This window comes from Protomyctophum parallelum (assembly GCF_964188405.1).
Source record: "Protomyctophum parallelum genome assembly, chromosome: 20".
Lineage (NCBI taxonomy): Eukaryota > Metazoa > Chordata > Actinopteri > Myctophiformes > Myctophidae > Protomyctophum > Protomyctophum parallelum.
In genome coordinates this window covers 42,102,846-42,165,345 of record NC_139718.1, presented here as the reverse complement: position 1 = coordinate 42,165,345, position 62,500 = coordinate 42,102,846, and the positions used below count along the sequence as shown (strand labels likewise).

Below are 62,500 nucleotides of genomic sequence, written 5' to 3'. Positions count from 1 at the left end.
GATTATTTGCATTGCAAAACGATACGATACATAGTCAATGTTGCTGTTTTAATTTCGATATACTTGGATTCTTGAAATCGATTTTTCGATGCAGTTACTATATTGTTACACAATAGGCATGGGCTGCTGCTAGCCTGTGGTATAGGATGACCTAGCCCTGAAACATGACTGTCATGGCGCAACTGCAGCCTGTTTTACGCGATCGCTACATTTACAGTCCAAACGTGTATATAAACATTCCATTTTCAAATATAAAGTACTCACAATTTGTCCCACGGGTGTTAAAAATTTGCTGGTACAGCGATTAGCACTGCTGCATTCCGCGTTCTATAAAAAAGCATTTTTGTCCGGTCATTTCTGTGTTTTGGCTTGTTTTTCCTTCTACTTCCGCCTGTCGGCTTCAACTGCGCCTCGGCGCCCCTGTCGGTTGTCACTTGCAATGATTTTCAATGACCAGTTTGACCAGTTTCAGACTACGGTTTCAGAGTGCAATGTACACCTCCGGAACGGTAGGGCGGCGCTAAAGCGCAGTTGAAAGCATCACACGGGGAAATCAAGGAAGCTCTGAGAAGGAAGTGAAGTGGTCACGTGACTGGGCTGCGCCATGACACTTTCATGGACACTTTCATGGGAGCCAAACTACCCGGAAGTTTGGCAGAATGCATTGGAGTCAATGAGAGCTCAGTGACCAGCTCATGAACAAACAATATTTATGAACAATTGAGACCTTTTCTAAAGTAATCACTTCTGGAAAATAACAGAAGACATGTAACACATTATTGTCTGCTGTGTTGTTATTCGATGTGTACGCTGTGTATGGTATCTCTATAAAAATAGAGATACCATAAAGTACAAAGTACATTTCTGAACGCACCAAGTATCGCGAGACTTCCCACCGTTTCCTGTCTGGCAGCCAAATATCGCGATACTTCGGAGCCAGAAACGATACCTGCTGCTGTTTAGATCCTCAGATAAAATGATATACTGTGCACAGTGTGCACTCTGTGCACATCGAAAAGTAAGTGATTAGAAAACAACCTGTGATATGTCTTCTGTTATTTTCCAGAAGTGATTACTTTACAAAAGGTCTCAATTGTTCATGAATAATGTTTGTTATGAGCTGGTCCAGCCGGCTCCATTCACTGCCATGTATTCATTGCACTTGTTTGGCTCCCATGAAAGTGTCATGGCGCAGCCCAGTCACGTGACCACTTCACTTCCTTCTCAGAGCTTCCTTGGGGGAAATGAGGAAGTAGAAGGAAAAACTAGGCAAAACACAGAAATGACCGGACAAAAATGCTTTTTATTAAAGAACGCGGAATGCAGCAGTGCTAATCGCTGTACCAGAAAATTTCTAACACCCGCGGGAAAAATTGTGATTACTTTATATTTTAAATCGGAATGTTTATATATATACATTTGGACTGTAAATGTAGCGATCGCGTGAAACAGGCTGCAGTCGCGCCATGACGCGTCATGAACCATATGGCTAAGGATGACCCAGCCAGGGTTTGAACCCCGACCTCCCAGTGTTCTATTCACTTTGTCTTTTAGTTGGTGAACAGATGAGAATGTGGACATTTGATAAACGAATTATACCACCACCGGGACACGACAACGCTTAAATGTATCGGGTCGCGCACAGTGGCAAGAGTAGTGAGCCTTCTCGTTTTTATTTGCTTTACAACATAATACAAACGTTTCGGCTGTCCAGCCTTCGTCAGTGATTGAAAAAAATGTGTCCATTCCTTGGCCCCCCTGCAGTGGTGTGTGTGTGTGTGTGTGTGTGTGTGTGTGTGTGGGGGGGGGGGGGGGGGGGGGTGCGTGTGGATAATTTAAGTCTTATCAGCAGAGCTGTCAGCAGTCAGCAGTAGGCTGTAATGACACACAGAGCATGACTAATGGCTTTCTGTTTAACAGTCAGCCACACACACACACACACACACACACACACACACACACACACACACACACACACACACACACACACACACAGCTTGAGTGACTACCTGATGTAGAAGGAGGCGGTTTAGGGGGAGACACAAAGAGGAGTAAAAATAAAGGAAGACTGTAAGAAATCTGAAAATAAAGGATGAGACAGACAGACAGACAGACAGACAGACAGACAGACAGACAGAAAATGCTCAATCCTTTTATAGTTTCACTAGTTCTTTTATTACTACTTATATTTAATATTCATTTATTCATTAATTGTTTTATCTTGATTGTCTTGTTCCACTTTTGCTTTGGCAACAATGTGCAGCAAACGTACATTTTCTCATGCCAATAAAGCTCCTTTGAAATTGAATTGAATTGAATTGAATTGAATTGAATTGAGAGAGAGAGAGAGAGAGAGAGAGAGAGAGAGAGAGAGAGAGAGAGAGAGAGAGAGAGAGAGAGAGTGAGAGTGAGAGTGAGAGAGAGAGAGAGAGAGAGAGATGGGTAGGTGGACACTACAGAGCTAAAGATAAACAGAGACCCCCGGGATAATCCTTGGTTGTCCTCTGGTGACCCCGCCCCCTGAGGCTGTCTGCTTGTCAATCAAACATGACCCTGCTCAACCTCAACTAAAGGCCAACGCTTACATGATCACACACCATGCAGTGCATCTCAAACCTTGCCGCGTCAAGGACCCCGAATTAATGCGGACCCCCATATACAAGATGTGTGTTTCAAGGGCCACCTTGGGGAATGGAAAGGTTCCATCCCCCACGCATCTCTCCTCGGGTTACAGTCGAATTCAGTGTCCTTGAGCAAGACACAGAACCCCTAACTGCTCCCAATGGGCATGTTGGTGCCTTGCATGAGTTTCTTGTGCCTCATGATGGTGTGTAACTTCATAGGAGCTAATGCTATCATTGTAAAAAAAAAACTAGTGTAACCGTTATAAGATGCTAATGCTATCATAGGAACTATTGTTACCATTATAAGATAGCTATCATAGGAAGTATTGTGTTACCATTATAAGATGCTAATGCTATCATAGGAACTATTGTTACCATTATAAGATAGCTATCATAGGAAGTATTGTGTTATACCATTATAAGATGCTAATGCTATCATAGGAACTATTGTTACCATTATAATATAGCTATCATAGGAAGTATTGTTACCATTATAAGATGCTAATGCTATCATAGGAACTATTGTTACCATTGTAAGATATCTAGTGCTATATGATAGGAACTATTGTTACAGGAGCATGTGCAGTACACCGTATAATTGGTCCTCACTAATGCTCATTAGGAATTCTTTCACATTCTAGGAGCTTAATGCTGAACAGGACAGTCAAACATCATGCTGCTTTCTGTTGTCATTTAACTTTTAACCTCTGGAGAGAGAGAGAGAGAGAGGGCGAGAGACAAGAGGAAAGAGCATAGTGACAGAGAGGGGGTGAGAGAGAAATAGATAGAGTGAGAGAGAGAGAGAGGGGGGGGGGGTGGTAGAGGTGAAGAGGGGGACATCAAGCCACTGTCCTTTGGTGACCTCCCCTCCTGAGGTGACCTGTCAATCATTCTGAATGTGACCCAGGTCATATGACCTCAGGTCCTCATTCCAACCAAACGCTATACACTCTTGATTTCACTCATTTACGCACGCAACGCAACGCAACGCACGTGTGTGTGACTGTGTGTGTGTGTGTGTGTGTGTGTGTGTGTGTGTGTGTGTGTGTGTGTGTGTGTGTGTGTGTGTAAACATTGAGAAGCTTTACTAGACCATTGTATTGTAATCTAAACGTAGGCGTACCAGTACTGTTGTGGTGTTTGGCTATATCAGAGCAGTGTTTCTCTAACTCTTTCAAGTGAAGGACCCCCAAACTGATGTTTATTTGACCGCGGAACCCCCATGGAAAAAAAATGCTTTGTGCCAGCCAGGGACCCCCATAGAGGCAGATCTACAAGCTCACAAAATAGCAGATCTGCTATGCAGAAACATGGGTCCCAAAGTGGGGTCCGGGTCCGGCCAGGACCCCCAGGGGTCCTTGAGGGAGTTCCAGGGGGTCTTGAAGAAGAGAGAAGCAAAAGCAAAGCACTCGGTTGAGTATTTCCACATCATAATGTCACGGGTGCACGCTTCTGGAAGATACACAGGCTATAGAAAAGAATAACCAGCACTCACGTATAGTATCCTGGAAGGATTAAAGCTTAAAGGGACACTTCACCCTTTTTGCAAAAAGATATTATGTTAATGACGTATAGAAGCTTTAGAACACTTTCCTGGGGGTCTTTATGTGTGTAATATGTGGTTTTAGATATTTTAGATTGTAGCAGTGAGCCCGGTGTCTCTGATGTCATGGGCTCTACATCCTCCTTTTGATGAATTGAACAATGTGGACCCTGTTGTAAACAAGTGTAATGCTTAATTGGGTCGTCCACTCACAGTTGACAGTCTTTGTATTGAGTTTGTGTTTAAAATGTACTGTAAATTCTACAAACTGTTAATAAATATTTCAATCAATCAATCAATTCCTGGACTACATGTTGTCTCAGTAAGACAGCTTATCAGAGTTAAATTAACATTGATTTTACAATATAAATTGGGGTCCCAGAGATAGAAATGCCATTAAATGGGGGGTCCGTAGCAGTGTTGTTTTTGGCAGCACATTTCGATTTTAGTTTAGTCATAGTCTTTGGACTGAAACTTCATTTAGTTTTAGTCACATTTTAGTCACCTGGAAATGTCTTATTGTTAAGTCTACTTTTAGTCGACTAAATGTCATAAGATTTTAGTCGACTAAATCTACAGGTGATTTAGTCGACTAAAATGTGTTTTGGTGGGCCTTGATGCCGTCGTAATGAGTGTTTTTACACTTGCTGAAAATAGCCGATCTACAAGCTCGCAACGCGACGTGAGCTTGTAGATCAGCTATTTTCAGCATGCAACCAAGAGTAAAATGATTCAGTGGATATCTTGTCCACTAGTCCCTTCCTAACATTTTAGTCTAGTTTTTATTTGTCAACGAAATTGTCTGTATATTTAGTCTTAGTTTTAGTCATCATAGCTTAGTTTTCATTTAGTTTCCATTCGTTTTTTGTCAGTGGAAAAAGGTAGTCGACGAACATTTTTCGTCTTAGTTTTAGTCGACGAAAACAACACTGGTCCGTAGTGATGGTGATGCGCCATCCTGTGAGAGGGTTATCTAATAGTCCAATAAACAGGCTGTACACTTAAAATGATGGATTCACAAGATCTGGCATTTATTGATTGCCCACAATTATCCCAAATTGAATGGTCATGTGATATACATATGAACAGCAAAGACATATATGAAAGCAAATACGACCTGTTACATCACGAATTCGGATTCGATCATATCAGTCCACAGATTTGGGGGCCCCGCGAAGCGCAGGACAGAGAGCTGGTCTATCCTGGAGAATTCTGACACGTCACTCTCTGTCCTGACAATATATACAGTAGCTATCTCTCACTCACTGAAGTGACCTTGCATGCGCACCGCTCAGGCGGCACACTCTGAAAGTAATGGTAACTGCTTGAAGGGTCTACTTTACCCCACCACAGGCTAATGTCAAACTGGGGGTCCTTGAAATTAAAACCGGTTGAGAATCACCGCTTAGAGCCAAAATAAATCTTCTCTTATGGGGGGCACATCTTTTCAAATGGGGGTCCGGGGGCTAATTAGTGTCAATTTGGGGGTCCTTGGCATGAAAGAGTTTGGGAACCCCTGTCTTTACCCATGCAGAAAACATGGGCCCCTGACCCAAATGTGGCCCCTGACCCCGTGTTTGGGACCAGGTCAGATTGAGGTTAGATGTGTTGTGTTCAGGTCGGTTTATCTCCGCAAGGGTCAGGCCCGGACACACCTTTACCTGACATTCTCACTTTGAATTCCTACATGTACTTAATGCTCTTAGCAAACATTCCTCTGTGCTTCTCCATGGTGGGAGGTTTGGTGTCCAGCTTTACATGCAATGTATAGTTGTAAATGCTCATTCAACCGTCATCAACCCCGATAGTGTCCAATAATTCTGGGACAAACGTTTTGAGCCGATCTACAAGCAGATCTATTGCGCCACGTTGAGACGCGACATAGTGGCCTTGTAGATCGGCTATTTTCTTTTCATGAACAGTATACTGAACATTAAATTAAAGGAAGGTTATGAGGTCCAATCTGTATAGGCTATTGTAAAAAAAAAAATGCATTTATATAGCGCCCTTATCCAAGGTGCTTTACAGAGATTGTGCATTACATTCACCCATTCACACACACATTCACACACCGATGACAAGAGGAAACCATGCAAGGCACCAACCTGCACATCGGGAGCAATTAGGGGTTCAGAGTCTTGCTCAAGAACACTTTTGACGCCAACTCTGGGGGAGCCCGGGTTCGAACTGTGTGTGTAATATGTGGTTTTAGGTATTTTGGATTTTAGCAGTTATAGTCTCTGACGTCATGGACACTGGGCTCACTTACTTCCTGGACTACATCAAGGACAGGAAGCGAAGACCGTACGGTGGACTCCATGTTGCTCCCTGGAAGGAAAGAAACATGCGCAATGGGCTATATGCAGCAACATGGAGTCCACCGTACGGTCTTCGCTTTCCTGTCCTCATTTAATAGTCCTTGGACTACATGTTGTCTCAGTAAGACAGCCCTCCCCCTATCCACGATTAAAATGATAGCTCCAGTGTTGTTTTCGTCGACTAAAACTAAGACGAAAAATGTTCGTCGACTACCTTTTTCCACTGACAAAAACGAATGGAAACTAAATGAAAACTAAGCTATAATGACTAAAACTAAGACTAAATATACTGACAATTTCGTCGACAAATAAAAACTAGACTAAAATGTTAGGAAGGGAGTAGTGGACAAGAGATCCACTGAATAATTTTACTCTTGGTTGCATGCTGAAAATAGCTGATCTACAAGCTCACAACGTTGTGAGCTTGTAGATCGGCTATTTTCAGCAAGTGTAAAAACACTCATTACGACGGCATCAAGGCCCACCAAAACACATTTTAGTCGACTAAATCACCTGTAGATTTAGTCGACTAAAATCGTATGACATTTAGTCGACTAAAACTAGACTAACACTAAGACATTTCCAGGTGACTAAAATGTGACTAAAACTTAAAAGTTTCAGTCCAAAGACTATGACTAAACTAAAATCGAAATTTGCTGCCAAAAACAACACTGGATTGCTCAATCTCCGACTGCTATAGAGTCTGGAAACTATACAGCTCCAGAAATCTGAGTAAGGAAGCTGGCATTTCCGTTCGCCGTATTTTAAAATATCTTTACATTCTATTGTTTTTATTTCCTTTCCTGCTAAGCAACAAGCTATATATGCTTAGATGTTTTCTATTTATATTAGGATAAATGTGCGCGACTGTAAAGACGAAACGGAAGTGGGGAGGATAGGCTCCACTTCCGCTTTATATTTTACTCATGATCAGAGCTTCCGTTGCTCCAGACTGCATGACGGAAGCATTTGGGAAATTGCGAGAGGCAACAGTCTGGCAACGCGAGACTACATAGTGTAGCATCAACTTCTATCAGCATGCATATGTAGTGTAGATGGGGGTTAAGGGCCCCTGGGGGACTCCGTCCGCACGACAAAATATAGGGTTTAAGTGCTTTTAAACAGACAGAAATCCTGAGTATACAGAGATTGTCAGAGCATGCATTTCTGCTTAGCCTGTCCTTCCTGCAAACACACACAAAGAGATGTTAAAATGACAGACTATATCTGTTGAACACACACACACACACACACACACACACACACACACACACACACACACACACACACACACACACACACACACACACACACACACACACACACACACACACACACACACACACACACACACACACACACACACACACACACACACACACACACACACACAGTATCTTAATGGATATCTGCTAGCCTACGGGCCGAAGACCAATGCAGCATTCCTAATGAAGTACTTCACTAATTACTGGCTGGAGCTCATCAAACCTTTCTGGTAAAATTCCTTTTAACAAGCTCAAAGTTAGCTAATGCGTAGGTCACCACATAACATAAAACATTAAACAGTTAGCTAATGGGTAGGTCAGCACATAACATAAAACATTAAACATATAGTTAGCTAATGGATAGGTCACCACATAACATAAAACATTAAACATATAGTTAGCTATATGTGTGTGGGGAGGTAAAAGAAAAAATGTGCACACACTCTACACTTTCCACTTGGTTAAATGGACATTTGGTTCATGAATACACTTTGCATATTGTTAATAAACATTTGTTTAATGAATACACTTTGCCTTTGGTTAAGAAAGTGTGTTGCTGATGAAAGCCTGATGTAATAGAATGTCTGCCTCAAACACAACTGTAGCCTATAAAAAGATCCACTCAATGACATCTGACACGCACGCAGGCACGCACGCACGCAGGCACGCAGGCACGCACGCAGGCAGGCTGGCAGGCACGCACACAGACATGCTTGTAGACAAACACACAAACACTGTCCTATAGTGTCACATGAAGACATGTGCCACGCACGCACGCACGCACGCACACGCACACACGCACACGCACACACGCACACGCACACACGCACGCGCACACACACACACACACACATCAAAGCCGCCATAACCACAGTGTGGTTCTCATGCAGGGCCAAAATTAATCTGTCATTACAGTGGTTATTACGGCCATTAAAACAAGGTTTAGATGTGCTAGCCAACAGACCTAGGATCAGACAAAGCTGCTGTGTGTGTGTGTGTGTGTGTGTGTGTGTGTGTGTGTGTGTGTGTGTGTGTGTGTGTGTGTGTGTGTGTGTGTGTGTGTGTGTGTGTGTGTGTGTGTGCGTGCGTGCGTGCGTGCGTGCGCGTGTGCGCGAGTGATTTTAATCCACAATTCACATCAGACACATAGAAAACATGGAGATACATTGTTGCAATATGGAGACATGTTAGATGTTAAATCTCATGAGAACACTTTGAAGTCCAATCACATCCACGTTTCATTAGTGATGTACTGAGGGGGGGGACAGTTTCCTTAATGAAAAACAAACGCGACAGACCGTAAAACAACGGCTTCCCGCCGAGTTCAGCTACACAAACAAAGATCTGTCACGTCATTATAGGATGCGTTCTTGACACAGTAAAGTCTTTGTGCTCGCACACACAGAACCAAATGCCTTGGATCCTTACTTGGGTCCATTTGGTTCCATATGCGTACAGGCATTCTCCTGTTGCATGCTACATGTGTGAAAGGCAGACACATGAGGACAATGATGTCCCTACCTGATTCCCAGGACATTTCCCAGTGAGAATTGCTATGGTCAGTATCATGGTCAGTATCATGGTCAGTATCATGGTCAGTATCATGGTCAGTATCATGGTCAGTATCATGGTCAGTATCATGGTCAGTATCATGTCAGTATCGTGGTCAGTATCATGTCAGTATCATGGTCAGTATCATGTCAGTATCATGGTCAGTATCATGGTCAGTATCATGTCAGTATCATGTCAGTATCGTGGTCAGTATCGTGGTCAGTATCATGGTCAGTATCATGGTCAGTATCATGGTCAGTATCATGGTCAGTATCATGCCAGTATCATGTCAGTATCGTGGTCAGTATCATGGTCAGTATCATGGTCAGTATCATGGTCAGTATCATGGTCAGTATCATGCCAGTATCATGTCAGTATCGTGGTCAGTATCATGGTCAGTATCATGGTCAGTATCATGCCAGTATCATGTCAGTATCGTGGTCAGTATCATGTCAGAATCATAGTCAGTATCATGGTCAGTATCATGTCAGTATCATGTCAGTATCATGGTCAGTATAATGTCAGTATCGTAGTCAGTATCATGGTCAGTATAATAGTCAGTATCATGTCAGAATCATGGTCAGTATCATGTCAGAATCATGGTCAGTATCATGTCAGAATCATGGTCAGTATCATGGTCAGTATCATGTCAGAATCATAGTCAGTATCATGGTCAGTATCATGTCAGTATCATGTCAGTATCATGGTCAGTATAATGTCAGTATCGTAGTCAGTATCATGGTCAGTATAATAGTCAGTATCATGTCAGAATCATGGTCAGTATCATGTCAGAATCATGGTCAGTATCATGTCAGTATCATGGTCAGTATCATGGTCAGTATCATGGTCAGTATCATAGTCAGTATCATGGTCAGTATCATGTCAGTATCATGTCAGTATCATAGTCAGTATCATTGTCAGTATCATGTCAGTATCATGGTCAGTATCATGTCAGTATCATGTCAGTATCGTGGTCAGTATCATAGTCAGTATCATGTCAGAATCATAGTCAGTATCATGGTCAGTATCATAGTCAGTATCATGTCAGAATCATAGTCAGTATCATGGTCAGTATCATAGTCAGTATCATGTCAGAATCATAGTCAGTATCATGGTCAGTATCATGTCAGTATCATGGTCAGTATCATGACAGTATCGTGGTCAGTATCATAGTCAGTATCATGGTCAGTATCATAGTCAGTATCATGTCAGTATCATGGTCAGTATCATAGTCAGTATCATGTCAGTATCATGTCAGTATCATGTTAGCGTCGGAGACAAGACCAATGTTTCGCACAGAAAAGCTGCCTTCTTCAGGAACCCTTAAGTGTCCACAATAAAACATGTGGCATTGGCAGCTATACGGGTGTTCGGCTATACATGTTCTTATCATTACCATCATGTCAGTGAAATGATACTGACACTAAGCTATCAGATTCATTACGGGAGCTGAATGGCTATCACTGTGCAGTGTGAACTTCCCGCTGTGGCTGCTTGTCTCTCTCTTGCAGAGAGGCACAGCAGACAGTGGTTATTTATTTTTAAACCCCTCATTGTGAAATATCCTTCCCTTGTATCTGTCTGAGATGTTGTCCTGGACAAAATAATGAGAGCTGTACAAAATTGAATGACTTACTTTTACTTCAAATCCCTAGGGCTTTTGCACAGCTCAAATCCACGATCATGTTCCATTGTATACTGTATATCTCCTTGTAATTGTTTTTAATCTCATTTCATTTTTATAGTATCTAGCTCTTTATAAGTTATTGTTTTTTTTTACGTTTCTTAATTCCTGTCCATTATTGTTTCATTGTTTGCTGGCTGTTTTTTGTTTTCATATACTCTTCTTTCATTCTCCTTGTCACTGTAGATGAGGGTTACCATTTATTTATTTCTCATTACCGGTAGTTTGTTTATATTGAGTTATAGGTACGCGTGCGTGTGCGTGCGTGCTTAGAAGAGGACAGGATACAACACACACACGTGCACGCACGCGCACATACACACACACACACACACACACACACACACACACACACACACACACACACACACACACACACACACACACAGGGCTATCAGTGTATCTCCAGCTGAGATAAACAGACAAGACAGAGAGCCTCTCACCTCAGGATGCCCGGAGACCTTTTTTAAAATCACGTTAAGAGCTCGATCACCGCTGTTGACCCCGCAGTGACCTCATGGTGGCCGCACGGTGACCCTAACACACACACACACACACACACACACACACACGAGGTTTCTCTCACTTAAATGGAAGAATATATAGCCTATATCTGAAAGACAGGCATACAGAAAGAAAGGTACAGGCTACGCTTCTCAAAGACAATACAACAGAAATGGGAAGGTTTTAATTTCTTCCGTTTTCAACGTTCTCTCCCACCTTCCCATGACCCCCCCCCCCCCCCCCCCCCCCCACAGGGGCCAAAACATCGTCCCCGGCCTTCCACAGTAAATGATCACAAATGAGTGAGCGACAAAAAAGGGTGAAAGAGACACATTAACCAATTATTTAAACTTTTAACCTATACATAATAGCATCAAACAGCAAAGACAAGTATATAGATGGCCTGGGGGATTTGAACCCCGTCTCTCACATCTCAAGCAGCACCACTATAACCAGCCAAGGCCCTAATCTATAGTGTATAATGTAAGACTGGTTCCTTATACATGCTACACTATAGTCCGGCAGCCGGGCTTGTGGGGCGAATGGTGTACACCCACTGCACCTGACCTAGTCAGGCGACCAGGAGGTTATACAAGTCTAGGTCCTCCTGGTAGACCGCCATTTTGTCTCTGCTGCAGATGATGGTGTTTACCCCCCCCCCCCCCCCCCCCCCCAATGCAGAGGGAAGGAGAACTGAACTTATTATTGGTAGGCCAAATAAAGCTCAACCTTGGGCAGCACAGAATAACCATGTGTAACTTGCTACCCTTTTGTTTGTTAACTGCAGGCAGCTAATGCTACTGCTGGCCTTTGTTTGTCATAGTCTATATTGTTTGTTTGAGCCCATGGATGCTTACCATGCTTATAGCACTTTGATTTGTGTCAACATCCTTGTTTTTAGTTGATCTTTATTGAAAATGTATTTATTTATCTCAGTTTCCAAATGAAGTGACCCCCAAGGAACTGCCGTGCCGTGTCTATAGAGACCTGAAGATAACTGGTAAAACAGTTCAATGTGAAGTTTGGCCGACCGGCCAGGGCTCCAAAGAGACAGAAGAGTCCAAGAATTAGGGGTTTTTATTCACCTTTCCAGTCCAGTGCAGATTATGGTACAGTGCAGCAATCGGCAGAGACGAAAACGATTTGGCCAAAATAACAGTTGTACAAACGTAACCACGCTTGACGACAACACTACTGAACAACACCTAAAACACAGAAGCTGTAACAGGCCATACGGGGTACCCTATACTTTCCAAAGGGCCCTGGCTGCTCTCACTTAGGCTGTTACCTGTGTGTCAACCACCAAGGTCTCACTAACAAACACACGTCACCTGCAGTCTCCCCTTTATAGGAGTGAGACATACCAAACCACATCACAGCAAATTGGCAATTCAATTATCTCACCATAAGAAAACAAAAGGCCAATTCAGTTAACACACCATTACTGAAGGTGTTTTACCATTAACTTAAACATGAAATTCCAGACGTCCATTCATACACAAACTATATAGTTTCGTTTTAAATGAGATTGCTCTCGAATCAAACACCCCTCCTCCTCTGCAGCACTTGGTACCTTCCCAATCAACAGGAATGCCACTGCAGAGGGGAGAGGTGACTCACAATCAATTCAACTTCACATCAATTTAACACCATTATAGTCTAGATGGAACGGAGGGTTCGAGCGCATAGGGTGGATTTTTTAACGCCACCTGTTTTTTTCGGAATCCTTGAAGGGTCTATTTTAAGATTCTGCCAAGTAACAAGAAAAATTATGTCCCAAGCGGTTCATTTTTATCCCTTTCTTACACATACCCTACCTAAATATGCAAATGAAGATACAAGAGAAAACAGCATAACTATTGACATAATCACATAAACAACCTACAGGGACAAATGAACACATGTTTCCATACAAAATAATTGTTATTATGATTCAAGCACATCTTGACTCTATTTCGGGGCAAACACTGCACAAAAATAGCTGAGAATGTTCGGAGCAATATTATATTTCTCTGTTTACTAATTACTTAGGTGGATTTTTATGTTCCAACAGTTATTTTCTGAATCCTTGAAGGGTGTATTTTAAGATTGCCAGGTAACCGGCAAGAAAAATGTCCCATGGGGTTCATTTTGAACCCTTTCTTACACAATCCTACCCATATCCGAAAATGGAAAATAACAGAAAACAGCATAACTTTTGAAGGAAACAACCTATTGAGACACATTAACGAACTTTTCTATACAATTTGGACCCAAGGAATTCATTAAAGTAGTTATTATTAATATTCAAGCACATATTGACTCTATTGTAGGACAAAAACTGCAAAAATATTGCTGAAAACGTTCAGATCACATCTACTGTATACACTTTTCTTTTCATTAACTTTTTGGAGTGAATGTTTTGACATCACCTTTTTTATTAATCCTTGAAGGGTGTATTTTAAGATTCTACCAGGTAACAGGCTAAAAAGGGTCCCATGGGGTTAATTCTTAACCATTTGTTACACGATTTGTTACACAACCCAAATCCAAAAATGGAAAAAGGAGAAAACAGCATAACTATTGAATTAAACAACCTACAGGGACAAATTAATTGTAATGTTTCCATACAATTAGGACCCAAGGAATACATAGACATGGTTATTATTAGGATTCAAGTACATCTTGACTCTATTACAGGACAAAAACTGCCAAAAGATTAGCTGAAAACGTTCAGATCTATACTATACTATACAGAATTTTAAGATTCTGCCAGGTACCAAGCTGAAATAATGTCCCATAGGGTTCCCTTTGAACCCTTTCTTTAACCATTACCAAAACCCGAAAATGGAACAAAATGAAGAAAATGCATAAGCAATTTAACAACTCACAGAGAATGAGCACATATTAGATATTACCATACAATTTGTACCCAAGGAATTAATTGAAATGTATATTATTAAGATTGCACTACAACTTGACTCTATTACAGGACAAAAACAGCAACAAAAAGAAAACAATAAATAAAACAACAAGCAGATCAACATTTCAGATAATTCTCTCTATTTATAACAAAATACATATACATAAATGGATGCACCTGGGACGTATCCTCAGTGATGTATCCCAAGGTCATCGGGGTTTCGGGTCTCGCAACATCATACCCCTCACTCAGGTGACCCAGCCGGGAGTGATCAAGTCCCGACTTACGTCCCAGTAGCTACCCTCGATAAGTCCCATTATAGGGAAAAACCAGGGCCACACAATCCATTCCTCCTGAACTACTCTGCCGGGACTGGGAGGTACCATTCTGGCACATGGAAGGACTAGGCTCTGTGGGTTGACACCTGTCCGGGCCCCTCCTACTTAATAATAACCTATACATTATATATCCATGCTGGGATGACACTGTAAGACATGCGAAGTGCAGAGGAGGACTGTTTCCTACTGACAGGTATATGGTGTGGGAGTCTGGGAGATGGCTGTATAGTAGAGGCCCTAGAAGGGGTCCATGCACACAGATGCTCTACAGTGGTCTACAGATGCTCTACAGTGGGGCGGCGGTGGCTCAGGGGTAGAGTGGCCGGATGGCAACTGCAAGGTTGCCAGCTCGATACCCGGGCCCCCCCCCAGAATTAGTATCGTTGTGCAAGACTCTGAACCCCTAATTGCTCCTGGTGTGCTGGTTGGTGCCTTGCATGGTTTCCGTCGCCATTGATGTGTGTGTGTGTGTGTGTGTGTGTGTGTGTGTATGTGAATGCAATGCACAATCTATGTAAAGCGCCTTGGATAAAGGCGCTATATATAAATGCACCATTGACCATGTACAGTGGTCTCGTACAGAGCTATAGATACAGTACAGTGGTCTTTAGATGTAGTACAGACAGTAGTCTATACATGCAGACAATACACCAGACAATACACCGTCCATTTCAAAACCGTGTATATAACCACATTCCATGCAGAGACCCTGAGGTCAGCCCATCAGTTGCTGCTGGTTGTGGCAATGACCAGCCGAAAGAACTGAGGTGACCGAGAGCCTTCACAGTGACTGCCTCCACTGTTCCAGAAACTGCAGGGTAACAATGTAAGAAATGGTTAAAAAGGAACCCCACGGGACATTATTTCAGCTTGGTACCTGGCAGAATCTTTAAATGCACACTTAACCCATTTAGTCCAGAGGCCGATTCTAAAAACAGCCTCTAAATCCTGACCTATACGTTTTCTGAGCTTTTTTTTTTTTTTTTTTACTTTTCTTTTTATGCTGTACATACTGTACAGAACCCCAAAATGGGTTCCCGGCCTGAAGGGGTAAAACACCAAAAGGGCTTCCCGTCCAGAATAAAGAAAAATTCCACCTCAAAAAGTTACTGAAAAGAGAAGTATAGATGTGATCTGAACGTTTTCAGCTAATCTTTTGGCAGTTCTTCTCACATTCAACACGTGCTTGAATCTTAATACTAACTAATTTATTCATTGGATCCTAATTGTATCAAAACATGTATTAATGTGTCCCTTTATAGGTTGTGCATTTCAATAGTTATGCTGTTTTCTCCATTTGTCCATTTTCGGATTTGGGTAGGATTGTGTAACAAAGGGTTAAAAATGAACCCCATGGGACCTTTTTTTGCCTGTTATACCTGTCAGAATCTTAAAATACACCCTCCAAGGATTAAGCAAAAACAGGTGATCCTATACAAGTCCACTACAAAAAGTTAGTGAAAAGAGAAGTGATCTGAACGTTTTCAGCAATATCTTTGCAGTTTTTGTCCTACAATAGAGTCAAAATATGCTTGAATATTAATAATAACCACTTTAATGAATTCCTTGGGTCCAAATTGTATAGGAAAGTTGGTTAATATGTCTCAGTAAGTTGTTCCCTTCAAAAGTTATGCTGTTTTCTGTTTTTTTCTGTGTAAGAAAGGGTTAAAAATGAACCCCATGGGAATCTTAAAATAGACCCTTCAAGGATTCCAAAAAAAACAGGTGGCGTTAAAAAATCCACCCTATGCGACTATACTTCAGCAATGCATTTCAGTTTCAGTATGGCCGCCACTTCCAAGCCGGCTGATTGATAATTAATTGGAAGCAGGTGTAGTAAGGTTTATGCAATGTCCCCAATCATTGCCTGCTATACAATGTATAGTATACATTTGTATGTGTTCACCTGTGTATTTTAATGCATTTTTAGTTGTGTAATATCACTGTCTTCTTCTTGCAGCTGTGCTTGTGCTACAGGAGTCGTGTATCAATCACTGCAAAGCGAACTAGGTTTGTGCTGGGGTTTTTTTCTTTTATGTTTTTTTTTGTGGCTTTCGCCTTTATTTTATTTTATTTTTTATAGAGGGACAGTAGGCTGACAGGGAATGGGGGAGTGACAATGTGACATGCAGTAAAGGTCATCGGGATCGGGAGTCGAACCCGCGGCACACTGCCAGACTCGGGATACCGGCCAAGGTGCCTGGACCGCTGAGCCACGGCCCAGGCCTGTGCTGTTCTTTTTAACGATGATTTAAATAGTCTTTGAATTATGCTGTAATACTATAGGGCTGGCAACGAATGTGTTCTCCCATGCTTCTATAGCAAGAGAGATATGTCAGCATTTTTATAAACACATATTATGGTTCCGGGTTTGAATCCACCATTTTGAAACATTTCACATGCTAAACCTAACCAGGCTAAGTAAGTATAGTTGTCACAGATACTTAGTGTGTGTGTGTGTGTGTGTGTGTGTGTGTGTGTGTGTGTGTGTGTGTGTGTGTGTGTGTGTGTGTGTGTGTGTGTGTGTGTGTGTGTGTGTGTGTGTGTGTGTGTGTGTGTGCGCGTGCGTGCGTGCGTGCGTGCGTGTGTGTGTGGTGCTGGAGATAAGGTGGTATCCTAGAAACACAGAGGTCCAGATACTTAGAGTGTGTCTGTGTGTGTGGTGCTGGAGATAAGGTGCTATCCTGGAAACACAGAGGTCTCTGGTTCAAGTCCACCATTTGGATCAACTTCACTTTGCATCTATATCCTAGACCTAGAGTATGTAATGAATAAGAAATCAATTATGTACCTATAGCATGGGAGTAAAGTCAGTGCTTTGATAATAAAAAGAGTCTTGGTTCAAATCCAACAATGTTTTCCAAGTTTAATAAATTAGGATTGGATTTGTTTTTACGTCCCTGACAACCCGTCAAGGACAGGCTAAATCCAGCTTTTGGATCCTTTTCACTCTACATCTAAATACTACTATCAGGCATAAGTAATTACCCAGAGACTTAAATCCAGGCTTCACTACTTTGATTTGTTGGGTGCTTTCGTTTTATTATTGAAGCATTTGAACACTTTTTTTCTTTTTTTAATGATCACACCAGTTTGATGTCACAGTTGTTTTAGTTTATTGAGTTGGTTTGAGTTTTGAACCTATAGTACCTTTGGTTTATACACCCCTGACATTACCTCTTGTGCCACGCTGGCATGGAAGACACATTCCACACAGAATGAAATACTGAAGAACCTTGCAGAATGTAACCTATAGCATATCTTCCATGGCCTAGTGGGAATGTGTGAACAGTCCTGCAGACTTTGGAAGACAATCAGGATGGAAAATGAAATATCTGACGGATTGTTGGCCTTGAGCACATGACTATAGAGATGATTTGCATGAGGTTCGGAGACAGGAATATCCGCACTCTCTTGAGTAGTTTCTTATGGACTTGTTTTATTTCTGCGCGAACACACAGCAACAGTATTTCACTTCACTTCATCAACTTTTTGCTGCTGTGTGGGTATACTTTGTTCTTCTATTCATTTTTTTTTATTCTCATGTAATAATTCTATTGCACTTCGCAATGTTGTAATGTAATTCCTACTACTCGCTGTTCCAGTAACAGTAACAGACACTCTGCTGTTTTTGAAAAGCCAATGCAAAAATCAGTTATAATGTCGTCTCTATTAAAAACATGCTAGTTCAAACACCTCAGCTATGAGTGGAATAGAACAAGAAACAGGGTTTTAAGAGTTTAAAGCCAAACTTTTAATGAATGAAGCGATAAAAATATGAAGTATAACGTATTGACATACATAGACAGTATATATACACACACACACACACACATACACACACACACACACACACACACACACACACACACACATAATAATTCTGTACATGTGGTTCACAGCTCTCTGGCTGCCGGTCTCCAGGGTTACGCTCAATTCACCTCAGCGTCATTTCTAAAACCAGTGCTTCTAAAACTGGCAAGGAAAAGGACTCCGGGGCGGGCCCATATTGATGTGAATCATGTGATGTAGTATTTGGCCGCCAACCAAAAAGAGAAGATTTGTGTTCAAAAAAGAATAAGTAAAGATTTCCACAAAAACAAAAACATAAGTATGCAATATGGTTAAAATGATTGTGAATGATGCTACATTAATAATTGTAGCATGTTTTAAAAACCACAGTACAGGGCCCCGGGGGACCCCTGTTCATGGGTTTAAGTGGCTAAAACTTAAAATAAGTCAATAAAACATGTATACCAACGGTATGTTCAGCTGGGTGGCCTGGCTTATCGTCGGTTTAGCTTGTTCTAGTCGGCACTTTTGAACGGACCATTCCACCCATTCAGGACGGGAACCCCTTTTGTTGCGTTTTATTACGTTATACTTTAGCTATTGAAAAATAGCAGATCTACAAAACTTGTAGATCTGCTATTCTTTTGAAAAATCGTGAAAATGTGGGGGAAATCTTTGAAGATAAATTCCTTCAGAGTGAACGTTTTTTATTAAACTCAAATCTTTACTCAAATACAGATAATTCTGGGGGTCCTTGACATGAAAAAGGTTTGAGCACCACTCACATAGAAACATAGGTTTTTCATAAAACTGTTCAAGATTTAGAAGACTTTTTTTCCTTCAAAAAAGAAAAAATCTGCCTCAGTCCTAAATGGGTAAAATGACAAGGTGAATTGACCCCAACCCTGCTCCAGGTGTGAATGAAACAGGTTCCACAAAATAAAAATATATATAAAACATATTACAAATCATACCTGTGAGCTGGGTTTTAGTTTTGGTGAGAGAGGCTGCACTGGTTTAAGAGATGCTCGGTGGAGTTCACACATAATCCAAGCACTTTACATTTTGCCTTCAAAGAATTCATGAAGGTCGACACATCATACAACAAAGATGTATGGAGGATAAAACCTGGTTCAGGTGGTTGAACTGGGCCTTAGATTGGCAGTAAACACCTGACCAGCCTGCTCTCCGCATCAAAACAAAAGGCCACATTACTACTTTTATACACTTGATTACTGCAATAAACTCCACCTGTGCCGCTCTCCGCCCATCGTGACCAGGAAGATGTAGCGTCTCTCCTTAAACAAGCGCACCCTGCCTCCCAGTAATACCTCCTAAACTCATCAAAACACGTACCGGAGCGTAGTAGGACTTCAAATAAGTACCAGCCAAATATATTAGTTTTTAAATAGCTTTCATCAAAACAACTTTCATTAGAACCATTTGACAAAAAAAAAAAAAAAAAAACGTTTTGGGCTGTGATCGATACTGTCGTCGGGGTGTGGTTGGTTACAGCCAATGTACACAAAGTTGCACAATAATAATAATAATAATAAATATACAAAATATAAGGCTAGAAACACAACAACAGGCCTCTGTTGAGTCGCTTGTGTCAAAGTGCAGGGTAGTAGAGACACACCACACATCTCTAGATCAGTCCAGTCCACTTTAACCTCGTTCCCAGCCTTATCTTTATAATCTCACGAAGACAAAAGCCTCATGTGAAAGAACTACAGCCGAAAGTGTCTCGGGGGGTGGGCGGGACTACCTCCCCCAGAAGCTGTCTTTTTTTTTTCTTTTTTTTGATGACGATGATTTTCATGCCCTGGGAATGTAAACAGTTGTGCACAGGATGAACCGGTGCGTCCACTCTGAGGACACTTTGAGCTGCAGTTCTTGTCCGGCCTAAAAGTTCAATTCAGCACATTTTAGATTGGTCTAAAACACAGGAGGAGGTTCCCAAACCTGATCCTCTGTCAAAACCAGCTGTACTAGAGGTCCTGGTAGGAGATAAAACCAGCCGTACTAGAGGTCCCGGTAGGAGATAAAACCAACAGTACTAGAGGTCCCGGTAGGAGATAAAACCAACAGTACTAGAGGTCCTGGTAGAAAATAAAACCAACAGTACTAGAGGTCCTGGTAGGACATAAAACCAACAGTACTAGAGGTCCTGGAAGGACATAAAAACAGCAGTACTAGAGGTCCTGGTAGGAGATAAAAACCGGCAGTACTAGTAGCGGTCCTGGTAGGTAGATAAAAACCGGCAGTACTAGTGGTCCTAACCAGCAGTACTAGAGGTCCTGGTAGGAGATAAAACCAACAGCACTAGAGGTCCTGGTAGGATATAAAACCAACAGCACTAGAGGTCCTGGTAGGATATAAAACCAACAGCACTAGAGGTCCTGGTAGGATATAAAACCAACAGCACTAGAGGTCCTGGTAGGATATAAAACCAACAGCACTAGAGGTCCTGGTAGGATATAAAACCAACAGCACTAGAGGTCCTGGTAGGATATAAAACCAACAGCACTAGAGGTCCTGGTAGGACATAAAAACAGCAGTACTATAGGTCTTGGTAGGAGATACAACCAGCAGTACTAGAGGTCCTGGTAGGAGATAAAAACCTGCCGTACTAGAGGTCCTGGTAGGTAGATAAAACCAGCTGTACTGGAGGTCCATGAGAACCAGGGATGGGACACATCGATCTAGAATGGTGGAACACGTACAGTAGAAAACTGATAATCATTACAAATTGAAACACAAAAAGCTTCAGTCAGTTCAGCCAATAGGCACTTGTTGGCCATAAAGATGAACCAATTTGATTGGCTATGCCTGAGTTCCACAACACACACTGGAAACCCCACCCTCCACGGAGAAAGAAAAAAAAAAACAACAACACAATAATAAAATGTAGATGAGCGTCTGCTTTGGGCTGTCTGTATAGTAGTGCAGGATGGGGCTTTTAACTTGAACTCGGATTAATCCAAGACAAGTTGCTCTTCTGTGGGTCGAGTTGATCTTACGATGGGTAATAAATTAAATGATATATAACGGTACCCCAGGGTCAGATTTACTGACCACTGTGCCCCCCGATCATTAATGTTTGCTGCTGGTCAGGCTGCATGAAATGCATGCGTTTCCTTTTGGGAAACGTAGACTCGTTTGATATTTACGTTTAATTCAACAATTTAATTAAAAGCATAAGAAAATGTCCCCCCCACTGGTGTTTTGTTTTAGTTTTTAGTTTTACAAACGGAACGCTGACGGTATCGGCAACGTACGTCCATGAATATAGTTGGCCAACCACTAGCACTTCACACGGTGGTCATGAGTTTCAAAGAGCCCGATTTAAACCTCAGAATCCTCTTCTTCAGATTCCGAGAGGCTTTGATCTTCACCAGAGCCGGGGTCGAGTCCCGTGTGCCCCGCGTCCCAGACCCCGCTGCCGCCGCCGCCGACGACGACTTGGCCCAGCCGCCGCCGGCCCCTCCTCCTCCTTCGGCTCCGCCTCCCGCTCTGCTCTCCTGCGAGTCGCTCGCGGAGGTGCTGCCGTCGTCGTCCCCCTCGAACTCGCTCTCGCTGGACTCGCTGTCTCCGAAGCGGTTGGTGGTGTAGTTGGAGCGCTCGTCCTCGCTGGTGTCCACGATGGTGGAGTGGAAGAGCGAGGCGCACTCGGCCGAGTATTCCGAGTCGCTGCCCGCCGCCCCCCCCGCCACCCGGCCGCTACCGGCCGCCGGGTAGGCGTAGGGACTGGCGTAGTGCCGCTCTGCCGTCGTGGTGGCGGCGGTGGCGGTGGCGTTCTGGCCCAGCAGCTCCTTCCTCTGCCTCCGTTGGGCGCGGCGGAAGGCCTCGTCGTACGGCACCTCGGCCATGGCGCGCAGGTGCCTGTAGTCGTTGCGCTTGTACTTGGGCTTGGCCACGACGACCACCGGCTCGCGTCCGTGGTGGTGGTGGTGGTGGTGGCTCCCCCCGTGGTGCACTCGGTGGTGGTGGTTGCTCTTTGTACCGCCGTTACTGAGCAGGGTGGAGGTGGCGATGGGTTTGTCCAGGAACACCTGGTCCTCCGGGATGCGTTTCAATCTGGAGGCTGAAACATTGCCGCCGCCGCCGGCAGCGGCGCCTCTCTTGGAGACTTTCTGGTGCTGGGGGGCGATTATCTCGTCACACTGCGCCGTCCTCCGGGAGCTGCCTCTGGTCCTGGGAGTCCTGTCGGACTTGGGGAGGCTGTTTTCACAGTTGCGGCCGGCTTTGATTGGTTGGCCCTTCTTGGCGCTCGTCCTGAGGCTCTTACCGCCGCCGCCTTTCCGCAGCTTGGCGGCGTGCCGCTGGGCGGGAAGGTGCTGACCGCTGACCATGTGACCTCCCGCCGCTCCGCCCTCGTCCTGGCTCTGGGAGGAGGAGCCTAGGCTGACCAGCTCCGGCGGAGACCTATCACCTTTCCCGTTCGGGGCGAGAGGGAGGGGCTTATTGGGGCTCTTTTTGGGCGTGGCCGATTGGGGTTTGACAGTCCGGGGTGACTTAACGAGAGGGTCTGGGTCTGTGGTCGACGTTAAAGGGCAACACGCATGTTTCAGTTCTTTGGGAGAAGAGTTTGCCGCGGGGCTTCCCAGGTCTTTGTAATGGCCGGTCGGAGTCCCGGTGGCTTTGCTACCAGAAGACGAGGCTTTCTTTTCCAACAAGCCGTTATTGTTCACATGAACGTCACAATTGTTCACAGCGTAGCCATTTAGTCCACTGCCGCCGACAGAGTAGCCAGCTTGTTGCGTTCCACCGTTGACAGAGCACCCATTTGGTGCCGGGTCACCGTTGCTGGCAGAGCAGCCATTGTGTGTCTGTTCCTGTGAATGGTAAGCCTGCTCTTCTCTTTGACTCTCCGCAGACCCTCCCTCCGAGCTCGCCGTCCCCGCTAGCGCCGCGCCAGCCTGCCAGCTGGCCCTGGGCTCAGACCCCCTCAGCGTGCCCTGTCCCAGACCCGGACCCTGCTGCCTCCCACACAGACTGGCCTGCCTGTGGATGCTCTTACCCGGGTCGGTGCTGATGCTGGTCCTGGGCTTGTTGGTGGGCCGCACCGGCTGAGACCTCCTCTGCAACAGACCGAAGATATAACCCTCCAGGCGCTTGCTGGAGGGAGTCTGGGAGGAGACGCACGACGAGGGAGGAGGAGTCGTCGACCAGGAGGTGCTCTGACGGACCTGAGGCGCCGACGCGGAAGGAGCGACGCGAGGAGGAGGAGGACAGTCGGCTTTGTGTCCTTCCAGGGAAGCCTCCTGGACGTGTGGAGGTCCTTGGTGGTGTCCCGACGCGCCGAGCGTCTGGAAGAACATGGGACTCTGGACGGCCACGGCGTGGAGGGGACTGGGGTAGCGGTACACGTCGCTGCCGTGCCTCGCCACCAGGTCGCACTGGAACCTGGCGGTCTGCCCCGCCGCCGCCGACGCCTGGGGGTCCACGGCGGCGGCGGTGGGGGGAGGGAGGTCCAGGGACGAGGCGTAGGGAGCGGAGAGCGAGCGGCGGACTGTCCCCGAAGAGCTCTGGTCCTCGTAGGGAATCCCCAAGACCAGAAGACCCTCGCAGTCTGCGTAGCCCACCAGCTCATCTGGAGAGAGAGAGAGAGAGAAGACAAGTATGTTAGAACCAGAATAGGGATGCCGATTGATTGATTGACTGGATACTTTATTGGCAGAAATGTAGTCAGTACAGGGTACAGTCAAACAGAAATGTAGTCAGTACAGGGTACAGTCAAACAGAAATGTAATCAGTACAGGGTACAGTCAAACAGAAATGTAATCAGTACAGGGTACAGTCAAACAGAAATGTAGTCAGTACAGGGTACAGTCAAACAGAAATGTAGTCAGTACAGGGTACAGTCAAACAGAAATGAAATAATGTACAGGGTACAGTCAAACAGAAATGTAATCAGTTCAGGGTACAGTCAGATAGGCCAGCCCTAGTCCCAGCCCTATCTGAGACAGGGCTGTGTTGGATAGTCCCAGCCCTATGTGAGACAGGGCTGTGTTGGTAAGATAATGGATAGTTCCAGCCCTATGTGAGACAGGGCTGTGTTGGTAAGATAATGGATAGTTCCAGCCCTATCTGAGACAGTGTTAAGTGTTAATAGACCTTTTGTTAGGCCAAACAAAAGGAAGTGGTTTTAAAACTTCCTCCTCTTTAACACGCAGACAATAAAACCTCATCAAGCTGCTTTCAAAACAAACCGTAAATCAGTGTGTGTGTGTGTGTGTGTGTGTGTGTGTGTGTGTGTGTGTGTGTGTGTGTGTGTGTAGGTAGGTAGGTAGGTGTGTGTGTGTGTGTGTGTGTGTGTGTGTGTGTGTGTGTGTGTGTGTGTGTGTGTGTGTGTGTGTGCGTGTGTCTCTCAGTGTTAATTTCGTTGGCTAAAACTATGATGAAAACTGTTCGTGGACTACCTTTTTGTTTGTGTCCTAATTCATGGATTTTCATCATTTGGAATTCATCATTCATTGAAATCATTTTTGTATTTATGGAAAATTTTGATTTATTTCGGGGGGGGGTTATTTTTTTTTATAAATAAATAGTCATTTAAAATAAATTAGGAAACCAAAAAATAAATAAAGTGGACCCATAAAAATGTGTCCGCGACCCACGAATGGGTCCCGACCCAGTGTTTGGAAACCAGTACAGTATATAAACTACAGTACATTAACTGGTTCTAAACAATGGACTGTGATGTCACAGTGTGTGTGTGTGTGTGTGTGTGTGTGTGTGTGTGTGTGTGTGTGTGTGTGTGTGTGTGTGTGTGTGTGTGTGTGTGTGTGCGCACGTGTTCTCACCTGCGGTACTGGAGCGAGAGCTGGACAGACACTCGCTGAACACAGAGTTGGACGAGTTAGACAGAGAGCCATTAACTCCATCACTTAAATCATAGAAACCTAGAGAGAGAGAGAGAGAGAGATTAACATTTAATAGGGGTTCAATAATCTCATCACTCCCCCATTTCGGCTGAAGTGCCCTTGAGCAAGGCACTGAACCCCCATGCTGCTCCAGTGGCCGTCAGCATGCGACTGTGGGTTGTACTGTGCAGCTCTCAGGTTTTGGTGTGTGTGTGTGTGTGTGTGTGTGTGTGTGTGTGTGTGTGTGTGTGCGTGTGTGTGTGTGTGCGTGTGCGCGCGCGCAAGTGAATATGAAGCAGGCCTTTGCTGAAAAGGAGCACTCATGCTCAGCCAACCTCTACCTGGGTAAATAAGAAAAAATGCAAAAGAAAACAGCAGAGCAAATATCAATCCCATGCTTGCATATCTTTGGACGAAATGGTTATTGGCATTGCTGGTCGATATGTTATGTCCGTGGTTTAGTGCTCTGGTTCTCAAACATTTCCAGGTCAAGGAACTCTGAAGGACCCCCAGATTAATATGCATTTGTCCATGAACCTCCATGTGAGCGTACTTTGTGCCAGGGACGGACACCCATACAATATCTGAGTTGTTACAATCGTCAAATAGCCGATGCGAAGGAAAGAAGTGGTTAAACATATTTTGACGCTATATGTTATTAACTAATTTCACTTGTCTTGATTTGAGGAAGTGCTAACCGCCGTGAACGCGTCGGAATCGATTCATGAACGAGCGCGATGTGTTAAATTACCCCAGCTGCGCGCTCTTTTGCTTGTGCTTGTATACGTCTGCCGCCTGCAGTTCCGGCTTTGGCCAGTAGGTTTCAACGTCTCCCAGACGCTGAGGGCCTGGGCCCACCCGGTATACAGTATGTGCACGCACGCATACGCACACGCACACACACACACACACACACACACACACACACACACACACACAGTGGAAGACAGTGAACAGACTAACAGACAGATATACTGTCTCAAGCCAACAAATCTGAAGTTAGAACATGCAGTCCTTTGTCTCCGGGCAGACTTTAACCTTTTATACAAATTGGAAAAGAACTGTGTGTGTGTGTGTGTGTGTGTGTGTGTGTGTGTGTGTGTGTGTGTGTGTGTGTGTGTGTGTGTGTCTGTGTCTGTGTGTGTACTTTCCTAGTTGACTTGGCTCACTTGAGGAAATCAGCTTTGTCCTGGTGTGGAATGATAATACCACACCGCCATCACTACAGTCACTGGTCTGAGACCAGTCACTATGTTGTGAGTCACAACTTGTGACTGACCTCAGACCAGTCACTATGTTGTGACTGACCTCAGACCAGTCACTATGCAGCTGACCCCAGACCAGTCATGTTCTGTTGGTCAACTGTTTTAGTTTTAGTCGACTAGATCATCATAAGAAAGATTTTTGTCGACTCGGTTGATTTTGGCCACTTTTGCGGGCCTTGATGGCGTAAATGGCTGACTTTACACTTGATTGCAGATCTGCAAGCTCTCTTGAGTTGTGAGCTTGTAGATTTTCAGCATGCAACCAAACATAAAACGACTTGTCTCTTAGTTGTACTGCATGTCTTCTCCACTAGTCCCTCCCTAACATTTTAGACTAGTATAGGTTTTTTTTTTTGGGGCAAAATTGTCAATATATGTAGTCTTAGTTTTAGTCATCATAGCTTACTTATTATTTAGTTTTCCTCAGTGAAAAGGTGTAGCTGACAAAGGTTTTCCGTCATCAACACCAACGATGGCGGCACACACCAGAAAGAGCCGATCTACAAGCTCACAGCTTACGTTTGGCACGTGACACTTTCATACGACTTTGATACGGAGCATACATTGTCTGCTAGCTTCAACAAGAGCGCTGTGGGCAGGAATGCAGTGTTTACACTGAAGCCATGGCCATATTTAGACATGCTGTCTGCCCAGTACAACCACAGTATACTGCTGTTGGGCACTGGGAGCTGACCAGTACAACCACAGTATACTGCTGTTGGGCACTGGGAGCTGACCAGTACAACCACAGTATACTGCTGTTGGGCACTGGGAGCTGACCAGTACAACCACAGTATACTGCTGTTGGGCACTGGGAGCTGACCAGTACAACCACAGTATACTGCTGTTGGGCACTGGGAGCTGACCAGTACAACCACAGTATACTGCTGTTGGGCACTGGGAGCTGACCAGTACAACCAGTCTGATACTGTTGTACTGGGAGCTGACCAGTACAACCACAGTCTGATACTGTTGTACTGGGAGCTGACCAGTACAACCACAGTCTGATACTGTTGTACTGGGAGCTGACCAGTACAACCACAGTATACTGCTGTTGGGCACTGGGAGCTGACCAGTACAACCAGTCTAATACTGTTGTACTGGGAGCTGACCAGTACAACCACAGTCTGATACTGTTGTACTGGGAGCTGACCAGTACAACCACAGTCTGATACTGTTGTACTGGGAGCTGACCAGTACAACCACAGTCTGATACTGTTGTACTGGGAGCTGACCAGTACAACCACAGTATACTGCTGTTGGGCACTGGGAGCTGACCAGTACAACCAGTCTAATACTGTTGTACTGGGAGCTGACCAGTACAACCACAGTCTGATACTGTTGTACTGGGAGCTGACCAGTACAACCACAGTCTGATACTGTTGTACTGGGAGCTGACCAGTACAACCACAGTCTGATACTGTTGTACTGGGAGCTGACCAGTACAACCACAGTCTGATACTGTTGTACTGGGAGCTGACCAGTACAACCACAGTCTGATACTGTTGTACTGGGAGCTGACCAGTACAACCACAGTATACTGCTGTTGGGCACTGGGAGCTGACCAGTACAACCAGTCTAATACTGTTGTACTGGGAGCTGACCAGTACAACCACAGTCTGATACTGTTGTACTGGGAGCTGACCAGTACAACCACAGTCTGATACTGTTGTACTGGGAGCTGACCAGTACAACCACAGTCTGATACTGTTGTACTGGGAGCTGACCAGTACAACCACAGTATACTGCTGTTGGGCACTGGGAGCTGACCAGTACAACCAGTCTAATACTGTTGTACTGGGAGCTGACCAGTACAACCACAGTCTGATACTGTTGTACTGGGAGCTGACCAGTACAACCACAGTCTGATACTGTTGTACTGGGAGCTGACCAGTACAACCACAGTCTGATACTGTTGTACTGGGAGCTGACCAGTACAACCACAGTCTGATACTGTTGTACTGGGAGCTGACCAGTACAACCACAGTATACTGCTGTTGGGCACTGGGAGCTGACCAGTACAACCACAGTCTGATACTGTTGTACTGGGAGCTGACCAGTACAACCACAGTCTACTACTGTTGCTCACTGGGAGCTGACCAGTACAACCACAGTCTGATACTGTTGTACTGGGAGCTGACCAGTACAACCACAGTCTACTACTGTTGCTCACTGGGAGCTGACCAGTACAACCACAGTCTGATACTGTTGCACTGGGAGCTGACCAGTACAAGACCAATAAAGTTACAATGAAGTTACCTGAGCTAGGCCGGCTGTCCGTCTCCATGTGATCATGTGAGATCTCCGTGTCCAATCGTAGGTCGCTGATCTGCCGGTCCAGCTCCTGTAATTGGCTGATCAGGCCGGCATCCCGCCTCCTTAGACAGTTCTGTTGGACACACACACACACACACAGCAGAGAGAGAGAGAGAGAGAGAGAGAGAGAGAGAGAGAGAGCTTGGTTATTATATCATCAGTATCGATAAAATACTAAAGGCCTTTTCAGACAGACGGGCAGTGACTGACGCGCCTAGGAATTCATTTTCAATGAGAGCCTGCGGCGACAGCGCAAGCGTTTTGTCGCGCGTGCGGTACCGTGAAATTGTTGCGCGCAAGCTCGTTTTGCCCCACCGTGCACGTGTCCGCCCTAGACCTGGGTTTTGTTGAGCCCTTTTTCGCGTCGTGACCCGTTGTTGAACCAGGCGACAACGTCTTCGTCACATACTCCCTTGCCTGATAAGCCCTTAATGATGTCATGTTACTGTAAAACCACAGTTTATTGTTTATTCATTAGCCAAAAATAGCAGAGCTGAAAACACGCCACGGATGCTTGTAGATAGTTTGGACGCATTAGGTTCAACTCTCTCTCTCTCTCTCTCTCTCTCTCTCTTGTCTTTAGTTACTTTTGAGAACGGCACAAAACTGAAACAGGAGCTGAAGTTTAGCTGCAATGTTGGAAACAACAAAAGGTTTCTTCTCCTCGGACTGTTTTCTTTTTTTCTTCTTCTTCTTCTAAGCAGCTCGGAGTCCCGCTGCTCTGGAACACACCCTGGACTGATCTGCTGCCAAATACCTCAACGTCTGGACGGGCTATTTCTGTCTGACCTGACACACACACGCACACGCACACGCACGCGTGCACAGGCAGGCAGGCAGGCAGGCACTCTGTTTCTGTGCTTCCTGAGAGAAAGGGTTGTGAGTTCAAATCCCAGACACCTCAGAATGAGCATGTCGGTTGGTGGTGTTGGTCTAAAGGAAATAACGCACCAAACCCTCCAGAATATACCTGTATGGTTGACTGGGGGCTCCACAGGGATCTGTATTGTTCGAGGACCCCCTGCCGTTTTCCATTCGGCGAAAACTTGTAGATCGGCTGTTTTCACCCGAATGTTCGCCGTCCCCACTACTATCGGGACGCTAGGGGATCACGTGGCTAAATTAATTCTAAGAACAGATCATACCTGACCTATATATATATATCTGTAACACACACAAACACACACACAGTCACACACACACACACACACGCCCCTCATATCAACCTAAACGAAACCCAACCCCTCAGAAAGAATCCTGCCCCACCCTGACCCCAACACACATACACACACACACACACACACCCCCTCAAAGGCCTACCGACAGTGGATCTAAATTAGGCCCCGCCTCCCTGGGGATCAGAAAGTATGCGCGGCTGTGCGACACGTTGTCACATGACTGGAGGTCACAGTGTGGAGGAGCTGCTGCTGCTTGTACTGGTCTGGAGAAAGAGAGTGTCCCAACGTGTCCTCCAAAATGATATTAGTATCAATGTGTCCTCCAAAATGATATTAGTATCAATGTGTCCCCCAAAATGATATTAGTATCAATGTGTCCCCCAAAATGATATTAGTATCAATGTGTCCCCCAAAATGATATTAGTATCAGTGTGTCCTCCAAAATGATATTAGTATCAGTGTGTCCCCCAAAATGATATTAGTATCAATGTGTCCTCCAAAATGATATTAGTATCAATGTGTCCCCCAAAATGATATTAGTATCAGTGTCCTCCAAAATGATATTAGTATCAATGTGTCCCCCAAAATGATATTAGTATCAATGTGTCCCCCAAAATGATATTAGTATCAATGTGTCCCCCAAAATGATATTAGTATCAATGTGTCCCCCAAATTATATTAGTATCAATGTGTCCTCCAAAATGATATTAGTATCAGTGTGTCCCCCAAAATGATATTAGTATCAGTGTGTCCCCCAAAATTATATTAGTATCAATGTGTCCTCCAAAATGATATTAGTATCAATGTGTCCCCCAAAATGATATTAGTATCAATGTGTCCCCCAAATGATATTAGTATCAATGTGTCCCCCAAAATGATATTAGTATCAATGTGTCCCCCAAAATGATATTAGTATCAATGTGTCCCCCAAATTATATTAGTATCAATGTGTCCTCCAAAATGATATTAGTATCAGTGTGTCCCCCAAAATGATATTAGTATCAATGTGTCCCCCAAAATGATATTAGTATCAGTGTGTGTCCCAAAATGATATTAGTATCAATGTGTCCTCCAAAATGATATTAGTATCAATGTGTCCCCCAAAATGATATTAGTATCAATGTGTCCTCCAAAATGATATTAGTATCAATGTGTCCCCCAAAATGATATTAGTATCAATGTGTCCCCCAAATGATATTAGTATTATTAGTGTGTGTCCCAAATCAGGGGTTCCCAAACTTCTTCATGTCAAGGACACCCAAAATGATACTCATTAATATAATGCGAAGGACCCCCATAAGAGAAGGTTTTTACGGCCCCCTTAGCAGTGATTCTCAACCATTTCAAGGACCCCCAAAAGTATAGGTTTGACCTATAATTAGGTCCCCCATTTAATGGCATGTCTATCTCTGGGACCCCAATGTATATTGTAAAATAAAAGTTAATTTAACTCTGAGAGTGTAGAAATGGAACCAAATGGACCCGTTAAGGTCCACCATGTTAATACCTCAAAAAAGAAATCAATCAATCAATGAAAGAAAAATTACTGCATCAAAAATCAACAAACAATATCATTAAAACTGGTCAAACGGCTAAATTGTCTTGTTTAAGCTTGTAGATCTGCTATTTTCACAATGTGTGGCCGTGGAACCAAAGACATTCCAACAAGTGCTTATCAGGGAGGGAGGGTCCCCAGTTCAAATAGGATTATGTCGGGGGGTTACGGCCTGAGCAGGTTGAGAACCACTGTTTCGGGGGACATATCCAGACCCAGCAGAGATGGGTTAGTTTAGGAATAGATTAGTTTGTACTGGAACAGGTTTTTATTGCAGCAGCCAGCCTGCTTTCACACAACTGGACGGAGAGGGTCTGCATCATGGCAGAATCTAGCTGAAAACTCATCGACAGAAATCCCTGCAAAAAGGGTAGATGCAAACATAAACCTAACTGCTAAATGTAGACAATCTTTCTGGCTGATATTAGAGCGGTAACATCGTTGATGGACAGGAGGATCCATTGTTTCTTAAACCAGTGGTCCGGGGACCACCAGTGGTCCTTGAGGAAGTTCCAGGTGGTGCCTGGAACTGTGTAGTGTAAAATGAGTGTAAAAAATGAAACCAAATGTCCAAAGATCCACGTGAGGCGTGTTGTGAGCGCTGTACATCTGGCTGCCTGTCAAGTGGTTGGTGTTTTTTGTTTGTTGTTGCTGTGTTCTTGTTTTGTTTTGTCTTGTGTACCCGTGTTTTGTCTCGTATTGTTTGGTTTGGTTTTATCTGTGCTCTCGTTTTCAGGTATTTCTGGCTGCTGCCTCCGTTAATCCGTCCTGATTGTGAACAGTTCACAGGCCTTTATGTGAAGAATGAATTAAATAAAACCAAAGAGAGGAAAATAAATCATCAGATTTATTTCTCACTTTTAGCTCCTTTCAACCATTTTTATATCTCCTGTGAGCACCTGGTTGTTCTGGGTTGTTTTTCTCTTTGGTTTCCCGGTGGTCAATTAATAAAACAAACTTCAATAAAAAGGCAGAAAGAAAAGGGAAAGTGTCCAATAGGACAAATTAATGACATGAACTTTGCTCAAAGTGGGCTCCGGGGACCCCCAGGGGTCCACTCCTTAGGGGGGGGGGGGTTGCAGCAAAGTAAGTTAATGTAGCATCAGAATCGGTTAAAGGACAACTTCAGTTTTTTTCAACCAAGGTTCATGTTTTAGGTTATTAGAGAAAGTAAAAGATGAGTGTTCATTTTTCTTCATTTGCTGCTTTCTTTCGTTTTAGGGATTTTAGCGTTTTTTGACAGGGGGGCGGGGGCATTCGAGCATGGGGCTAAATATGTATTTCTTTACAAAATATTATGGCGATTTATTTTTTTATTATTTGCTATAGTCCTAATAAACCCCAGGAAATTACATCTGGCCACGGAAGATCACAGGATCTACTGAATGTGAAGGTAGCCTATTGGGGGGAAGCCACACTGTGTGTCATAGGCTCAATATGTCAGTTTGACACATTCAGTAGATCTCGTGATCTTTTGTGGCCAGATGTAATTTCTTGGGGTTTAGTAGGACTAGAGTAAATAATAAATAAAAAATATCGCTATGACATTTTGTAAAAAAAAACATATTTAGCCCCATGCTCGAATGCCCCCGCCCCCCTTGTCATAAACAGCCAAAATCCCTAAAACTAAAGAAAGCAGCAAATGAAGAAAAAATTACATTAATCTTTTACTTTCTCTAATAACAACCTAAAACATGAACCTTGGTTGAAAAAAACTAAAGTTGTCCTTTAAACACTTTAACCAATGTCTCTGGACCGGACGGACCACGTTTTTTGGCTCGGACAGCAAGTTGCTCGGACACAATGGACAGCAAGGTGCTGTCCATTGTGCCATTTTGATATTGCATGTACATTTTGGTTCGAGGGCTTAATCAAATCCCTCAAAACAAACTTCCAAGCTGAGTAGAACAGCTGTCCTACTGTCTGTCTATACACTGTCTCTCTCTCAGCATTCCTACTGTCGGTCTCTCAGCTGTCCTACACTGTCTCTCTCTCAGATGATTGGCTGATCACGCCATAGCGATGATTTGATTGGCTGAGCAAAGTACATATTGAAGATAAAAGTGAGGGGCGGAAAAGTGAAAGGCGCCAAAATTGATTGGCCGGAGACACATTTGTGATGATTTGATTGGCTGAGCACGGAATGTGATGTACAGTATGTATGACGATAAGAACGCCCCTCACTTCATAAATCCATTTTAGAGGGGCACTAGCCCCTCCTATATCCAGCTTTTGGTGTGTGTGTGTGTGTGTGTGTGTGTGTGTGTGTGTGTGTGCACAAACGTTGTCCTACACAAACAAATGCCATTGACAACTTTGAGTGTTTGTGTAAACGCAAACATGATGCATGTGCATGATATTCACCCATTCTCACTACAGCGTCACACAAAAGCAGATACAATTTTTAGACATATATAAAGGTTTCCACCCGACATACAGTAGGCTATATATTGGGGCGACTCTCTGCACTTACATGTAATCAACTTGCTGTGATTTCTCACCATTAATGAACTTGAATTAAAATTACATTAAAATGTTAAGCAGTAGTTGCTTGGTCTAAAAGATAAAAATAAATAAGGTCACAAAATGCACTGATGAAGTTGCAGTCTGCTCGTGACGGTGCCAGATGAAAAATTAAAATTTGCACCAAAAAAACGCATTGTAGCACAAGACAGAAAAGGGTGTCCTTTATTTATTCATCTTTACAGACAAAAAAAAAACCTTTAGGGAACTATTTATTATTAATTATTTCTGTCCATTTAAAGTTTCAGTTAGGTTTAGTAGATCTGCTATTTTGAAAGATCGTGACAATGTGGATCAAATCTTTGAATATAATATAAGCTTTTATAACTAAAATCTTTTGCTTCTGGGGGTTCGGTCCCTGGAACTACATATTGTGAGATGGGTCCACAGCCAAATACAGATAATTCTGGTGGCCCTTGACATGAAAGAAGTTGAGCACCACCGACATGGAAACATAGGATAGGATTTAAAAGACATTTTTTAGAATTGACCTCAGTCCAAAATAGGTTAAAACCCAAAATAGAAAATGTATGTTTGCCCGGGACCCAAACTAGTGAAAACAGCAAGCTCAGGTCAGGAGGACTAACGTCTGCATGTTAGCATTAGCATTGATCTCGGGGTGGAAACCTCCTATGCACAAAACCCGGATTACATCAAATCAGAAGATGGCAAAAAATCATTCAGCCGTGTCATTCTGCTGACTCATGCTGCTCAGTGTCATCTGCCAGCGTGTGGAGAAGAGCTTCTGCTCAATGCCTGAATTGTAAGTTTAGTAGCAGACACAGGAAGTCAGGAGAGCCATGTTGTTTTTTCACTCTAGTGCCTCTGGGAAAGCTGTGGTTTTACTGTTTGGAGTGGAAGTTAACAGGAAGACCTAGCTCACGCACGCACGCACGCACTCACACACACACACACACACACACACACGCACGCACACGTGTGTGTGCGCACGCACACACACACACACACACACACACACACACACACACACACACACACACACACACACACACACACACACGCACACACGCAGTCTACACTCTTTCTTGTGGTTTAAAATAGAACTATCTGTAATGTGATGACATAGCGGTCAAGACTCTTCCTGTTCTCTCTTACTGTCTGTCCTACACTGTCTCCCTCTCAGCTGTCCTACTGTCTGTCTCTCCCACACTGTCTCCCTCTCAGCTGTCCTACTGTCTGTCTCTCCTACACTGTCTCCCTCTCAGCTGTCCTACTGTCTGTCTCTCCCACACTGTCTCCCTCTCAGCTGTCCTACTGTCTGTCTCTCCTACACTGTCTCCCTCTCAGCTGTCCTACTGTCTGTCTCTCCTACACTGTCTCCCTCTCAGCTGTCCTACTGTCTGTCTCTCCTACACTGTCTCCCTCTCAGCTGTCCTACTGTCTGTCTCTCCTACACTGTCTCCCTCTCAGCTGTCCTACTGTCTGTCTCTCCTACACTGTCTCCCTCTCAGCTGTCCTAATATGTCCCCTGATATTCACCAATCACCACCCAGCGTTGCTGCTGTAAGTGAAGCTCCATTCACAGCCTCAGTGGGAAATGGTTCAAATGGACCCGTTTGACCAGATGAACCCCATGGCGTCCCTCGGTCTGCTCTGGGGTCGAACATTCTGCAGACAATGGTTTCAGTGTAGAGGGAAAAAACAGGACGGGGTCTAGTGTAGAACCCTGTGGGACCTCGGTCAACTAAAGTGTATATTAGGGTCATGGGTCTTCAACAGGAAGGGACGCCGCCGAATCCTTTTTTTGCTTATTTTTCTTTGCCTATTCGCCTATAAAAAAAAAAAAGAAGCCAAGCTCGTAACAAGTCTCTCTCTCCGACACGGTGTGAGCTTTTGGATGTGATCATTTCAGGGGGTGTACTAGTACATCATGCTGTACATCACGTTGACCCATTCTGGGCGGGACCCCTTTTGGTGTTAGCATCATGCTATGCTTTGGCTATTGAAAAATAGCAGATCTACAAGCTCGTAGCGCGCCACCGAGTGGCGCGCTACGAGCTTGTAGGTCTGCTATTTTTTACACAGAAACGTGGCTTTTTGTCAGAAAACTGCAGTCAGGATGCAGAAGACATTTTTTAGAATCTGATCTCGGGTCAGAATGGAAAACTGTCGGGATGTAGAAAGACATTTTTAGAATCTGATCTCAGGTCAGAATGGAAAACTGTCGGGATGTAGAAAGACATTTTTATAATCTGATCTCAGGTCAGAATGGAAAACTGTCGGGATGTAGAAAGACATTTCTAGAATCTGATCTCGGGTCAGAACGGGTTTTAAAGGCCACGCAGCTGCGCTTGCAGCAGCAGCAGCACCGACAGCGGACTATACGTTTAGGTAAGGCAGAAAAGTCTGATTTAACTCATTTAGACGATTCTACACAAATGCCTTCCAAATCCTGACAGTTTTCGGAGAATCCTATGTTCTCGAACGTTTCCATGTCAAGGACGCCCCAAAACTAACATGTAATTGGATTCTTATAGTAGCGGGCGACGACGACGACGACGACGACGACGGGCGGTTCTGGGTGAATTTCCCCCCGTGGGTTCAATTTGGGTACGGGGTTGGACCCTACTGTGAAGACCTCAAGTGAGTGGGTGTTTTGTCAGATGTAAGGAGAGGGTGGGGGGGGGGGGGGAGTGTTTGTAGCTGCTGGGTGACAGCCAGCAGGCACAGAGAGGAGGTGATTGATGACGCTTCACACACACTATACCATTTGGAGAGCTGAACAAACCCACGGACGGAGCAACGCCACACAGGGGGGGCCGTCACGTTGAACCGTCTGAGTCAACACACACACACACACACACACACACACACACACACACACACACGCACGCACACATTACTCTACTTGTGAGGACATCAACGTTTTAGGACAGGAATGTTCTTTTTGTATTTTCCTTTTTACCTTAACAGTACTGAAGCCAATAGATAGCCCGTCTACGTGCTTCTCCGTGTTAAATCTCACCCTAAAACATGAAATAAACCCGACCTCTGAATGCCTAACACTAACTGTAACAGTGGCTCAGGGGTAGAGAGTGGCCGGATGGGAACCGCAAAGCTGTGGGACTCACTCCAGAGTTAGTGTAGATTGTAGAAGTGTCCTTGAGCGAGACGCTGAAACCCTAATTGCTCCCAATGTGCAGGTTGGTGCCTTGGCATGGTTTCCTCCGGCATCCGTGTATGAACCTATGTAAAGTGCCTCGGATAAAAGCGATATATATATATATATGTAAATGCACATAATCTTTTCCTAACTCCCCAAATCTGTGTTTCAACCATAAAACAAGCATTTATCTTGCAAATTGTACTCACTCGTGTGAAGACATTGGGCCTCACACAGGCATAGTGCGAATACAAGTACACGCACACAGCGTGTGTGTGTGTGTGTGTGTGTGTGTGTGTGTGTGTGTGTGTGTTGTTACAACACCGTTGTGTTGATTTTTGCACTCTGACATCACAGACGGATGGGACGAGAAACGTCCCCCCCCCCCCCCCCTCCCCCCCCTCCCCCCCCCAGTGTCACATGTTTGTCACGCAGCAAGTAGACACGATGGAACACGAGACATCTATCTGAGACGGATCCCAGATCCACAACACAACACAACACGGACCGGAGTCTGCATCCACAACACAACACAACACGGACCGGAGTCTGCATCCACAACACAACACAACACGGACCGGAGTCTGCATCCACAACACAACACAACACGGACCGGATTCTGGATCCATAACACAACACAGACCGGAGCCCGGATCCACAACACAGACCGTAACCTGGATCCACAACACGGACCGGAGCCCGGGACCATAACACAACACGGACCGGAGCCCGGGTCCACAACACAGACCGGAACCTGGATCCACAACACGGACCGGAGCCCGGGACCATAACACAACACGGACCGGAGCCCGGGTCCACAACACAGACCGGAACCTGGATCCACAACACGGACCGGAGCCCGGGACCATAACACAACACGGACCGGAGCCCGGGTCCACAACACAGACCGGAACCTGGATCCACAACACGGACCGGAGCCCGGATCCATAACACAACACGAACTGGAGCCCGGACCCACGACACAACACGGACCGGAGTCAATGACAGAACCATGACAGCAGACAGTTCATCCAAACCCAGCGATTTAACACATCATAAAGAAATGATAATTAAAGAATAGAATAATTACTAACCAACCCCGATTGATTGATTGGTTTATTAGACAATGTATAAACAGTCACTCAGTCCAAAAAGTCCTTGCAGTCTTTTTAGGCCCTATTTTGGACATGCATCATGATAGTCAAAAACTCTTTTGACTAAACCAAATTGGCAAACTATTATATATATATATATTCAAAACAGTGCTTCTCGATTATTTGATTAATCGAAGCATTAATCGATTATAATAATAATAATAATAATAATAATAATAATATAAGGAAAATAATTCCATGGCCGCAGGCCCAAACATTAAACGACAACAACATCGTCTTCTCCACACGCTGATTGAATCCACATTGAGATAATCAGGTCAGATTGGAAGCGGCTGTGTTTTGGATCCCGACCTCCCGACCCCCCCCCGAACCCCACCCCCTTCCCCCCACTTTAAACGGCTTAAAGTCTGCTTCCAACTCAGCAATCCAAACCTGGAGGGGAAGGGGGGGGGGGGTGTAAAAGCTAAGCTTGTGTGTGTGTGTACTAGGGAGGATTAAGCCTGTAGTTTGGTAAAAGTTAATTTGACCCCCTCTCTCTCTCCCTCTCTGTGTCTCTCTCCCGCCCCCCCTACTGTATCACCCCCCGACCTTCTCGCTCTCATATTTAAAGAGGGAGGGAGGGAGTGACTTGAGGTTGAATTTAAATAACAGTTGGCTCTTTCTGTCGTAATAATGGCTGTTCAGTCCCACGCCAGTGGGACCCCCGGGGGTCCCACACACTACAGCACAGTCCCCCCTTCCCTTCCCCTGGCCCTATACCAGCGCTGCCTGCCTGCCTGCCACTGCTGCTGAAATAACAGGCCTCATCCGCTTGGCTTTCAAAGGTTGTGCCGTTAAACTGGGACTACTGTGTTGCCTTTTCCACCCTCCTCCAGTCTGGCTGGAATCGCATCTACACTTTTCTTTGCTCTGGAACTTTAACTGCTGGGCTTCCTCTGGCGACTGAAATTTCCCTCGCGGGGGGGGGGTCAACAAAAGGTCTCATCTTATCTCATGATCTGATTATTGACCGAGGAGAATCCAGGAGAGGGTGATTGGCTGCACTGTAAAAATACGGAGGGCTATATCTTGCGTCGACCCCTTAACCCATTTATTACTTCTTTTTTTTTTTTACTTTTAAAATAGTTCAAATAGCTGATCTACAAGCTCACAACGTGCAGATGTAGATTGGCTAGTTGAACTATTTTAAAAACATTGTGTGTTCGTTTGACTCTGGGAGGGTTGTACGAAATCAATGGAACCAAATGGGGAAGGGGGGGGGGGGTCATTTGGGTCTGAATGTCCCCGCACTATTGGTTGATGACTGGTCTAGTTATTTATTTAAACAGCTGATACTCACGGGGAAAACATGAAAATGTCCCCGCTCTTTTGAGCGCCTGCCGGCGCCTGCACTGTCGTGCATTAAATACACACTATGTAACTTATAGTTGTTAATGTCTCGTCTTTAAGTCGAATTAATGCAAGAGATCAGATCCCTCCGTTGCAGTGGTTCTCAAAGTGGGGTCCGGGGACCCTCAGGGGTTACTCGAAGGGGTTCCAAATGGACCCTTCACAGCCACGCCTGTAACTCTGAGAGTTATTATGGGGGTCCTTGAAAATTAAACGTTTTAGTCGTTTTGAGAACTACTGTTGGATGTATTATGTAGTGGGGTTGGGTTCAGTAAAAAAAGCATACTTGTATTTAATCGCTCGTCTCATTTTCCAACTCCGCTGCGGTACATATTATTGGAGCACAGCCCTGGGAGACTCCATGGCCTCATCAGACATTTCAAAGCGGATTCCTTTTGATTTGAAACACACATGTACTCTGTATTAACCCATTGAGACCCATTTAGACCCGAGATCAGATGTCTTCTTAATCCTAAAGGTTTTCTGAAAAACTTTCTGTCGGTCGTTCTCAAAACATTTTCATGTCAAGGACCCCCCAAAAATATATGTAATTGGCCACCGACCCCCATCTGACAATATGTTGTTCCAGGGATCTCCCCAGAAGCAAAGTGTTAAGATATGAGTTAAAAACGTTTGCTCTGAAAGGATATATATTCAAAGATCTGCGGCACATTTTCACGATTTTTTAAACATTTCTCAATAGTTAAAGTATATAACACAATGCTCAAAACACCAAAAGGGGTTCCCGTACTGAATGGGTTAAGACCCGAGCCCCGATCCAATACACGAATGCCTTCTATTAAAACCAGTAGTTCTTAAAAGAGATTTTTCCACAAATAGCAGATTCGCTGAGAGCTTTTTGAATGCTATTTTTTTTTGCCATAGCCAACTCTCTTAACATCAAGAAATTACACGGATGCTTTCCTGGTTTAAAAATAACAACAATAATAACTGTGATCCTGAGCGGTCATCGTGGCATACTTTAGTCACAGATATTTGCACTCCCAACGTGTACGGCGCCGTGAAATGGAAACTAGACCCGGAGCAAAGATTTGAGTGGATAAGCTTCCCCTCATATCAGACCTGGAATATGCCATTCTGACCTGAGATCAGATTCATACGAGGTTTCCACTGGACACACACTGGTCTGATTAACCCATTCTGACCTGAGATCAGATTCTAAAAATGTCAAGTCGTTCTTCGATTTTTCAAAAATAGCAGACCTACAAGCTCGTAAGCGCGCCACTCGGTGGCGCGCTACAAGCTTGTAGATCTGGTATTTTACAATAGCTAAAGCATAACATGTTGCTAACACCAAAATGGGTTCCCGTTCAGAATGTAATATGCACTGTAGCAGAGTGCAGAGAGGCAGAGGCTGAAATCCTGCAAGAGGGAACATTTGGACAAAGATAGCAGATCTACAAGCTCTCAACGTGTCGCTTGAGAGTTTGTAGATAAAGCTATTTTCGCGGCGCAAACCCAGCGGTCTTTATTTACTGGAGAGGCGGTGTATACGACATGGATTTCGAAACAAATTAGTAAAAAATAAAAAATTGCAGGCAATTCTCCTGAATGCTAGCCTTCCGGTATGGTATGAAGGGGAGGGGCATTTTGCATTTCTTTCACCATAGTAAATGCTGCTTCCGTGGTCTGGTTAAGGGCAGTTGTTATACAGAAAGGGGTAAAAGGGCAGGGGCCGAAGCCCCCTTTGATGTCTATGTGTGCACGTGACTGCACTGTAAGCCCGCAAGTGGTCGTCAAAAGTGTGGTCCCCAAAAGGGGGCCCGGAAATTAAGAACGGTTTAATTTCACTAGAAGTCAACTTAACCCAATGAGAGACTGCTTAAATAGGATTACTGAGATCACATAATGGGTTTCAGTCTCTCCACGGATATCTCACTATACCCTACAGAATAGAGTCAAATCAATTAAACAGTTGTAGAATTCTCTACCGAACCTAAATCGATCAACGGATAATGTTCTCTTGTTGAGGGTCCCGGGCCATGCAGGCACTTTCCCCAAATGGGGGTCCACTCCACACGGCCTATATAACGCAGGGATGGATAAAGGGGGTCCGTATTCCGTAACATGGAAATGTTTTAGAGCAACTGCCGTGTGTATATAGAAAGTCCATCAGTGAAGCAAGCGTTCTGGAAAACAGCTTAACGCCGTGACTGGAATGTGTGCTGAAAGGCGTCGTGTTGTCAATAATATGAAGTGGAATGCCAATGTGTTGCCTTGTCATTGTGCCTTGTGCCGTTTTTTTTAATTGCCCTAGTATATTTATTGGTATCTGGTCTGTTTTTAATTCCGCACACCACACCACAGTGGAGGAGAGAGACAAAGACACGCTTCAGAGATGTTGGAGAAGAAAGTTGCTATTGTATTCAGAAGGCATGCACTGTGCTGCCCTGCAGCCACTGCACACTGGGCTCAGTGTGTTCGACCCAGGACTGACCACTGTTCATTTAGCCTGTCTGTAACCAAATGGACCCTTCACCCGTTCTGACCCGAGATCAGATTCTAAAAAAATGTCTTCTACATCCCGACAGGTTTCTGAAAAAGCCGTGTTTCCGTGTCAGTGGTTCTTCGATTTTTCAAAAATAGCAGACCTACAAGCTCGTAGCGCGCCACTCGGTGGCGCGCTATGAGCTTGTAGATCTGCTATTTTTCAATAGCTAAAGCATGACCAGTGGCGTAATTAGACCAAAAGCTAGGGTGTTGCGGGGGCGAACGGTCATGTTTTCGGGTTTTTATCGGGTTTTTTCTTACTTTTTTGCGGTTTCTTGCGGGTCTAAAGGCTAAATTGTAACGTGTCAATGTGCGCAAAGGGCTTGAGACAACATAAGCCTTTTCAAAATATGGATGTTTATTTAAGCACGCAAAAAGGAAAAGGGCACTCCTGACCAACAACCATTATTGAGCTTAACTATACTTTACTTCATTGTGAATGTGTGCCAACATACTTCAAAACAGCAAACCTATTTAATATAGAGAGACCTGACCTGACCCCAAAACTAACAATAAACAGCACAGTAATAATGCGCTAGGATGAATGAGAGTGAACTTAATGAAATAATTAATTGAAAGACTAAACAACAACACACCAAGGCCAGGCTACTGTCTGTTTTCAAAATAAATGTATTTATTAAGCCATACAATATATGTTAATGTCAATCAATAAACCAAGGAGGCACCGCAGATAACGTTTATGGCATTTATAAATTGTAGCTCTTGGGCGCTCCTTCAAGAGTCTCTTTTTCTCGCTCTTTCTCTCTCTCTCGCTGTCTGTCACTGTCTCTTCCTCTTCCATCATTGCTCGAGTCTGTCAGACTCTGTCTGTGGATTAATAAGGAAGAATGGAAAAGGGAAGAGAAGAAAGTTCCTATTACAACCACGAAAAGCAACCAGCCAGTCAGTCGGTCAGTCAGTCTGTCCCCGTTTTTATCTGCTGTCTGACTGAGGCACCACAGGCTCGCAGCGCACATCTGTCTAATCACAACAGATAGCGTTGCTAATCCAAGGTGCTGAATTCCACACAACACAATACTGAGCAGTATTAGAAGCCTGTAGTCCCACTCATTGGATTCAATCATTAAGTAAACAATCAACAGCGATACATGCATGCAGGCTAGCAGAATAAATTAAACAAATACAAATGATTCTTACCTTTGATACCAGCAGGCAGCAGCTGAGACTCAGTCCATGAGGGGAAAACGACGGGGTCGTAGTTTAGCAAAGTCTGTGACCAGGTCATGATCTAAGTTGAGCGATTTGACCAAAACTGGCTCCACTGCCATTAACATCAGGTGTGTAAGCCTTTCGTCGCCCATCGTAGTCCGGAGATAATCTTTGACTCTTTTCAATACAGAGAAAAATCTCTCATTGGATGCTGTTGTTACAGGTAAAGTGGCTGCAATCCGGAAAAGTTTTCTAATTTCAGAGAAGCCAGTTGGCAGAGCATCTAACTTTTCAAGGGCTGACAAGATGCTGCCATCCTTTTGCGTTAAATATCCTTGTGCTGTGTAACATTGAGATGGGAGCAAGGTGCGGTCAACATGGATGTCATACAGACTTGCAAAGTCGTCAATCATGTCGGCATCCAGAAATTTGGGGCTGCTTGAATCGAATGCCCCGAAAGCTAGAGAGAAGATGAGCCTATCTGTTTGTTTGTTTTTTACGCGTTTTTGTTGTGCTTCCGCTTCCGCTCCACGATCACAACCTGTGTGAGGGGGTCAGTAGGTGAGTGACGTGCGTCACGTGCGACGTGCCTTTGATCGATGTGTCATGATCATCTCACTGCGCCTGCATGTGCAGATGCACTAATGCGCTGATCACATATCACAAGAACAAGATGTACAAAAAACAACATATGGATGTTTATTTGAGCACGCAAAAAGGAAAAGGGCCTGACCAACAACCAAAAAAAAAAAAAAAAAAGCATCATTGACTTTTTTTTTTTTTTTAATGAAATCGCTAGGGTGTTGCCATGGCAACACCCTAGAGGCCCAAATGACGCCCCTGAGCATGACATAGTGCTAACACCAAAAGGGCCCAAAATGGGTTGGGGAGAGAGTGTAGCCTACAAATGTACAACCAAATGGACCCCTACAAAAGGGGTCCATTTGGTTGTGTACATTTGTAGGCTACTACTACTACACTCTCTGGGTTAGTTATAGGGTCCATTTGGACCACTATAGCTTTACCGGTCCATTTGGTTACATCTGTGTAGTTTGACATTTTAAAAAGGTGTGTATATAGCTCTATATTCTGACAGTAATCACTGCTACAGAGTGATTGTTTTCAGCAGCAGGGGTCTCTCTCTCTCTCTCTCTCCACCAGTTCTTTGAAGAAGTAAACAGAATATTGCATTTTCTTTTTTTTTTCGGGACACCAATTTCATCCAATCAGGGAAGAAGAAGAAGAAGAAGAACCAATAGTGTTCATCCCTGCATTCCTTGCATGAGTTCTAGTCTCTTCTGAATGGATAGAATTGAACTGCCATCATGAAAAGGCGATATTCTCAGTGTTTTTAGTTGCTGCCTGGAGAGACCCACATGTTACTGAACAAACAACAAACACTGAATAATATCTAGAGAGCCGCTATTGACACGTATTTAAAAACAAAAACGTCACTCGTTATTGCAGTAGATCCATATAGCCCAAGATTTAGACTCTCGTAGATGTATTTATCGATCGATACGAGACGTAACGAGAGTCGTAAATCATCCATACGGACACGACTGTCCACTGTCCAGCACACACAACCACACGACCCGATCAGGAATCGATAGTGTGTATATGACTACATGTGAATCGATCAGTCGTACTACTACTAGAGAGAGAGGCTACGCTACATTGCGTTACATACCAGCTGTTTTCTCAGCAGCAGAATGTTCTCCTCCAGCAGCTTCTCCTCGCAGCTCAGATAAGGATCCTCCGCGTGCAGCGGGTCGTCCGTCCCCGCCACGGCCCCGGCGGAGGAGGAGGGTCGAGCCGGGTCAGAGGGGGACAGGGACGCGGCGTCCTGCAGCGCGCCGCGGACCAGCAGGTCCTGCCTGGTCCGCAGGTAGTCCAGTTCGCCCAGACCGGCGAGCGTCGCCTCCAGACGCTCGCGCACCGTGCGCCCGCGCTCCACCGCCGCCGTCGTCATGTTGTTGTTGTCCTGCTCCCTTATTATACCGGGGCCGGAGGAGCAGACGTCCATCCCGGCCGTGGCGGTGGTGGTGGCGGTGGTGGTGTCCCTCGGCTGGGCGCAGCGGTGGTAATAGGAATAATCCCTGGAGAAAGAGGCCGGCGTTGTCTGTCCACAGCTATCCATTCAACGAGCACGGCAGCATACGTATATACGTACACGGTACACACACACACGCGTACACCGGAGAGATGCGCGTCCCCCACGCCCCGGTGTGATTTACAGCGCGGCGCTCAGTGGTGAGTGGTGACCACCCCAGACAGACAGACACACACACACACCGATCACATTTGGTCAGCGGTCCCGCAGAGAAGAGAGAGAGAGAGAGAGAGAGAGAGAGAGAGAGAGAGAGAGAGAGAGAGAGAGAGAGAGAGAGAGAGAGAGAGAGCGTCACAGGGAGAACATAGGGGCATGTATAATCCTGTTCCTCCGTGGTGCTGTGACTGTCGCAGCAGTCTGCTGCTGCTCCATGATAACTTTTCCTCCCTGCATGAATGAATTAAAGGCCGTTCTAAATAATAATAACAATAATGAAGTCCTGCTCGTCGGCGCTGTTGTGTGTTATGGAGGGTTTTACGCACAGAGCGCAGCAGTCCTCCGCTCTATACGGCGGTCCATGAGCTGAAAAGTGAAACGTTGCTGCAGTCCTCTGTGCCGTCCTGACCTGTCCAGTCCTGCGCTGACATTAATCCACGGTGAAGTGTGTGTGACTGTGTGTGTTAAAAAGGACAAACGGAGGTCCAGGCAGTTCACCGGGAGCTCCCACCGCTCTGGATGCGGAGCTGTGAATGAGAGGCAGCGGCCTGGTGACACACAGCACCCCGGCCCCGCCCCTCTACTCTACTCTACACCGCCCTGCGTCCTAACGCCCGCCGGTTTCATACAGAAGTTGCGCGCGCACACACACACACACACACACACACACACACACACACACACACACACACACACTTATCACTTACTTTATTGCCTAATATCAGGTTGTATAGGCTATTGGCCAATAAAGGGTCCATTTACCTCACTGGACCTCATTGAGAACACACTACATTTACTCAAGTATACTGTAGGCTAGGACTTAAGTACAGTTTCGAGGTATTTTTAAATTTACTTGAGTATAGGCTATTTCCATTTTATATCTACGCCACTATATATACCTATACTTTTTTCCCCCTCCACTGCATTTATTCAAATTTATTTGACAGTGAAGTTATTTGTCAAATTGGATTATTATTATTATTGCAAACCATAGGTACATTAATAATAATTCATTCATAATAATATGAATCCTGTTAGTTTTTTGGTAATAATATGGACAATAACATTACCAGAAACACATAAATGGATAGGCCTGAATGACCATAACACGTCTGTAACTCTGAAGAGGGTTCAAATGGAACCAAACGAACCCGTCCATTTGAACCCTCTCAGAGTTAAGGGGGGTCCTTGCAAATAGTTGGACTCCTAATGTGCCATAGTGTCATAATTGTCATACTTATCCTGAGGAAAACCTGGAGACTTGACATTCAGTAAGTGAGTGTTATGATAAAAAATAAGAACATTATAATGGTGTGTAAAACAGAACATCTCAAATGTACCACAGACAAGACCAAGGGAGGGGGGGGGTCCATCTTGCGCCACCCTTATCCCTTATCCCTAAACTATTTTAAAAGGGTTTTTTTAATAGTAAAAAAAAATTGGCAAATGAGTTTAGGGATAAGGGTTAATGGTTGGCCCACGTCTTTGCCACAGACACATCTGTCCATGTTGGTGACCCCTGGTGATAACACCAATACAGAGGTCTTTCTATATAACACACACACACACACACACACACACACACACACACACACACACACACACACAGGGCAATGTTATACAGTCTGTCTGTGTCGACGGTTTTAAGACTTTGTTAAAAACATATTCATTTCGTATTAAGCATTTTGTCAGTTGTGCAATGTTTTACTTGACATGCTTTGCATTTCAATGTCTTGCTTTTTCCTCTTGTTTTAATTTGATTGTTTTACTTAAAGTTGTTGTCCACTGTACAGCACTTTGTAACATTTTGTTACAGGTGCTTTATAAAAAAAAATGCTTTACTTTACTTAGGCTATATTTACTTACTTCAGGCTACTTACTTACATATGATTAAATGTCTTTAAAATCTGGGTACTTCTAAAATAAACAAACGAATAAAAATGACATAACAACAGTTTTAGACTCGGTAGTATAATCATCACACTGCAGCTTAAGAACAGTAATACTATCTGTTATACTCCAGTCTCCACCTAATGGGGTGAAACCACACTGAGGGAGAGAGAGTTTAGAGATTGTGTGTGTGTGTGTGTGTGTGTGTGTGTGTGTGTGTGTGTGTGTGTGTGTGTGTGTGTGTGTGTGTGTGTGTGTGTGTGTGTGTGTGTGTGTGTGTGTGTGTGTGTGTGTGTGTGTGTGTGTGTGTGTGTGTGTGTGAGAGAGAGAGAGAGTGAAACTCCATAGTGAAACACAGTAGCGTGGACTGATGCTAGTTGAGAATGACTCCAGGGGCCTGTCCTGTGTGGGACTTATTTGCATTGCCTTTAATGAGTTCTAATTAATAATTCATGAGTTAATTGGTTCATTATCATTAAAAGTGGAGAACAGCAGCAGCAGGGGGGCCTCATTAACATCGCCATAGCGAATCAGAGGAACTAGAAGGGAAAGGGCGCCCTCCATTGGTGGGAAAAGGAACAGGTCTCTGTGCTCTTTGTATGTGCGTTCACATGTCGCCTGGCTCTCTCCCCTGGCCCTGTATCCATCCATAGACAATACATGATATGGTTGTATCTCTCTCTCTTCATCTGTCTCTCCCTTTTTCTCTGTGTCACTTAAGGTGGTTGCACACCGGCCGCGTTTTTCGGAAAACCGATGGAGAAACGCCACTTAAAAATCCGAATTCGCACCCGGTGTAGCCACTCTCTCCTCTCTCTCTCTCTCTCTCCCCCTCCCTCGCTTTTCTCTCTCACCTCGTTTAGACCCCGTTCCTGTCATGTGTTTCTTCTAGTTCATGTCCTGCTTCAGTTGAGCAGAAAATTACATTAGCTAACAAAACTGACAGGACAGAGAAATGGATAGAGTGAGTCAGTGAGAGGGGGGGAGAGAGAGAGAGAGAGAGAGAGAGAGAGAGAGAGAGAGAGAGAGAGAGAGAGATAAGGCTAACCATAGAACAGGCTGTTGACTCTAGAGAGAGAGAGAGAGAGGGGGGGGGGGGGCTAGAAACCAAAGAGAGGGGGCGGGAGAGAATACATACATAAATACAATGGATGGAGACAGAAAGAAAGAAAGAAAGAAAGAAAGAAAGAAAGAAAGAAAGAAAGAAAGAAAGAAGGAAAGAAATATAGCGATAAGGCGGGACCAAGAAAGACAATACGCAATAAGAACAATATGCCCAAATAAGACTGACGAGTATTTCTGTGATGCCTGACCGCATCACTGTCGTGGCAATAATCACGTTAAACCACACCCTCTCGTGTAATATTGTTTAATTAGTTAGGTAGCAGTACTTGCGCACTCTGCTTGCGCACAAGTTGTTGTGCAAGGTGCAAGTTGGCACCTTGACAGAGTGCATTTCTAGTTGAATGATAACAATAAATATAGCTGCAAGCAGCGATAAGGCGGGACCAAGAAAGAAGACAAGATCAAAATGCACAAATAAGACTCACAGGCTGAGTTGTCAGTACCCAGATTTGAACACACAACCTTGTGGTCGAAGGGCGAGAGCTCTACTGACTGAGCTACACGGAGACAATCAGTGACTACAATATAATCAGGAAAATCATTCAGTGTGTTTGATAACAATCGTGTGTGTCCTCGTTTTGGGCATGTCATTATCCATTACTACAGTGTGTTTGCGGTTCATGTTTTCACGTACAAAGTTCTCTTCAAATGGAATTTCAGATAATGGTCCATACATTGTGTGTAGAACGTTTCACGCAAATTGCTCAAAAAACAGGCAGTCAATCAGGTATAAGCATTCCTCAAACTGCTCTAAATGGCGGAAAATCTGAGGGCGGAGCTTACTTGTCAAAGTGACAGATGTGTTCCCCATGAGTCAAGGAACATGTGGAAACAAGTGCCATGACCTTTAGACAAACGAGGCATGAGTTTGAGTTATGCCTGTTTCATTTAAAATAAATGCTATAGCGCCCCCCTTTGGCCAATTGGAGTAAGACTGCTTCCAGTGCTATTTGGCATGACCCTCTACTATACTGTAAAGTGACATAAGCATTATGATGCTGCATGTATGAATTAGAGGCAGAAGAAGAATCTTCACAAACCAGCAATTTTCATTAACTCATAAAAACATTATTGTGCATTTTGATCAAAGATCCTGGGGGGAGATGCATTATAACAGTTTTTTCATATAATTCAAAATGGCGGGTGATCTAAAGGTCAGAGGTCAAAAGTCAGAACACGAAAGTTGTTCGGCATGAGGAGACACATGTGTGTATCAAAGTGTCATTGCCAACGGTCAAACGGTTCATGAGATATGCACGTTCAAAGTTTGCATTTTCAATTGAGTGCTATGGCGCCACCATTTGGCCAATGGTCATGGGCTTCGCATAGTCACCGTTTGGCATGGTTCCCGCGTTTCACGAAAATCGACTGCACGGTTCAGTCAGAACTGCTATTTTTGGCGGAAGCAGAAGGAGAAGAAGAAGAAGAAGAAGAAGAAGAAGAAGGAGAAGGAGAAGAAGAAGAAGAAGAAGAAGAAGAAGAAGAAGAAGAAGAAGAGAAAAAAAACACAAAAACAATAAGTGACCAAAGTCACTTCGTGACTTCTTGGTCCCTTAAAGACAGACACAGACAGGCTGAGCGGTGTACACTAGTGGTTGGAGGTTGTGGTTTTAATTACCATCAGAAGCCACTGGGGGGGCCGGTCTTAAATATTTGACTTCATCCATCAGCAATGCAAATCACTGCTTCCCATTATGCGTGTGGACTGGAGCCTGCAGCCAGCCACACGAAGCCACACCGCTGTTCCCCCTCACCTCCGTTTAGCTCCCATACATATTACATAGGCTATACTAACTGTACACCGTACACCCAAGCGGCCTTCATCCAGGAAGTATGGTAAATGGTGCATTTATATAGCCTTTATCCAAGGCGCTTTACAGAGATTGTGCATTTCATTCACCCATTCACACACACACATTCATACACCGATGGCGGCGGAAACTATGCAAGGCACCAACCTGCGCATCAGGAGCAATTAGGGGTGTCAGTCTTGCTCAAGGACACTTCGACACTAACTCTGGGAGAGCCCGGGCTCGAACTGGAAACCTTGAGGTTACCATCCGGCCACTCTGGCCCCTGAGCCACCGCCGCCCTACATTCACTGCACATTAATGACCACTCGAATCCAGGATCCAGGAAATGGATTCACACGCCTATAACGTAACTCATTTTCCGAGATCCGGAACTGGGGGAACAGGATTCAACACTGAGGGAACGGAATTGGTTTCCGTCACATTTGGAACCGTTTTCCCTTTTCCCGCAAGCAAGCTACAGAAGGTAGAAATGAGAGAGTCTCCCGAGAGGCAAGCTGGGCAAAACCTACGCTGTGGAGTGCATTGCTGGAATTTGGCGGAAGTATAGCAAGATTTGGGCGGAGGTACCGCTCAAGGAAATGACGTTCACGCTTTGCAAATCTGTTTACGTTCTCTGTGTATGAAAGTGTCGAGATTGGTCGGAAGATATCGCATCCGGGGGTAATACATCCGTCGGATGTTCCGGCCCGACACTTCCGGCTATATGCACTCTCTGCCGTAGGTTGAGACCAGGCTTTTCCCTTCGCAGACGAGTACGGCTGGAACCGAGGCTTCCCGAGAGGAGGGGACGAAGAGAGACTCGATAGGACTGATTCAACGACAACAACAAGGACAGCGACACAGACGCAGAGAAGACTCAAACAAACCACCTTGACTCAAATATACCAGGGACGGGTGCTGCATGCACACCGCACAGACAAACAGTCTGGTGAGACGTATAGGAGGACCCTATAGTAGGCAGGAAGCAAACCATTATAGTCCTATAGATAGAGACCTCTCAGTGCTTGCAATCCCACCATGAACACACAAGGCAGAGAGAGCCTCCCGTTGGCTCTGGGCCTCTGGCATAAGAGAAAGGACAATGGACGGGTCCGCAGAGAGTGGTTGCCCTGGGATGCCGTGACCTGTAATCGGAAGTTGGACCGATAAGAGGGAATCATTAAGGAACCCGGAATCGTTAAAATCCTAAAGGATCCCAACCCTATATATAATATTATGCTGCTCAATCATTCAGACTCAGGAGAGACGGTCTTCAGTCAGTGGCGGAGAACTAGAAGCACATACAGGCACGCTTTTGTTTGGTTTGTGTGCATGTGCATGTGCACGCACAGACACACACATACTGTACGCGCACGCACAACACAACACAACACAGTCTTAGTCACGGACAGCAGTGTAGTGAGTGCTTCAAACCACAGCCAATTTCGTCTGAGCTGCTTAATTTCCTGCTTCATTTAAAATCCCATTATAGTGTACCGAAGTCGGATGTAAAAAGAAAAGAAAAAAACACACACACAAAAAAAAAAAACATGCCCCCCGGGGCCCCGCAGGGTCATGAATATTTCTGTCATTTAAGACTAATTTATGTTCCGCCGAAAAGAGCAGACCTACACGCTCACATCACGGGAGGCATACTATGGTATACGACGGAGCATTGGGGGTCGGGAGAGGGTTGCGGTTAGGTTTGGGGTGTGCTGCCCCGGGGGAGGTTAGGCTTAGGGTGAGGGTTTGAGGTAGGTTGACGTTCGGACCAATGCTCCGTCGGACCAAAACACATGAACCCTCACGTCACATCACATCACATCACATCCACGTTAAGAGGAAGCAATCTGATTGGTTGAAACAGCCTTCACAGCCAAACCAACACCATTCACCACCTAGCCCTGGGCCTAATCACATTGAATAAATCACTCCGCACCTCTCGCGCACTTGATTAGACCCATATCCAGGGCTGCACACAACCTTTTTGGTCTAGTACTCAGAGGAGCACCTGGAGGAGTTGCTTGGTGCTCCTAAAATGCGGCGACCCGTCTCGCCGGATGGATTAAAGAGGGATGAATAACTTATAGCAAAACAATATTTATTTGATGAGTGGGGAGTCAATGGAGGGTATTGCAACTCTAGATTTAGCCCTAGAATGGCTCTTGTTGTAGATTCATCCCATTATTAAAAATATATACATTTGCTAAAATTAAGTTAACAACTTAATACTTCCTAAGGATAATATGAGCATCAAAGCAATATTTAGATTTTTTATTATTTTGTATTTAAATAACCAATCCACTAGCTCACAACGTGTTGCGACACGTTGTGAGCTTGCAGATCAGCTATTTTTTTTAACATGCGACACATCGTACGGCGAAGCATACATCAGGCTTCCCTAGTTGCCTTTTGTTTTTAGCTGAGGCAGACAGTCAGACACACATGGCTCCTCGGTGCAAAAATAAACAGTGTACACTACCCGACTTTACGATAATAATAAGGCACAGTATGTCGAGACACGGTGTTCATGTTGGGCAGCAGCAGTGCCAGTCCGCAATGCTTTAAACTCGGAACTAAAACCTTAGTACCCGTAAAAAGTCGGTGGCCGGTGCCTAGGCTGTGAGAGACGCTAATATGGTTTCTGCCTCGGATTCGGTTTCTGAGACGGCATCGCACACGAGCAACCATGCTGCTCCAACAGCCGGAAAACAAACACAAGCACAGCGGCAAATGGGAAGAGTGCAAAGCATCCAAAGCATGCCCTTCTACACCGGGGACTACAGTAGTTTGCTATCTGAAACGGAGAAGACGAAACTATTTGTGTCAGGTTTTCCTGTCAACCGCCCTCCGTCTCCTCCCAAGCTCCCAGCAGAAAGCAGCATGGAATCCTCCCCCTTTTGAGTAAGGACGCGCTGTGATTGGCCAGTAGCCACTTTGAGTGGCAGTCGGTGGAAAATGCTCTCGCCACAGAATTTACTAGTATTCTGGCCATAATAATCATTCTAGGCGGCCCCGGCTGTTGGTACGCAGAAGCGCTTCCCGGCGCTTGATTGACAGCGCATTTTGAATTTTGACGACGCATGCGCGGTGGCGCACCACTTATGCGCAGCCCTGCCCATATCAACAGCTGCGAGCCTGCGTCACTCGTAGCCTAGTCATACTAGAGGGAAATTCAAACATCCAGCACCCCGTTCAGAAATGGATTATAGTGTTAATTTTGATTTATTGGGTGGACTTACTTGCGATGAATGGTTGAAAGAAGAGGAAGAGAAGGAGAACGCGAAACCAAACGAAAGATATGTTGCATTGTCAAATGAAGAACTCGACAACTTGGAGAAGTCTAGGAATGGGGTCAGTACAGCTAGGACAACTACTTGGGCTGTGAAGTGTTTCCGGGACTATTTGATAAACAAAAAACAAGACCGGGAGTTTTATGGCTCGGTTAGAAATGGCCAGGGTAAACACTACTCCCTCAGTAGCTACGTTGGGTTGAGAGCTGGCATTAACCGTTTCATCAGCGACCCTCCTCTTAGCCGGGCATGGTGTATTATGAAGGACAACAAATTCACAACGGCAAACAATGTCTTTAACGGAATGATAAAGTCTCTGAGGAGAGAGCAGGGCATGACAAAACTGAACATAGCCCCGCAATTACCGAAGAGGACCTGAAGATAATACGGAGCTCGGAGGCTATGAACACAAACACACGATGGGGCTTGGTAAATAAAGTGTGGTTCGACATCCAACTTAATTTTCGGGAGGAGAGGAAAGGAGGGTCTTAGGAGTCTTCTACCACATTCATTCATTATCAAACGACATACAACAGGTAGGTTCATCAAATAGCTAAGCTGTCGTTGCATATAAAAAATGTAGAAAACATGATCAAACATCCTCCTAATCAGTCCCATTTTCTTTTTAAAGGCGCGAAATATGTGACACTTTCCTTCAATGAAGACACAAAGAACCACAAGCAACATTATGAAAGGGATCGTCAAAGCAGAAGAGGCTGTATGTTTGAAGACCCTGGGAATCCATTGTGTCCAGTTGCATCATTTGAAAAATACCTATCTAAAATGCACAAAGAGGCTAAGGCGTTTTATCTCCATCCAAAGAGAGCAGCACAGCTAGGTGAATGTGATGTGTGGTACTCATTGGGTGTAAATTACCTGAGTTCCATGCTAAAACGTATCTGCGAGCAAGCGGGCACATCCATGATTTACACAAATCACAGCATCGGAAGCACTACCATTCAGAAACTGGCTGAGTGTGGGCTGTAAGCCAGAGAAATAATGTCTGTTAGTTAGCGGACACAAGTCAGAGAGTTCTTTACACAGCTACTGGGCACCTTCTCTCGATAACAGAAAGCAGTGGAGCAATGCGCTAGGTGGGGGAAACTGCTCTACAGCCTCACCGGCTGCTAAACGACAGAGATCCAGCATGGATTTAATGGACAGCACCGCTGCTTTCACCAACTGTGCCTTTAATGGGAGTGTCTATAAATAGGTGAATACCGTATACTAGTAAGCCTATCCTCATGTAAAAAAGACTCATACTGAATAAGTAGACTGCTGTGTTACTGTATGTACTTCAGTGATGCTTGCGGAACTCGACTTCGTCTCGTTCCTGACCGCATCACTGTCGTGGCAATAATCACGTTAAACAACACCCTCTCGTGTAATATTGCTTAACTTTGTGTGTGTTCATCATACTAGTAGCCTTGTTAACCACACTATCATACTAGTAGCCTTGTTAACCACTCTATCATACTAGTAGCCTTGTTAACCACTCTATCATACTAGTAGCCTTGTTAACCACTCTATCATACTAGTAGCCTTGTTAACCACTCTATCATACTAGTAGCCTTGTTAACCACTCTATCATACTAGTAGCCTTGTTAACCACTCTATCATACTAGTAGCCTAGCATGCCTGTCCAGACAACAACAACCACTATACTTTGCATCCATGAAATACAATACAATACCCATTTGAAAAACACATCTCTCTATCGCACGGCAAACGCCACACAACTACGCTCTCGCATCAGTGCCACAGGTTCACGTTCTTGTATCGCATCACGGTTCCAGGGGGACTTGAAAGTGCGCGAGTGAGTGAATGTGTGTGTGTGTGTGTGTGCAACAACAGTACAACACTATACAATACTAATAACTAATAACCCATCTGTTACTACATGTGGAGTCTGTCAACTCCTGCAATTTCCTTCTTCCCATATTGCGCTGCAACGTAACTCTGGGATGAGCCGCCTAGAGGGCGGCGGAATTCTAGTCATTATTATTGCGACGGGAGGTCGCAATAACTATGAAACCTTGCGTTTTTGACACCTAACCCACAATACCCGTCACTCTGTCACGTCACCCAACTCAAATCCCCGTCACTCACCCCAGGAAAGCCCCCAGGCCATCGTGACATCACGTGACATCAACCCCCTGGTCACCCCAGGCAAGCCCCCAGGTGCCCCTGTAGGTCACTGCGTGACATCAGTCCCCATATATGGCGTCCAGGTCATTGTGATTTATTGGTCAAAGTTCATCCCATGCCAAAGCGACCGCACTCGCCCAGCAGTCTGACGTCAACCAAGCGGGTGTGTGCACACGCTGACCTCCCCCGCAGTATACGACCTCCACACTCTCGAGGAGGAGTCTGCCGACGAGCGGCGTTGTCGTCTGGCCAGGGAATGCCAGAGGCGTCGCTGTCGGAGACTAGCTGCTGAGCAGAATCTGCAACCTCCAGAGCGGCGCCGGCGTGCCCGCCCCAAAGTTATTTGAGCAGCCGCGCCTGGCAGCCGGCGAAACTTTGAGTTCTCAACAGGCCCGGAAATTAAGGACCGGCCCTGACCTGTTCTGACATTCCATATCTCGATCTGACCTCATCACACCATGTACACTCAAGACAAGCTCCACTGGCTCCACTGGCCATAATTTATGGCCAGTGCACGCAACCTCGCCCTCAGGCGTCTTACTGATTAAAAAGAGTTTTTATTTTAAGCTTGTAGATCTGCGACTTTTGCCGTTTTACTGAATTTGAATCCCTAAAAGTGACAGTTTTGGACATAATAATGAGGTTTCCACCCGACAGTGACGTTATGAATGGGTCTTTGGCCGTGCTAATTTAGTCGACTAAAGACCAAACAAATTCAGATGACTGAATAGGACTAAAACGAAATGGTGCGTTATTCAAAAGACGAAATCAGAATCTGTCCTTCCATTCCCGTTCATGAAAACAGAAACATTCAGTGGTCCGATGAGGAAGCACCCACAACTGTACATACTACATAACAATGTCTTCATGTTTCACACTGGACCAAGAGTGAAAACACACACACACACACACACACACACACACGCGCACACACACACACACACACACACACACACACACACACAGCCCCATTAAAGCTCATCTCTGCTGGTTAAGTATTGATGGAGTACAGACAGGAATAGTCTGATAGATGGAGCTTTTGTTCTGTTGGCTAAAACCCTAGAGGACAAAACACAACAATACACACACACACACACGCACGTACGTACGTATGCACACACACACACACGCACACACACACACACACACACACACACACACACACACACACACACACACACACACACACACACACGCACGCACGCACACACTCTACCCTTTTGGTTGAACACTCGTCTTGATGGACGTTTTACCTCTGAGACACTTAAGACAGGAAGGATGGCAATGTTACACATTCTATTTTAAACAATAACTGAACCCCCCCCACACACACACACACACACACACACACACACACACACACACACACACAGAGAGAGAGAGAGAGAGAGAGAGAGTGGCTGTGGCATACAGACCCTGCCAACCTCAGACAGTATGAATCAAGGACATTCTGGTGCATTGTGGGAGCCATGATACTGTTATCAGGCTTTTTCTAACATAGGATCCATTAAAAATAAATCTAAAAGTAGGCGTACAGAATTCTATTTGATGACTGAAGCAATTCAAGAGCCGTGTTTAATAATAAATCACCAATTACTTATCTCGTTATCTCGTTATGCCACTGCCACCGACACCAAGAACTCCCGGCCAAAAAGCTCGTACTGTGGGAACGGGCATCGACCGAGAGGACGTCCCACACCGACCTGTACGTCACGTGGACGTACTAAAGAAAGATGCTGGTGCAGAAAGCACAAATGAGCACGGCCAGACGTATGGAGAACCGAGATGACTGGAGACGCCGACGGAGGGCTCGTCTGAGGACCACGTAGAGAGAGATGATTTGCATTCAATTGCAATTGATCACTTCTTTAATAGATACATGGAGTGTACAATTGTATGTGTTGCACTGGCGAAGGCTGCATATACTGTAGCGGTAGCTGAAACGTTTGTCTCTATATTGACATGATGTAAAGATACAATAAAATTGAAAAAAAAAAACCTCACTCTTGCCACTGTGTGCGACACAGTAACTTCATGAATGATAATGATCTTAAACCCATTCTGACCGGGCACCCATTTTGGTGTTAGCATCATGTTATGCTTTAGCTATTGAAAAATATCGCGCCACTCGGTGAGAATGGGTTAATCAGACCCAGTGTGTTGTCCAGTGGAAACCTGGTATGAATCTGATCTCAGGTCAGAATGGGTTAAGTCTAAGAGGATAGCGCAGCAAAGAAGTCAGACTGCAACAAGGTAAAGTCACTGGAGTTTATCCAGACATAATATACGCTATCCATGACTTCATATACATGGACATAATAGCGACAGTGGCTGCGGGCCTGATCTCAGACGATGATGAGAAGACCTGATGTCCCTGGAGGAGGAGGTGGCGGAGCGGTCGCGGTGTCAGGACCACGGCCTCTTCTTGAACATCAGGAAAAAAAACTGGAGATGATGGTGGACAATTTACAATTCAGGCATTTAGCAGAGGCTCTTAATCCAGAGGGATTTACATTAAGCAATAGCAAAAAAGCATGGCAATATATATCACATACATAAAAAGTAGTTATCATGAAACATGCGTAAGCTATAAGAACGTATCAGTGGAGTATCTATATAATGAAACTATACATATAAACTATATATACTATACTATACTACTATACATATGTAGGCTACTATAAAGACTACATAAAATGCAATTCTAGTGCTGTCTACGTAACATGCTAAGTATAAAATCTAAGGGGCTATGGTGTTTGATTTGGACGTTTGTGAGACGCAGCAGGACCTGCCATGGAGAATGGCCACAGTCCGTGGCAAAGAGGGCTCGTTAGCAGCAGCTGTGTCACCGACCGTAGGGTGTCAGGGTGTCACAGAAAGCCTTGACCTTGACCCAGAGCATACTGACAGGGCCATTGCTGTCAGTATGGCCCATTGTAACTATTGTAATTGTAACACTTTTTTTTTCATGCATATTATTCCATAGGAGTAGTCTCTTTTTTTAATTCGCTACTCCTCCCACAGTTTTGACTGTACACATTTGAGCCATATGTCAAATTGACCGGCTTCATCGGGAAGGATGTGCTTGTATTTTGTTAAGAGAAATGTTGTATAGTTTAATTGATATTCATTTATTAATTAGTGAGTAAAATTTCCCCATTGACATGAATGGGAAAATGCAAAAAAACACATAAGTTCACACTATAATTACAAAACTTGGAGGGTTTTTTTGTACTGTAATGTATGGTACAAGTAGTACAGTACAGTACGGTACAGTACAGTACGAGTACTATGTTACAATACAGTGTAGTACGAGTACTACAGTAAAATATGTATAGCGGCAATTCTCAGTTCACACGGGTGTGATTATTCTATCGATGAACCAAATTAAACCCTCTTTTATGCTCACGGAAATAGCAGATCTGCAAGTTGCGAGCTTGCAGATGTGCCATTCTCACATGGTGCCTTCTTGGTTGTGATCAGTGATCACACAGACGGAAAACAGACGGAGATCGTCAGTCAGTTACAAATGAAACCATCATCAGCCATTCGGCATGCGAGGGTAACGAGAGGGCGAGAATGGGGAACAGGTTAGGACAGTATACCACTACCATATAGAGTATTAAAAGGATAGAGACTGATCTGGCGCGAAGCTCCGCCCCCTCCGCTATTCATGTCAGTGGAAGTTGCTCAGTGGCGTCTTGAAGCACCCGGAAGGACCGTCTATTTCCGCCTTTTTGGGCGCATTTCCGCATTGGACCACCAAATTTTGGTGGTCCAATGCGGAAGTGCAACCGAGCGCTCAATGTTAAAGCCCTGCAGCTGCACGGGGTTTCCTCGTCATGAATCCACGGGTCCGCCTGCAGTCCTTCCTCTTACCACTAGGGCCCCGTGCTTCAACGTTGGAAAGCCTCTCTGGCCCCTTGCAGTATAGGGCGTTTGAGAGGGAAAAGCAAAACACAAGCACCGAGCTAGAAAAGCCCATGCAGTCCGAGAGAGACAAGATGGATGAAAGATAATACTGTATAGTGTCACGTTCCAGAGTGGCGGAAAGGCCATCTGTCACAATTCACAAGCAAGCTGGACGTGTTTCAGACAAAGATGCCTGAGGAGGAGAAAACGGAGGACATTTTGGCCCACGCTATAGTCTCCAAAGACAGGAGAACAGGTCCGACCCCACCGTCAAGTGTGATCAATTTCAGAAGGTGGATGTGGACACTGGACCAGAATGGACCATACTAGAGGCTAGAGATGAGATGGGAAGAGAAAAAGAGACCAGAGCCAAGGAGACACAGAGAAGATCTGTGGAGAACTTGGATGGACCCTGGGGGGGGGGCGTGGGCGTGCAGCACTGGGCAGCAAACAGACTGGAGGTCATTGGTGTAGTCTTAGAGTATATATGAATAGAGAAGACACCCGAGTTCTCCTTCCATCCACTTGCATTAAGTTGCTCAAAAGCGCATGAGGCGATTTCACTCCTCCTTCCTGGTAGGAACAGAGTGCATTCTGGGACGGATTGCAATGGTGAGTGCAGGCCCCAAACACATGAACGCGCTGCCGTTGAACGCGCACGAGCGTCGTCCGTCGTGAACGTGTACAATGATAGTCAACGGACAGCGCGTTCATGTGTTTGGGGCCAGGCTGCAATACCTTCATTCGGCCACTATGTCCATTTCGTCCTCAGGGTTTCCTCTGGGTGCCTTCTCTATTCATATATACTCTAAGGGTGTAGTAGACCATATGGGCTATCCAGCGCCAAGAGGATTAAGTAAGTAAGTAGTGATATGTATTGTATTGTATTATACCTGTATGTATATGTATTGTAAATGTCTCACTGGTGAATTGAGTACAATAAATGTACTTTTTTTTTGGTGTTATCCTTTTATCATAATCTTGGACCGGTGGTAATCTTGCAGATAAAGTATTAAATGAAAAAAAGAAAAAGGGGGAAAAAGGACAAGATGGACGAGAGAGACCAGATGGAGGAGATACATTAGTCACAGAAGCTGGGTGTGTGCTGTGAATCTGTGATTAATGTACAACCTTGAGTTTTTGACTCATACGGTATTTCCTCCCAACATTAAACACAGTATTCTATATATATACTTCTCCCTACTCCGTTTCGAACATGCAAAAAAAAAAGGAAGAAAATAAGAAATTATAATATTGAACTTATTTTAATTCTTTGAGCATGTGTTTCATTCATTCATTATCTGTGTATGAGTGTATATCAACCATATTGTCTCATGTCGGGTGGAAACCTCCTATGTCCAAAACATTACTTTTCTGGATTCAAATTCCAAAGCATCAAAAGTAGCAGATCTACAAGCTCTACAAGCGAGATGAGAGGTTTCTGTCCGACTGAAATGATATACCTGTACAGCTCATACAACATGCACATCCTGGGGTTGGCGCACGCACGCATGCACACACCGCCAGCTGCCTTTCTGTAAAACGTCTGGAATAGAAATGTGGACCGCATCATGGCTGCCAAACAGCACATACTGTTTTCACAGGCAGGTTTATTTGGCACACTGCTTCCCCCCCCCCCCCCCCCTCCTCCCCCCGTGAAACTGGGCCAGGTAGGGAGGGGCGACCTCCTCCTTAACCCATTAAGGACAATTCTGATTCTAAAAAATCCTTCTAAATACTGACCTATAAGGATTACGCTGCCAATATACTGTACATACAGTAGCAACAAGAGGGTAAGGGGTAAAACACCAAAAGGGGTTCCCGCCCAGAAGGGGTACCAGATTTTACATATTAGTATTAGGGAAATTACAATTCATCTGTAAATCACATTTCCCACGTTTATTGACGACTGCATGGATTCCCAATGGCTCTATAATATACAATATAATAAACCTCCCGTTTTCACTGTGCACCTTATCTTCGGCGAAAATAGCCTAGAGCTAGAGGATCAGGATCAGGACCAGGGTTGTGTGAGCTCAGCTGTACCTTTCACCCTCTATACTGACAGCTGTCGTATTGAGGAATGCCTGTCTGAATGTCGCACTGACACACCAGACCAATACTTTCTAAAATACTCAGATGATACAGTTTTGATTTCTCTCCTAGATAGTTCCAGTGATCCTGGACTGCACCAACACAGAGTAAATAAGGTGGTTGAATGGAGTGATAACAACACTCTCATCATTAACACAAAAAAGACAGAAGAGATTGTTTTTGGTACACCACCAGAGATACACAGATCCCCCATTACTATTCATGGCGAACCGATCAACCAGGTATGTTCGTACAAATACCTAGGAGTAGTAATAGACCATCTATTGTCATGGAAAGATCAGATTGATTCAGTGTGTAAGAAAACAAAGCAAAGAATCTACTTCCTTCGCCGTCTAAGATCCTTCGGTGCTAGTAGACGGATTCTTCTTTTGGTATGGATGTTTGTCTGCAGCCCTAAAGTCACAACTGCTGCAACAACT

The 62,500-nt window shown here is 44.8% G+C and overlaps 1 protein-coding gene across 1 annotated transcript; it reads right to left on the bottom strand.

Annotated features, from left to right (window-relative positions):
- Window positions 1-18,465: 18,465 nt before the first annotated feature.
- Window positions 18,466-45,784, bottom strand: dact1 (dishevelled-binding antagonist of beta-catenin 1). The gene is made up of 4 exons (XM_083792312.1): window positions 45,227-45,784; window positions 28,915-29,044; window positions 25,331-25,429; window positions 18,466-24,117 (listed from the first exon to the last, which is right to left on the bottom strand). The coding sequence occupies exons 1-4, from the start codon at window positions 45,674-45,676 to the stop codon at window positions 21,836-21,838; spliced, it is 2,961 nt and encodes a 986-aa protein (XP_083648438.1). The 5' UTR covers window positions 45,677-45,784; the 3' UTR covers window positions 18,466-21,835.
- Window positions 45,785-62,500: the final 16,716 nt, after the last annotated feature.

Excerpts from the sequence above, each read along its gene's own strand:
- dact1 (XM_083792312.1), bottom strand. The coding sequence starts at position 45,676 with ATGGATAGCTGTGGACAGACAACGCCGGCCTCTTTCTCCAGGGATTAT. Across the intron at positions 29,045-45,226 it reads TGCTGCTGAGAAAACAGCTG|AACTGTCTAAGGAGGCGGGA; the intron begins GTATGTAACGCA and ends TGTGTCCAACAG. Across the intron at positions 24,118-25,330 it reads CTCTCGCTCCAGTACCGCAG|ATGAGCTGGTGGGCTACGCA; the intron begins GTGAGAACACGT and ends CTCTCTCTCCAG.